We start from the raw sequence: 72,089 nt of genomic DNA on the forward strand, positions 1-72,089 counted from the left end.
CTTTTTGTGGAGCGTACTTTCTTGAGGATTTTGAGCGTACTTACCATTGCCTATGTCACTAGCCCCCCGAGTTTTGGGTTTACAAGTGTAATCTTTGATGATTGAAAATCTTTGATAAAGTGGATTTTGAAAGAAAAACATCGAACTTTATTAATATTGCAAAAATTTGAAATCCTAAAACATTGGCTCGTAGGCCTTATTGAATGTTGGAAAGCAAAGAAATAAAATGGGGGGAAGCGCTGGCTACTGGTAGTACTTTCTCAAGTGTTCCGCATTCCACAGGCGACGGATCGGTGTCCGTGTATTTGATGTAGCGTGTCTCGTCATGTATGACTTGGCAGACTTTGTGGGGTCCCTCCCTGTTTGGGATGAAGACGTCGGCGCCTTGCACTTGAGTGTCATGCAGAGGTCTTCGTGGATTTCGCGGAGGACCTTGGTCGACTCGACGCTATCTCTGATTCGGGAGATCGTGTTAACCGTCTTTCTAGCGGTTTTTCCATCGATTCCTTGGATGTAGCATATTCTGGCTTGGGATTGATCTCCAGCCATGGTGCCGATTCCATCCTCGGTAGGGAACTTCACCAGTAGCTGGTATGTTGAAGTAATGGCCCTTAGTCGGTTCAGCGTGGGTTGCCCAATGATTACATTGTAGGGCGACTCTTGATCGACCACTAGGAATGGGACCATGTGAACGACTTCAATGCCTCCGGGAGTTCTGAAGGTGACCGGCAAATCGATGATGCCTTCGGTCATGACTCTCTCCCCAGTGAACCCGAATAAAGGTGTTTGGGTCGGAGTTGGGCGTAACCCCCCGAGCTTCATGCGCTCTAAGGTGGACTTGAATATTATGTCGGCAGCACTGCCGTTGTCGATGAGAACCCTTTTCACCAAGTTATTAGCCACTTGGGCTTTGAGCACAATCGCGTCATTGTGCGGATGCACAACTCACTTGGCCTCTTCATTGGTGAAGTACATCGTCTCGTGAGGTACGGACGGAGGTTCCTCGTAGGTGAGGTTGACGTGCATAGCAGCGTCTCCTTGGGACGCGGCCCTCAGGAATTTCTTCCGCTGTCGGGCTGAGTCTCCATCTTGTGGACCGCCCAGTATGGTGGTCACAACGTGGAGTTGTGGATTGGCGTCGACGGTAGCCGTGGTTCGGTCGGCAGAAGCTGCTGTTCCTCCTCCCTTGCCAGACTGTGGTCTATTTGTGGTGGGGCCCGCAGCGCTAATCATGCGTAACACGAACTCTTTCAGCTCACCCCGTTGGATCAATGCCTCGATCTGCCTTTTAAGACTGTGGCACTCGGAGGTCAGGTGACCGTATTCCTGATAGAACTCGCAATATCTAGACTGGTCGCGAGACGCGGGGTCTTTGCTCATTGGAGCCGGGGGAGTGAACTTGTCACGCGCCAAATCCAGGATTTGATCCGGCGTCGTGTTCAACGGTGTGAACGACGAGTAGCCCTTAAAGTCTTCCGCAAGTCGCGGCTTCTGGGGCATCGGAGGTCTACTATTAAAAGTCTGACCTCCTCTGTTTCGCCTTTTACGGGAGCTGCCTTGCTCGTTGCTAGGCTCGTCTCGGTGGTGAGGGCTTTGATCATTGCCCTTGCGACCATCGAGGTAATCTTCGACTCCCATGAAGGTCTTGGCTCGAGTCATTAACTCGGCCATGGTAGAAGGGACACGGCCGACGATGGACTTAAGGAAGTCACTTGTGCGCAAGCCTTCAATGATGGCAGTGATTGCGTCTTTGTCGTCAAAGCGGTCGACCTTATTCGATTCTTCAGTGAATCGGGCGAGGTATCGTCTAAGAGACTCGCCATCCTCTTGCCTGATTGACCACAGGTACATCTTGGTCTTCTTTTGGACCATAGACGTAGCGAACCGTGCTAGGAAAATGTCATTCAGGTCTTTGAACGAGCGGATGCTTCCCGGCCTTAAGTTCTTGAACCACTCGAAGCCGGGTCCGGCGAGGGTAAGACTAAAAGCTTGGCACATAGCGCCGGGAGTGACACCCTGCATTGTCATCCAGGTTTCATAGTGCTGGATATGGTAAGCGGGATCCGCTTTCCCATCATAGGGAGAGAGGTTCGGGAGTTTGAAATTTCCCGTACACACCTCGGCCAATATCTGAGCCGTGAAAGGCGATGAATTCTCCTCGACGACCCCATAGGCACTTCCGCCTATTCCGTGTTCTCGGAGATCTCGTACTTCATTTCGAAGATTATGGATCATAGTGATCACATCGAGACCGGTAGTCGGAGTAACTCCCTGTTCGGGAGGAGTCACCTGTCGTCTTTCATTTGACCCTTGACCCGTGCGGCGGTTCCCGTTAGTTGGGGCTGCTACGAGGATGTTTGGCCGAGAGCTCAGTCGCTCTCTTAGGTCATCTCCACGCTCAATGCGTTAGGCGGTGAGGTGGTCCCTAAGATCAGGGCTGGTCGTACGGAGGCGCAGGCTTCGTCTGCGACGGCGCGCTCTCCGCGTGCCCTGACTTTCCGCAACATTCTCCCTGTGACCTAGTCGGTCGAGGGCCGAACGTCGGGAATTTCCCTCTTGAGAAGCAGCCGGCGCGTTGCCTGTCCGGGGTAGGGGATTCGAAGGACCGGCTTCAAACACGGTGGGGTGTTCCCCGTCCTTCGTGAGAGAAGTCTCGATATCCTTCGAATTGCCAGTACCCTCGTAATCAGGGTCGCGGTCGCGGCTTTCCTCGTTGAGGTTTTCAGGACCCCCATTGGGGATCATTGTGTCATGTGCGGGTTGCTTCGCAGCCAGTCGGCTGTGGTACCTCGCGTTCTTCGCCTTTAGTTGGCGGATATTCTCCTCCAACTCCATGATGCGGTCGTCCCTGTTGTTTGGATATAGAGATGGTGAGCGGGTCGAGCTCTCTTCGTGGAGCGACTCTTCGTCACCATGCGCGTAAGAGCGCAAGAAATATTTTTTGGTCCCAGTGACGTTATCGGGGTTGTTAACACCCTCAGAACGTACGGGTGGTTGGCTACTCATCGTTTCTCAAGTTCGAGAAAGTTGAGTTTGTAGAAGAAAAGAAAAAGATGAACAGAAGGGATTTCGGGCTGAATAGGTCGGGAAGTGCCCTCCTTCTAGCGCCAAAATGTTGTCGCACGAAAATGAACAACTATTGAAAACCTCGGGCGGTTCGATCCAAGGCCGGACCAAGTGATCGCACCCGGGCCAAGAGTGTGAACTCGAAAGTCTCGAGCTAGGGTTTTCTCCGATCAACCCGCCTCTCGGAAGAGGTAGGGGGTGAGGAGGAGGAGTGACCGTGCCTTGGTTGTCGGCTGCCTACGTACCCGTGTGTGGGATCAGGTCAGAACGTAGTTCAAGCGTGTAAGACGCAGTATGAGGCGCGGAGCCTTGGTGGAGAGGCGTGCTCAACGAAGGAGACGAGGCGCGGAGGAGTCCTCGACGACGTCTCAGAACTTCGGAGATCGCGTATGCGAGAGAGAATGTGTGTTTTCTCTCTTTTGGAGACGTGGAAGACTCTAAGTCAAGAGTTCCTTGTTGTGGCAGAAATTCCGGACGTGTAGGCGATTCCTAGTTGGAAATGCCGGACGCGTAGGCGATTTCTCGTCAGAAATGGTGGACGCGTCTAGGGTGCTAGACGTATAGGCGATTTTCAGTCGAAAACCGTTAGAGCGCTCGTGGGCTCAAGATTAATCGTTCGATCAAGAGAGGCGGCACTCGGGAGTCCCCGGAAAGCGCTTCAGAATCTCTGAGAACGAGAAATCGTGGAGAATCTGCTTCAGGCCAAGGATGGCATCCAGAGAAGCAGAGAGAAGTCTCAAGTTCCTTGAGAATGAATGAGATGGCTTTCCCCTCAATGAGAGGGGTATTTATAGGTGTTTGGGGGCCTTAGAAGGGTCCTTTGGCATCCATGTGGGACTAGGAACGCGCGCGGCATCAATTGGATGCGCACGGAGCGCGCGGCGCGCGGCGCAGGGGGGCGGCGCCGAACGCGCGGCGCAGGACGCGCGGTGCAGGATGCGCGGCGCATGGAGCGCGCGGCGCGCGCCTGCCTGGCGCGGCGCGGCGCGCTGCTTGCTGCACGGCTGGCTGGCGCAGCGTGCTGTGCGCGCGGTGAATGGCTCGTCTTGCCGGACTCTTGCGGGCCTTTAGGGGTCTTCGAATACCATTCTTCCCACGTGAAATATGAAGGTTTCCACTTGACGAGAGTGACTCGACTCGAGGAGCAAGGCTCAACTCGACGAGAGTGACTAGTGGCTTGACTCGAGGAGCGACTCGAGAACGATTCGAGGCTCGTCTCGAGGAACAACTCAAGGCTCGACTCGAGGAGACTGACTCAAGGCTCGACTCGAGGAGCGAAGCTCGACTCGAGGAGACTGACTCAAGGCTCAACTCGAGGAGCGAAGCTCGACTCGAGGAGACTGTATGAAGTCTCAACTCGAGGAGCGAGGCTCAACTCGGGGAGCCGACTCAAGTCTCAACTCGAGGGGCTAGGCTCGACTCAAGGAGTCAAGAGTTTGGGCGAGGGCTTGGAGACTTGCCGCTCTTCAGGACCTCCGGCCTGACCATCGGCCCTTTGAGCGACGTGCCTTCTTGGCGTCTCGGGTTTTCCGAAAACGACCGACAAGATATGCCATTGAGCCGTCTCCTCATACTATTATATATCAAACAATACCACAAATTAATTAATTAAATACTATATTACGAAACAAGGATCACAAAATGAAACATATAATAAATCTAACATTTTTTTTATCAAGTTTGCGATATCCATTGCGGCCAATTCTAGATTTATACACGTTCTTCCCAGCTAGATCTTTCCCATTTTTTGATGATTTTTTGAACACTTGAAAACGTCTATACTCAACGAATTTTATCCAATCATCTTTGGTGATATTTTCATAGCGTTTTCAAACGTATTCCGGCCTCTTCAAAACGCTTAGATCATTGAAGGTATCTTTGGCATGATCGTTTTACCGCTAGTGATGAAATAATCTCGCCGCTTCTCCAACTCTCATAAGACAATTATGCTTATATCTTATAGGAATCGTAAAAGCATCACATATTTCATTCCAAATCCTTTCTTTTAGCTGTTTATGCTCTTTTAGTCTCCAATCGAACATCGTAATCGGAACGTATTATCTATCTAACACGCCAAATTAACTCGACAACCTCACCCTCCTTATTCATTGGTTGATTTTTTTCATCAAATACTACGTTTATTTTCCTACCAAGAGTTTTACACTTATTAACCTTGGACACAAGAGTATTTCTTCTTTTCCCGGGGCCATCGATATTAGTGGATCTTCGTTTACCACTAACGGTACTAGTGGAGGTAGTAGAAATAATCTATGAGAAAACAAAATTAAACATTATCTCAATTCAAACCAATTCCAACACAAACTCAAACCGAAATTCAATTTCAATTCAAACTAATTCCAACACAAACTCAAATTGAAATTCAATTTCAATTCAAAACAATTCAAACACAAACTCAAACCGAAATTCAATCTAATATTCTAACTCAATTCCAACTCAAACTCAAGGTAATCAAATGTAAAGTATAAACTTTTGTGCCACTCGACTTGTAATTTGAATTTAATAAACCAGCTGCCATTGTTGCAAATGAAATTATTGAGTGAAGAAGGGTCCGATGAGTATCGAATTAATTTAAAATATATTATGGTGATGAATAATCTAGGAACGAGTAAATGAGAAATTAATTCCGAAGAGACATTCTGGAAGATTAATTTAATAAATAAATTCTCGAGAGTGATAATTATTTCCGAGACACCTTGAATATATTTAAATTAATAAAAACTGAATGAGAAAATTTCCAGTATAAATTATAAAACCGATATCCATTTAATTGTAGACTTGAATAAGTAATTAAATGGATATGACCTATTTGCAACAAAAATTAAGGACCCCGTTGCAACAAAAATTAAAATTTGGGCCAGAAGTGAGGCTTCGGCTAAAATCTGAGGACTTAAATTAGAAATTACCAAAGTCTTACTCAAATAAAAGCCACAAAATTCCTTCATCTTCCTCATTCTTCTTCTTCAACCGACTCAAGCCACCAGAGAAGAGAAAACACATGAAATTCACACGAGCTAGAAGAGAAAATTGCGAAAAAAAAGAGAGAAAGAGAGATGGCGGCAGATCCTCGCCGGAGAAAAAGGTGGAGCCGCTGGAATCGCCTAAGGTAAGAGCTTATATTCTCTTCCCCGTCTCGTTCTTTTCTCTGTTCTTCGTCCTAAGTTCGTCTAAGACTCGGTGTGACTTGATTTTGGTTATTTATAGCTTCGCTGTGAATCCATGGATGGAGGAAAGTGATATTCACGTCGAAGCTTCGCTGATTCACACAGCCAGGTAAAGATCCATGAAATCCTTCTTTTTCCTCCAAATTATTTACCGATATGTTCTGAGATTATTTTTTTCTACTTTTTTTCTGGATAGTATACTTAATGAGCTTTCTAAATTATTTAAGAAGGCATAAATCCATTAAGTATTGAATGAGATATGAATTTTTGAAATCAATGATTCAAAGTTGTGATTTTAAAATTTCCAGAAAAGCGATAGTGAACTGCGGGCTGTTTTTGAGATATCTGTTCTGGTCATATGTAGGCTTATAATATCTCGTTAAAATGGTACAGAAGTAAGTTTCGTTCTGAAACTGGAATAGTTGGAGTTGTATAGCTCGAGTTATGATGCATTTTTTAGTCTCCATCCAAACCGGTCCGATTATGTACATTAAAATTTTGGTTATGTGTTTTAATCGAGAACTCGAGTCAAGATTATGTAATTTTTTGCGTATATTTGTATCTCTGAGAATATGATATGCCTTCTGTTTGAATATGGATACGAGTGGTTTGATTATCTCGAGTTTTCTCGGATCCCGTTGAGTAACTAAGTGATCGGTGTTGTTATCGAACTCTAGTCTGATTTTTGTATTTCGTGTTTATAGACGTTAAACCGTGAGTTACATTCGCTCGTCAGTGTCTAGTCCTCTCGAGTTAGGTCAAACACGCCGAGGAGTTCGGATTTTGCAAGTTTGATTACAAATTTATTTTCATTCGGGAATTTAGTTTTAATATAAAGGTGTTATCTAAAAATCTTGAAGTGTAAGATTTCCAGATTTATTCGTTTGAGGCCCTATCAAAGTGTGAGTGTTTAAAGTTTATGAATCGTTAAGCGTCGGTTTGAATTTTTTGTTGACTGATGTACGAAATATTTGAGTACTGTTTTGCTATGGGTAGCTCGGGCCTTTAATAAGAACTAAATTCCCAAAGTTCGAGAAACTAGCGAGTTAGATTCTCGAATAAAATCCGAAACTCATTATCTTTGGTATTGAGCCTAGTCTATTTGAGTCTTTCTGAGTATGGTGATTAGCATGATCTCGACTAGGAATCCTTACTCGCTCGATATGCTATAGGTTCTTCGATCGATAATCTTGGATCGCGCAAGGTGAAGCGGCGATATCAGGAAGTCACGAAGCTTTGATTCCGGGTAAGTGTGGAGACATAGGTCAACCACTTACCAAGGGAATAACCCCATTTTACGTGCATCTTATGCGTTAGTAAAAAAAAGTAGATGAAAGCCTTAAAACAAACACACTAATAAGATTAAGGCTTCGGCCATCTTTATTGAAAATGTAGGTTTGGGTTTTGCCCGAGAGGTTCAAACGCTAACGTGAACCAGCCACAATGTTATCTTGTTTTATTAGATCTCTCTTCTAACCATAGTGGATCGATTAGAGCAAGGGAGACGAGAGAGCATAAGTCAAACTCTTAGATTCGAACCAAGGGTGGAAGTGTCGGGAGTCGCATCCTGAGTCTTCTTCCTAAAGCAATTAACGAGCCCGAAAGAGAAACATTAATTCTTTCGGGGTTTATCCCGAGATCCTCTCATGTAGTAGTATAGGTGTGTACTCTACGTGCTGTAGAGTACCAGAACCTTAATTGAATGGTTGTCGGTGGTACCCACAAGTCAACGACTTGTGTGTGTGGCAGACCAAGGTGGTCTGTATGGCGCTGAGTACTCAAAACTGGGGAGATCCGAATAGTACGGGAAGATGCCTCGAGAAAACCCGATAGCGACGGGGTGATGCTTGGAGCGAACCCAATAACATTGGGCATCCGCCTCGAGTGAACCACACGATAACGGGCAATCACCACGAGCGAACCCGATGGTAATGGCCAGCCGCCTCGAGCGAACCCAACAAGATCGGGCAGCCGCCTCGAGCGAACCCAATGATAACGAGCAGTCACCACGAGCGAACCGGATGGTAATGGGCAGTTGCCTAGAGTGAACCCATTCAGCAATGTGCAGCCGCCTTGAGTGAACTCATTATTGTGCCAAGGCGGCACACTTGCGCCAACGTGAGATGAAGATGGTACGACTAGTGGATCCCAGACAGCCTCATCATCGAGGGCTGAGGCTGGCTTCTTGCTGTTTTAGAGATCGTAGCAGGAGAGGATGTACGATCTGGTAGTACAACAAGTATGTAGATAGAGTGTGGCCATGCGTCAGTCAAGCTCTAGTCTTTGAATCTAGCGGCATCTAGCGCTCATTCTGCATTCTTATATGAATGTTTGCACGTCACATGGAGTTCAGTTTATTTTCTTTCCTAGATAGACTCCCACTTACTGAGTCATTTGTCTCATAGCTTTGCGACCCTTCACTACTACAAATGTTGGATTATACAACCCACTTTCTACAACGCTTAACATAAGCGTTGTAGAAACTAGGGATTCTACAACGCTTAACATAAGCGTTGTAGAAACTTAGTGTTTCTACAACGCTTATGACTAAGCGTTGTAGAATCCAGGTGTTTCTACAACGCTTTTGGATAAGCGTTGTTGAATCTAGGTGATTCTACAACGTTTATGTAAAGCGTTGTAGAAGAACTTAAATTTCAGATTTCCAACAACGTTAACACTATCCGTTGTATAATCGTCGCCGCGGCACCATGTGATTTTCGCCGCGGTGAAACATTTCTACAACGCAAAATAAAAGCGTTGTAGAAGGATGGACCTCGCCGCGGCACGATTTAAACCTCGCCGCGGCGAAGCTTTCTACAACGCAATATTAAAGCGTTGTAGAATCCATTCGCCGCGGCGATAGTCATCTCTCGCCGTGGCGAAATAATCTCGCCGCGGCGAGAAGGATACCGTGGCCAAGCAGTTTTTTATGAAACTGCCATGCCGCGGCGATTAAGGAATCCCGCCGCGGCGAGGTTATCTTACCGCGGCGAGGATTATAGGTTTTCACTATATAAACCCATTTTCAGTTTTTTTTCTCTCATTCTCCTCAAAATACAAACGCGAGACAACCATTTCGGCCGAGTCTGTCTTAATTTTCTCTTCCAAATTCCCTCGCCACGTCCTCGCCGCCCCGATTTCTCGCCGTCGCCTTGTCCTCGCCGCCATTCTCGCTCGCCACGTCCTCGCCGCCATTCTCGCTCGCCACGTCCTCGCCGCCATTCTCGCTCGCCACGTCCTCACCGGCCAACTCTCTCGCGCCTCTCTCTCTCTCTCGCTGCCTCTCACTCTCTCTTTAACATAGTAAGGTATGATTTTCTAAGTTTTTAAGGTGGTTATTGATTTAATTTCGTGTTGTTGATATGGATTTCGTGTTTTTGAATATGGATTTCATGTTATTTCCCCGAGTTGCATGTTGTGGTTATTGATTTAACAAAATTAGGGTTATTGATTTAAGGTGGTTATTGATTTAACAAAATTATGGTTTTTTTATTTTATTATGAATGAATTTGAGTTATTATTTGTGTTAGAATGAATTTGAGTTAGAATTTGTGTTAGAATGAATTTGAGTTAGAATTTGTGTTAGAATGGAATTGTTTATGAATTTGATATTGTTATGTTTAAATGAAGTTGGAATTGATATAGAATTTGTGATTGTTGTGACATTGTTAGTATTTAAAATGGTTATGTTGATTGTAGATATCGAGATTGAATTTTTTATGATTATGCTTTGTCAAGGTGAAAAATGGTTCGACCAAAAAATCCGGCGGGCGCCACGGCTCCGAGCACTTCCAAAGGTCTTAGGAAAAGTAAAGGTAAGCGAGCTCGTCAACTGTCCCCTGAAGCAGATTATAACACGAGTATCTTCACTAGTAAGGCCGCGGAGGATCGTTACGACAAAATCTCGTCGCGCAGTGTGATCCCTGAGCGGAGATTCAATGTGAGCTCTAACACCGATATAGGAGTGTCAATCCGCAACAGTATTCAAGGTCATGACTAGGTGAAGTATTGTGCCGTTCCCGAGTTCGAGGTGAACTTAAACTTCGTGTACGAATTCTACGCAAACTTACCAGATCACAATGGAGATGTTGTGACGGTCCGAGGTAGACCGGTCGATGTGAGCGTCGAAGCGATCAACGATTTGCTTGGGACCCCAGATGTGCCTTTCGAGAATGAAGGCTATCAGGAATGGTTGAGAACTTGCAGCCACGAGGAGATGGCGAGGTGCTGTGCATTCCAAGAGAGGATTGGGTCCTTGAAAAAGGGAAAATGGTACTCAAGCGTGACCAACTCACCAGGATTGCTAAAGCTTGGATTTACTTTGTTTGCGCTCGCCTCTTTCCGATCAAGCACTTCACCACTATTGAGGATGGTCATATCCATGTGTTGTTCTGCATCATAAAAGGTTATTCTATCAACGTCGGTCGATTCATCTACAATTGGATGAAGAGTCTAGACTATACTAATGAACGACATGGTTTGCCATATCCGTCAATCATTACCGGCCTTTGTACAAATGCGGGGGTGAGACGCTCGAAAATTGATACGATCAAGGGTCCTATGGGGCCTATTACGAATAACATCATCGATCGCTACAAGATTAGGGAGGAATCACAAGCGGAGGAAGCGGAGGAAGATGAGGAAGAAGGGGAAGAGGGACCACCAGTCAACGAGCCTCGATTGTTCTTACCAGCACCTCCGGTAGTCGACCCCGCCACCATCGACTACATAGCTCAATGCTCCAACTATCTCGTCGGCGGGTTCCAACACACGCAACAGTACATGCACCAACAAGCGGAGTATGGCGCCTCTCACATCAACCAACTGAACGATCTCTACTCTCAGTGGGACATCAACCAAGAGAACAAGGTGTTATTTCCTCCATATCCTCAATACTCCGACTATCCGTACCCACCACCACAGTGGCCACCGCATATGGCACCTCCTCAACATCCGGCGCACTCACCACCACCACCACCACCGAATGACGACTAAACCAACAACACCAACTTTAAATTTTAAATTTAAGACTCGCTTGGTTTGTTTAAGCTTCATTTTAAATTTAAATTAAGACTCGCATGGTTTGTTTATGTTTATGGTTATGTGTATGTTTATGTTTATGTTTAAGACTCGTGTTTTAGTTAATGTGTGTTTGAGACTCGATTAATATTTAAAGATTGTGAAATCTGAATGTGTGATGATTTTTTATTTGAATGATAATTTTTCTGTTGAAACCAGGTTTAAAATGGGAAAGAAAGTGAAATATGCAGGTTGAGGTGATTATATTCTAATCTCGCCGCGGCGATTTACTAAACTCGCCGCGGCGTAAAATCACCGCCGCGGCGAGGAATTCTACAACGCTTTTCAAAGCGTTGTAGAAAGTCTTCGCCGCGGCGAGAAACTTACCGAGAGCATGCATATTCGAAAACATCATCTCGCCGCGGCGTCATAATTTTCTCGCCGTGGCAAGTTTATCTCGCCGCGGCGAAATTAAAACTTCGCCGCGGCGAGGGATTCTACAACGCTTTTCAAAGCGTTGTAGAAAGACTTCGCCGCAGCGAAAAGTCAACATCGCCGCGGCGAGAAACTTACCGAGACATGCATATTTGAAAACATAGCCTCGCCGCGGCGGAAACATTTTCTCGCTGCGGCGATACTATGTCGCCGCGGCGCAACAACAACATCGCCGCGGCGAAAAACTTACCGAGAGCATGCATAAAAAATAACCTAGCCGCGGCGAAATAATTTTCTCGCGGTGGCAAGTTTATCCCGCCGCGGCGAAATTACATAGTTGCCGCGGCGAGAGATCCTACAACGCTTAACAAGCGTTGTCGAAACGTCTCGCCGCGGCGGACAACATACATCGCCACGGCAAGAGTCTAGAAATGATATTTTAAATTTAAACACTATAGAAATGTTGTCCATAAGAGAATAACATAAAATCCAAAATGAAAATACATTGTTAACTGTTCTAAATCAAACAAAAACAGGATCTATATCCTTACGAAGTAGATGAGAAACATCGTCATCATCAAAATCATCCATCTCTTGATCAATAGGAGGTAATCCCGATGTGAACGGTGGAACGCTAGACATGTCTTCGTCTTATTCATCGTTATCATTTCTCGCTTTCATATGAACTACTAACGATAACTCTGGATTGGCTGGATCCGAAACATAAAACACTTGACTTGCCTGCGAAGCCAAAATAAATGAATCATTCTCATAGCCAATCCGTCTAAAGTCGACAACTGTAACTCTGTCATTATCAACTTTAACATGATTATTATCTACCCATTTGCACTTGAATAAAGCGACTCGCAACCCGCAATAATCAAGTTCCCAAATGTCTTCAATGTATCCATAATAGTTCATAAAAGCATGTTTTGGATTCTTATCTTTGGCCGACGAAACATGTAATGCTTCGGCAAACAATGTAACACCACTATTTTGAATTGGATGCTTGTTGTCTCTCTCTCTTGTGTAAAATGTAAAACCATTAACAGACCAAGCAGTGTACCTTGTAACCATTGAGGAAGGCCTGCCAGATAGTTTACTCAATGTAGATGAATGTCCTGCATCTTTAAATAATCGTTTTCCAAGCCAGTTCTGAAACAAACGGTTGTGCTCTTCTTGTAACCATTTTTCATTTCTGCCTTTCTTTGGATTATTCACTCTCAACTCATTCAAATGAATATCCACAAATGGCGTGACCTTAGAAACGTTGTGTAGCACATGGAGACCGGCTTGCTCCCATTCTTTTCGGTTGACACTCGAATAGGTACCTATAAATAAAAACACACTTAAACAAGAACGCTCATAATTTAAAGTAACAAATAAAGTGTCAAAAACATACCTGTAGATAGAGCTTTTGAATCAAAATTGTTGTTTTTGGGTACCCCAATTTCATCTGCTTTACCTAAATACTCAGAACAAAACTCAACCGACTCTTCTGTTATGTAATTTTCAACTATGCTTCCTTCGGGCCTATTGTAGTTTTTCACGTAGCTTTTCAACACTTTCATGTAACGTTCGATTGGATACATCCATCGTAAAAATACGGGCCCGCATAATTTCACTTCATGTACCAAGTGGACGGTTAAATGAACCATGATGTCGAAAAACAAAGGTGGAAAGAACTTTTCGAGCAAGCAGAGAGTTTTCACCAATTATGACTGCATTAAATCTAGGCGAGTAGGATCGATGACCTTCGAGCAAATTGAGTTAAAGAATACACATATCTTTGATATTGCGAATCTCACATCTTTTGGCACGATTCCTCGCAAAGCAAGAGGCAACATTTGTTGTAGCAGTACATGACAGTCGTGAGTCGTCATTCCAATAAGTCTCAAATGTTTCAAAGACACGAACCTCTTATAGTTTGATGAATGACCATCGGGGACTTTAATAGAAGCAAACCAGGTACACAACTTCTTCTTCTCCTTTCGTTCTAGAGTGTACTTTGCCGGTGGCAATTTTGTTTTTTTTCCACCCCCCTCTTGGGGATGCAAAATGCTTCTTATATTCATCTCTTTGAGATCCATTCGAGATTTTAATCCGTCTTTCGATTTATTTGGATCATCAAGAAGTGTACCGATAAACGATTCACACACATTTTTCTCGATGTGCATAACATCCAGACAATGCTGAACGTAGTGTGACTTCCAATAATGAAGGCCGTAGAAAATCGATTTCTTCTTCCAAGGATTCTCTTTGAAGGACTCTTTAGTACTAGCACTCCGCTTTCTTTTCTCAAGCACTTCATTGACGTTTTTAACCATCTCATAGACATCTTCACCAGACAAAATTCTAGGAGGCGGTCGTTCTTCTGTATTTCCATCAAATGCCTGTTTCAACCTTCTATATGAGTGATCTCTTGGTAAAAATCTTCTATGACCAAGAAAAACGGTCTTCTTACAATGCTTCAACCTAATGGAAGATGTGTCTTTCATGCAAATCGGACAACCAATCGACCATTTCACAGAGTATCCTGACAAGTTTCCATAGGCAGGAAAGTCGTTAATAGTCCACATTAACATTGCCTTTAAGTTGAACGAATCTCCACGGTAAGCGTCTTTGACTTCTATCCCTTTCTCCCATAACATCTTCAAATCATCGACCAACGGTGCCAAATAAACATCGATATCATTTCCTGGTTGATTCGGTCTTGAAATCAGAAGCGTTAACATCAAGAACTTTCTCTTCATACATAGCTTTGGAGGGAGATTGTAGTTCACGAGTATAACCGGCCAAACACTATATTTACTGCTCATCATGCTGAACGGGTTCATACCATCAGACGCTAGACCAAGGCGCAAATTTCGAGTATTAACACTGAAATCCTTATACTCTAAATCGAAGGATTTCCATTGTGAAGCATCAGCAGGATGTCCCAACATACCATCATCGATACGCTTTTCGGAGTGCCAAACCATGTTCTTCGCGTGTTTGACACTATTAAACATTCGACGGAAGCGCGGCATTGGAGGAATGTACCATAATGACTGAAATATATTTAAAGAAAATCAATAATTAATAATGAATATGAGCTACATGTATTTCTTAATCAAATAATGAAAATGTACGTACCTTGACTGGAACTCTTTTAACCCCATTACATGGAATTTTACCCTTCTTCCACCTTGACTCTTTGCACGTCGGAATTCATTCAGATATTCATACTCATGTCTATATAAAACACAATCATTTGGGCACGCATGAAATTTCTCGTACTTCATGCCTAATGTGCCCAAAGTCTTCTTCGCTTCATACATACTTAAAGGAACTTTATTATCTTCCGAAAATGCTTCTTTTAGTGTTTCTAACAATAAAGTAAAACTAGTGTTTGTCCAACCGCCCGGCGCCTTTAAATGAAATAATGTAACTAGAAACGACAACTTCGAAAAGCTTGTATACCCTTCATATAATGGTGTCTCCGCATCATTCATCATGGACTCAAACGATTCCGGTCGCTCAACAAAATCACTTCCAAATCGTTCATCATTCCGCACATATCATCAATATCATCTTCAACATCATTGTTATCCTCGTTTACCGTAGAACGAAAAACCTCACCATGGTAGTACCATCTTTGATACGAGGTCATTATTCCATATACAAATAGATGGGTCCGAACGACATCAATCGAAAAATGTCTATGATTTCCACATTGAATACAAGGACAACGCATAGATTTCACATCTACCATGTTCTCTCTAGCAAAATCACAAAACTCATCTACACCTTTACGATATATCTCGTTTAATCTATCCTCCCACAATCACTTTCTCATCTTCATAGAAAACCCTAATTATATAAAAAAAAATAACTCATTCTAATTAGTAAACTATCAAGAGAACAATATTTGGAGCAAATTAAAGAAGAACTTACTAGATTTGGATGTGTAGATGAGACTTGTAAATGAGAACGCACTAGAATGAGTCGAAAAGGTGCTGGAAATCTTTTTCGAGAGGTTATGTGTAATATACAAACTTTTGTAATGCTCGGCTTGTGGATATGAATAAAATAAACGAGCTTCCGTTTGTTACAATTATGTTTTGAGTGAATGATGGACGTATAAGTTTCTCGAGTTAATTTAAAATATATTAGGTAAGGAGAAATCTCGGAATAAATAAAGGAATTATCGAGTTTATCTCGACTAATAAATTATTTCCGAGGAAATATTCCGGAAATTAATTTAGGAAATAAATTCTCAAGAACGAGAATTAATTCCGAGAAACCTTAAATATATTTTAATTAATTTAGAACGAACGAGAAAATTCTCGGTTCGAATCATATAATTATAATCCATTCGGTTATGGGTTTAATTAAATAATTATATGAAGAGGACTTGATTGTAATGATTTTTAAGGGACCCATTTGAAAGAAAACAAAGAAAATGGGTTAATTTTGTAGATAAGAGGATAAGTATTAGGTTGCCACATCATCAAGGATTCCTTATCTTCTTCACGTCTATATCTTCTCTTCTCCTTCTTCTTCACTCACGCGAGCTCCACCTGCAAAGAGTAACAAAGAAAAAAAAAATTTGACAACAACAACCACCGAGTCTCTCTCTCCGGCCGACCAACCACATCACCACCCTCTCCTCATCTCTTCTCCTCCGTGCTTGCGCTCGACCAGCCGCCCATCTCCGAGTCGCGCGCACACCACCAGCCGAGAGGAGAAGGTCGCCGTGCGTCCTAGGAGCTCCGGCGAGCACCTCCGGCTGGGGAAAAGAGGGTGAGGACGGTCCAAATGGTCCGACTCTTCAAGTGAGGTATGGATTTCTTGGGCTAAAGTGAAGATTTCGAAATCTAGGGTTCATAGCTCAATTTGGGGGTTTTTGATCCGAGCTAAAATCAGTGGAATTGATGGCTTTTATTTGGTTGTTGGACTTGGTTAATGATGTTCCTAGCTCGGATTTGTGTAATTGAGTCGATTTTGAATGATTTGAGGATTTTGAGTTCGCTGTGAACAGCCTCTGTAAATTGACGTGGGCAGTTCGGTACCGATTTAACTTAGATTTGTTGATATTTTTCTTGGATAATAGACGTCATGAGGTTTCTAAAATGACCAAGAACGTGTAAATCCGTTGAGAATTGAGTGAGTTATGAATTTTTGAAAACAGGGTATTGAAGCTGGAATTATGAACGTGAGTTTGAAATATTTTTGGCCATGTGTGTGCCTTTGGCCGTGAGCATTCTTTGGTTTGGCCGTGAGACTTGTTTGGCTAGGTAATTTGCTTTGGTTGTTTTGTGATGTTGAGATATTCTAGTTTGTTAGGGATTTTGAGACGTGAGAATTGAATTTGAAATGTGGATTTAATGACAAGTCTAAGAATTTTGTGACTAGTTAGTTGGATTCGTGTGACTTGTTTGGGTTCGGGTTTTTGAATCGAGATGTCGGATTTGGAATTTTGGAAATTGATAAGAGTTTGGACTTAAGGAAGTAACTCGTTATCGAATTCCGAACCGACTCAAATCTAATCCCGACACCGGACCCTATATTTTTCAAGTAATTTTGAATCCAATAACTAACGGACTTTCAACCTCGGATGCTAGTTCTTTAGACGTTTCGACAAGCGTCAAGTATCTCATAGAACGTGAAAAGCAAGACATCGCCGGAGGTCGTCGAGCTTCTGTCACAGTATTCCAGGTAAGTGTGGAGACATAAGTCAACTACTTACCAAGGGAATAATCCTGTTTACGTGCATTTACGTGTTAATAATAAAAAGAGTAGGAAAAGCCTTAAAAGACACAAACACCAAAGATTAAGGCTTCGGCCACTCTTTTTGGAAAATTTAGTTGGGTTTATACCCATAGGTTCAAATGCTAACTTGAACCAGCCACGTTGCTATTTTGTTGTAGTTAGATCCCTCTGCTAACCATAGAGTTTAGCTAGATCTGAGGTGAAGGAGAGCATGTTGGACTCTCGGATTCGAGCCGAGGGTAGGAGTACCGGGAGTCATATCCCGAGTCTTCAACTTAAAACACTAACGAGCATAAAAGTGAAATGATAATTCTTTCGGGATTTAACCCGAGTCGCTCTCCTGTAAGTAGCATAGGTGTGTACTCTGAGTGCTGCAGAGTACCCGAACCCTAAAGAAATGATGTGTCGATGGTACCAAAAAGGAATTGAACCCTGACGGGCTATGAGGGCCTGGGGGATGGCGCTGAGTACTCATATTTTGGGGAGTCGACCAAGAGTCGTACCCGACTTTGTTGCCAGGCTATGAAGGCCTGAAGAGCGGGGAGTCGACCAAGAGTCGTACCCGACTTTGTTGCTAGGCTATGAAGGCCTGAAGTCCTTGACGGGCTATGAGGGCCTGGGGGTGGCGCCGACGTCGAATGAAGTGGTACCATTAGTGGATCCCAGACAGATGTTAAAACTCTTAGGCCGCCGGACGACTGCTGCTCGAAGTCTAAGGCTGGTCTCTTGTCGTTCTAGAGGTTATAGCGGGGGATGTGTGTAACCTTAAAGACGACAAGTACTAGTTAGAGTGTGTACACACGAGTCATGCTCTAGAACTTGTTAGATTTGCATCCATGCATTCTTATGTGCCTGTTTGCACGTCACATGTTATCACATGGCATTAGTCGCTTTTATTTTTTTTAGGTTAGACTCCCACTTACTGAGTCAATCGACTCATAGTTTTATGACCCTTGGTAATGTAGAGAAGGGCAAGGCGTCGATGTGAATAAGGAAGTCGTAGATGAAGACCAGACGTGTATCTCTTGACCTTTGGGCTAATGGGAACTCACCCGGGTTCAAATCCTTCTATAATAATATCTATATTTTGTTGAACCCCTTTCGTAAACTATGATCCCCAAACTATCCCTTGTATATATACTTAAAATTAGGGAGTTTGTGTATAAATAAGAGTCGCTATAAGGCTCTAATTCCTAAAGTTAAACAGCGAAAAATTTACCCAGGTTTTCGTATAACCACTTATAGTACTTATATATGATCGTGTTATGTTTAATATAAGTATTATGGTTATTATGTTGATTTGATTCTGTTTCCGCTGATATGAGATATATTGTTATATGTTGATGTTGAAATCTGAGACGTAACCCCACCGTCTCGGCTCGTGAGCCGCCGACGAGAGGTCGCGGGTCGTGACAGGTTTTGTGGTATCAGAGCCCAGGTTTAGCCTTTTCTGTAGACTTGAGATACACGTTCCGGTACGGATGGTGGGATCATACTGAGCTTAATGTTGCCTTGTTGTTGATAGGACGCAGATGGTTAGTAAGCAGTGTCAGGATTACCCTTTTTGAAACTCGTCTGGCTAAGCCTCGGAGAAGGCTAGTCTCTTTTTGGGAGTCTAGATTTGTATAAATAGCGTTAGTTGCCATGTGACGTGTAAAGAGTAAATGCATGAATGCATGTTTCATATATCTTTTGACTTGATGTAGATATGAGAAATGTTTGTGAAATGTCCTTTTGAGTTAGGATCGTGTGTAGATATGGTTTCTTTTCTCGCATTCTCGATGTTGTGACTTGGATTTAAACCGTGCCCTCTTCCATGTTTAGAATTGAGCAGGCATGGGCCCTAGACGAAACCCGTCTAATGCCGAGAATGTTACAGCGGCGGATCTCACAAAGATTAGACGCGCGCTGGAGAGACAAGCTGCCGACGCGACCCAGAGAGATGAGATGAATCAGAGGTTCGCGCAGCAGCTAGATGAACAGAACCGCACGATCGCAGAACTCTTAACGAGGCTGAATGCGCCGCCTCAACAGCACCCAGTGCCTCCAGTTCCAGGAGAACGACTAGATAATCCACCGCCAGTGCCTGTGGATCCTCTTGAGAAGCTCAACTTCCATATTCCTGACGTCGTTCCTCCTGTGAGCGAGCCGGTATACGAGAGGTTTCGTAAGCAGAAGCCTCCGACGTTTGATGGCCATGTTGATCCAGCTGCAGCTGAGAACTGGGTAAAGAAGATGCAGCAGATCTTCAATTACATGCAGCTGTCTGATAGCGAGAGAGTAGCTTGCGCTGTGAATCAACTGGAGGATGAGGCTAGGGGCTGGTGGGAAGTGGTGGCGTCGTCTGAGGATGTCCACTCAATGACGTGGGTCCATTTCCTCAATTTGTTCCATGGGAAGTACCTGAGTGAAGCTAACCTATCGAACAAGGTGCGCGAGTTTATGAGCCTTCAACAAGGTTCAATGTCAGTATCAGAATATACGACAAAGTTCGACACGTTAGCAAGGTTCGCTCCTTCCCTAGTCGCTACTGATCAGGCTAGGAAGATGAAGTACATGCATGGGCTCAACGTGGATATCGTGAGCCAAGTTGATAGTGGCGATGATGGACCTCGCTCTTACGCCAACGCCGTGCAAAGAGCTTTACGGATTGCTGGTTGGCGCGAGCGTGATCGAACTCCTGCACCGAAACCAATTGCTGCAACACCTTCTGAAGCTGCTGGCCCAAAGCAGAGTGAATCAAGGAAAAGATTCATATCCCAGTCAAGATGGGAGAGTCGGCCGCAGCGAGGAGACTGAATGAGGTCCCAGCAAGGCTCGAGTTATCGACCTCAGGGAAGTTCTGGAAACCGATCACAGTCGGTGAACCGGTACAGAGGCCGTGAAGATAGCGGAAGGTCAGGGCCGCCTAGTAAAAAGCCTAGGACCTCTGGAAGCAATCAGTCGCCCGTGTGCCGAAGGTGTGGCAGATCGCACGAGGGAGAGTGTTATGCTCGTGCGTTGGTATGTTTCAAATGCGGGAAAGAGGGTCATCTGTCTCGGGTATGTGAGAATCCAGAAGTAAAGACCCCTGCACCCAAAGAGCAGCCGAGAGCCAATGCCAGGGTCTTCTCCATCCGTGAAGATGATGTGCGAGCAGGGTCGTCCACCGCTGTCACAGGTCAGATTTTCGTGGATTCCTTCTCTGCATATACATTGATAGATTCAGGAGCCACGCATTCATTCATCGCATCTAGGAAGTCTGGTCAGTTAGCTGAGTATCAGAAGGAATTCTCGTACCCGTTCGTCACGGCTACGCCTTCTGGGGAAAAGTACCAGTCATTATACTGGTATAGAGATGTGTCAATCCGAGTTCATGATCGGATAATGAAAGCAGACTTGATAGAATTGGAAATGGTGGACTATGACGTAATCCTTGGAATGGATTGGTTAAGTACCCACCATGCAATCATAGATTGCGAAAAGAAGTCGGTTCTATTCCAGAACCCAGGACTTGGACCGCTGCAGTTCCAAGGTTCCTCTCGGAAACCGAGTTTTCCGATCGTATCGGCGCTGAAGGCCATGAAGACGATGCATCAGGGATGCGCTGGTTACCTTGCAAGCGTGGTAGACGTCACGAAGACGGTCAAGCCGCAGCTACAGGAGATTCCAGTTGCTAGATATTTCCCTGATATTTTTCCAGAAGATCTTCCAGGGCCACCTCCTGATCGAGAAGTTGAGTTCAACATAGAACTCATTCCAGGCACAGCTCCGATATCGAAAGCTCCATATCGTATGGCTCCAGCGGAATTGAAAGAACTGAAGACGCAGCTACAAGAGTTGCTTGACAAAGGGTTCATACGACCAAGCCATTCGCCTTGGGGAGCACCGGTCTTGTTCGTCAAGAAAGCAGATGGTTCTCTACGGCTCTGTATTGACTACCGTGGATTGAACCAAGTAACGATCAAGAACAAGTATCCGTTGCCGCGGATCGACGATCTTTTTGATCAACTGTCAGGGGCGACAGTGTTCTCGAAGATTGACTTGCGTTCGGGATACCATCAGCTGAAGGTTCGAGATGAAGACATCCCGAAAACTGCTTTTCGTACTCGATATGGTCATTACGAGTTCTTAGTTATGTCGTTTGGATTGACTAACGCGCCGGCAGCGTTCATGAACCTGATGAACCGAGTATTTAAGGACTTTCTGGATAAGTTCGTGATCGTGTTCATCGACGACATTCTAATCTACTTGAAAACTAACGAAGAGCATGAGCAGCATCTGGAGCTAGCGCTAAGAAGGCTGAGGGAAAAGCAACTATACGCCAAGTTCTCGAAGTGTGAATTTTGGCTGGAGCGTGTAGTATTCCTTGGTCATGTTGTCAGTAGCGCTGGTATCATGGTAGATCCTGCTAAAGTGGAAGCCGTGAGGCAGTGGAGTCAGCCAAAGACAGTCACTGAAATAAGGAGTTTCTTGGGTCTTGCTGGCTACTATAGGAAGTTTGTGGAAGGATTCTCTAAGTTGGCCATGCCCCTAACCCAACTAACCCGTAAAGGACAGAAGTTCCTTTGGACCGAGACCTGTGAGAAGAGCTTCCAAGAGCTCAAGAACAGGCTGACAACCGCTCCAGTGCTCACCATTCCACAAGGAGTCGATGGATTCGCTATTTACTGCGATGCGTCTAAGCAAGGTTTGGGCGCTGTTTTGATGCAACATGGAAAGGTCATCGCTTATGCCTCGCGACAGCTGAAGGATTACGAGACCAGGTATCCTACCCATGATCTAGAGCTTGCTGCTGTAGTGTTTGCACTCAAGATATGGCGACACTACCTGTACGGAGTCCATTGTGACATCTATACAGACCACAAAACGTTAAAGTATCTCTTCACTCAGAAGGAGTTGAATATGCGCCAAGGACGTTGGATGGAACTCCTGAATGATTATGACTTTGATTTACATTATCATCCTGGTAAGGCAAATAAAGTCGCAGATGCGCTTAGCCGGAAATCTGTAGCGTCCTTAGCAAGTTTGGTTGAAACATCTCTTCAACTAAAGGACGATGTTCAGCAGCTAGAACTTCAGTTGATCACTGGGAGATTAGCTGCTCTCAGCGTACGTCCGATGTTGCTGGAACAGATCAAAGATGGTCAGTACGCAGACGAATATCTTCTTGGGAAGATGTTTGAGGCTCAAAATGGTAAAGAAGGTGACTTCAAGTTGGATGAGAACGAGGTTCTAAGGTGCAATGGAAGAGTTTGTGTACCATCCAACGAGGAAGTCAGAAAGCAATTGATGGTAGAAGCTCACGGGACACCCTATTCGGTACATCTAGGTGTGACAAAGATGTATCAAGACTTGAAAAAGGTATATTGGTGGCCAGGAATGAAGAGAGATGTAGCTAAGTTTGTTCAGAAGTGCCTAACTTGTCAACAAGTTAAGGCAGAGCATCAAAAACCAGCTGGAATTCTGCAACCACTTGAGATTCCACAGTGGAAATGGGAGCAGATAACGATGGATTTCGTGTCAGGTTTGCCAAAAACCACAGCTGGTCATGACTCAGTCTGGGTCATTGTCGACAAATTGACCAAATCAGCTCATTTTTTTGTCCATCAAGACTACTCACACCGTGGATAAACTCGCTGAACTCTACATCAAAGAGATTGTCCGTCTACATGGAGTTCCTAGCTCAATCGTCTCTGACCGTGATGGTCGTTTTACGTCCAAATTTTGGAAGAGTGTACAACAACATTTGGGGACGCGATTGAAATTCAGCACTGCATTTCATCCCCAAACCGACAGCCAAAGTGAACGCACGATCCAAGTGTTAGAAGATATGCTCCGAGCGTGTGTTTTGGAATTCCACGGCTCGTGGAGTCGTTATCTTCCCTTGGTAGAGTTCTCGTACAATAATAGTTACCAAGCGACGATTGGGATGGCACCCTATGAAGCTCTTTATGGGCGAAAGTGTCGCTCTCCAGTTCATTGGGATGAAGCTGGTGATAGCGAGTACATCGGGCCTGAATTGCTCGAGCAGACCACCGAAGCGATTAAGAAAATTCAAGCCCGGATGAAGACAGCACAAAGTCGTCAGAAGAGCTACGCAGATAAGCGTAGAAGACCTCTAGAGTTTGAGGCAAGAGAGAAAGTCTTTTTGAAAGTTTCCCCGATGCGTGGTGTCATGAGATTCGGGAAGAAAGGAAAGCTCAGCCCGAGATATGTTGGACCTTTTGAGATTCTAGAACGAGTAGGCAAGGCAGCGTATCGCCTAGCCCTACCGCCGTCTATGTCCAACCTTCATGATGTGTTTCACGTATCGATGTTGCGGAAATACATGTCTGATCCTTCACATGTACTGCAAGATCAAGAGGTGGAAATTTCTCCTGACATCAGATATGAAGAACCAGCTGTTGCAATCCTAGATCGCAAGGAGAAAGTCTTAAGGAATAAGACAATACCTCTAGTCAAAGTACTATGGAAGAAACACTCCGCAGAAGAAGCTACTTGGGAGCTTGAGAGCGAAATGCAAAAGAAATACCCTGCCTTGTTCTAAGTTTCGAGGACGAAACTCTTCTAAGGGGGTAGGGATTGTAATATACAAACTTTTGTAATGCTCGGCTTGTGGATATGAATAAAATAAACGAGCTTCCGTTTGTTACAATTATGTTTTGAGTGAATGATGGACGTATAAGTTTCTCGAGTTAATTTAAAATATATTAAGGTAAGGAGAAATCTCGGAATAAATAAAGGAATTATCGAGTTTATCTCGACTAATAAATTATTTCCGAGGAAATATTCCGGAAATTAATTTAGGAAATAAATTCTCAAGAACGAGAATTAATTCCGAGAAACCTTAAATATATTTTAATTAATTTAGAACGAACGAGAAAATTCTCGGTTCGAATCATATAATTATAATCCATTCGGTTATGGGTTTAATTAAATAATTATATGAAGAGGACTTGATTGTAATGATTTTTAAGGGACCCATTTGAAAGAAAACAAAGAAAATGGGTTAATTTTGTAGATAAGAGGATAAGTATTAGGTTGCCACATCATCAAGGATTCCTTATCTTCTTCACGTCTATATCTTCTCTTCTCCTTCTTCTTCACTCACGCGAGCTCCACCTGCAAAGAGTAACAAAGAAAAAAAAAATTTGACAACAATAACCACCGAGTCTCTCTCTCCGGCCGACCAACCACATCACCACCCTCTCCTCATCTCTTCTCCTCCGTGCTTGCGCTCGACCAGCCGCCCATCTCCGAGTCGCGCGCACACCACCAGCCGAGAGGAGAAGGTCGCCGTGCGTCCTAGGAGCTCCGGCGAGCACCTCCGGCTGGGGAAAAGAGGGTGAGGACGGTCCAAATGGTCCGACTCTTCAAGTGAGGTATGGATTTCTTGGGCTAAAGTGAAGATTTCGAAATCTAGGGTTCATAGCTCAATTTGGGGGTTTTTGATCCGAGCTAAAATCAGTGGAATTGATGGTTTTATTTGGTTGTTGGACTTGGTTAATGATGTTCCTAGCTCGGATTTGTGTAATTGAGTCGATTTTGAATGATTTGAGGATTTTGAGTTCGCTGTGAACAGCCTCTGTAAATTGACGTGGGCAGTTCGGTACCGATTTAACTTAGATTTGTTGATATTTTTCTTGGATAATAGACGTCATGAGGTTTCTAAAATGACCAAGAACGTGTAAATCCGTTGAGAATTGAGTGAGTTATGAATTTTTGAAAACAGGGTATTGAAGCTGGAATTATGAACGTGAGTTTGAAATATTTTTGGCCATGTGTGTGCCTTTGGCCGTGAGCATTCTTTTGTTTGGCCGTGAGACTTGTTTGGCTAGGTAATTTGCTTTGGTTGTTTTGTGATGTTGAGATATTCTAGTTTGTTAGGGATTTTGAGACGTGAGAATTGAATTTGAAATGTGGATTTAATGACAAGTCTAAGAATTTTGTGACTAGTTAGTTGGATTCGTGTTTGGTCGTGTGACTTGTTTGGGTTCGGGTTTTTGAATCGAGATGTCGGATTTGGAATTTTGGAAATTGATAAGAGTTTGGACTTAAGGAAGTAACTCGTTATCGAATTCCGAACCGACTCAAATCTAATCTCGACACCGGACCCTAAATTTTTCAAGTAATTTTGAATCCAATAACTAACGGACTTTCAACCTCGGATGCTAGTTCTTTAGACGTTTCGACAAGCGTCAAGTATCTCATAGAACGTGAAAAGCAAGACATCGCCGGAGGTCGTCGAGCTTCTGTCACAGTATTCCAGGTAAGTGTGGAGACATAAGTCAACTACTTACCAAGGGAATAATCCTGTTTACGTGCATTTACGTGTTAATAATAAAAAGAGTAGGAAAAGCCTTAAAAGACACAAACACCAAAGATTAAGGCTTCGGCCACTCTTTTTGGAAAATTTAGTTGGGTTTATACCCATAGGTTCAAATGCTAACTTGAACCAGCCACGTTGCTATTTTGTTGTAGTTAGATCCCTCTGCTAACCATAGAGTTTAGCTAGATCTGAGGTGAAGGAGAGCATGTTGGACTCTCGGATTCGAGCCGAGGGTAGGAGTACCGGGAGTCATATCCCGAGTCTTCAACTTAAAACACTAACGAGGATAAAAGTGAAATGATAATTCTTTCGGGATTTATCCCGAGTCGCTCTCCTGTAAGTAGCATAGGTGTGTACTCTGAGTGCTGCAGAGTACCCGAACCCTAAAGAAATGATGTGTCGATGGTACCAAAAAGGAATTGAACCCTGACGGGCTATGAGGGCCTGGGGGATGGCGATGAGTACTCATATTTCGGGGAGTCGACCAAGAGTCGTACCCGACTTTGTTGCCAGGCTATGAAGGCCTGAAGAGCGGGGAGTCGACCAAGAGTCGTACCCGACTTTGTTGCCAGGCTATGAAGGCCTGAAGACCTTGACGGGCTATGAGGGCCTGGGGGTGGCGCCGACGTCGAATGAAGTGGTACCATTAGTGGATCCCAGACAGATGTTAAAACTCTTAGGCCGCCGGACGACTGCTGCTCGAAGTCTAAGGCTGGTCTCTTGTCGTTCTAGAGGTTATAGCGGGGGATGTGTGTAACCTTAAAGACGACAAGTACTAGTTAGAGTGTGTACACACGAGTCATGCTCTAGAACTTGTTAGATTTGCATCCATGCATTCTTATGTGCCTGTTTGCACGTCACATGTTATCACATGGCATTAGTCGCTTTTATTTTTTTTAGGTTAGACTCCCACTTACTGAGTCAATCGAGTCATAGTTTTATGACCCTTGGTAATGTAGAGAAGGGCAAGGCGTCGATGTGAATAAGGAAGTCGTAGATGAAGACCAGACGTGTATCTCTTGACCTTTGGGCTAATGGGAACTCACCCGGGTTCAAATCCTTCTATAATAATATCTATATTTTGTTGAACCCCTTTCGTAAACTATGATCCCCAAACTATCCCTTGTATATATACTTAAAATTAGGGAGTTTGTGTATAAATAAGAGTCGCTATAAGGCTCTAATTCCTAAAGTTAAACAGCGAAAAATTTACCCAGGTTTTCGTATAACCACTTATAGTACTTATATATGATCGTGTTATGTTTAATATAAGTATTATGGTTATTATGTTGATTTGATTCTGTTTCCGCTGATATGAGATATATTGTTATATGTTGATGTTGAAATCTGAGACGTAACCCCACCGTCTCGGCCCGTGAGCCGCCGACGAGAGGTCGCGGGTCGTGACATTATGAGAGTTCTAAGTGAAAAAAAAGAGAAATGAGAATATATATCATCAGCCTAGTGTTTCTCGCCGCGGTGCCAATATGACTTCGCCGCGGCGAAGACTTTCTACAACGGTTTTTATAAGCGTTGTAGAAACCACTCACCGCGGCGGAAAATAAACGTCGCCGCGGCGACGTCCCAACAGTAAGCACCCGCCGCGGCGATGTACAAACGTCGCCGCGGCCCATGTATCTTCGCCGCGGCGGAAAATACATTTTGTCGCGTCGGAAAACTTACCGAGAGGATGCTTATTTGAGATTATGTTCTCGCGGCGGCACTGTACACACGTCGCCGCGGCGAGGTATATTCGCTGCGGCGGGAAATACATTTCGCCGCGGCGCCAAACTTACCGAGAGGATGAACATTTGAAATTCTGTTCTCTCCGCGGCTAGGAATATTTCTCACCGCGGCGTATCTTTTCTGGGTTTGACTCGCCACGGCGTGGTATACACGTCGCCGCGGTGAGACTTCTACAACGGTTATAAGAAGCGTTGTAGAAACAACTCACCGCGGCGGGAATTACACGTCGCCGCGGCGAGGACGTTTAGGTTTTAGGATTCTGTACTCGCCGCGGCTAGGAATGTTTCTCGCCGCGGTGTAACTTTTCTGGGTTTAACTCGCCGCGGCGTGGCATACACGTCGCCGCGGCGAGACTTCTACAACGCTTATTATAAGCGTTGTAGAAACAACTCGCCGCGGCGGAAAGTACACGTCGCCGCGGCGAGGGTTCTACAACGCTTATAATAAGCGTTGTAGAAGCCTTTTAAAACAAAAAAAAAATTCATTTTTTTTAAACCTCCCGCCTATTTTTCAGACTTAAGCGTTTTTTTCCCATCTTTTTCATTTCTCCATTCTTCTTCTTCTCTCCCCACCCCTCTCTCTCACCTTCTCTTTCTCGCCATCCTTCTCTCTCCGCCCCTCTCTCTCTCTTCTCGCCGTCCGTCTCTCTCCGGCCCTCACCCTCTCTTCTCGCCGCCCCTCCATCTCCGGCCCTCACCCTCTCTTTTCCCCGCCCATCTCTCTCCGGTCCTCACCCTCACTCCTCATAGCCTCCGCCTTGACCCCGCCTCGCCTCCACCTCGCCCCTGCCTCGCCTCCACATCGCCCAGCCCCGCCTTCACCTCACCCCCGCCCCGCCTCCACCTCGCCTCTCGCTCGCCACGTCCTCGCCTCCACCGGGTATGTTATTTCCCAACTTGTTTTGAATTTAATTTGATTTATGTTATTATTTAGTTAGAATTTGTATTGGATTTAGCATATTGGATTTGAATTCGTTGTATTTGAGTTTGATATTGATTTGAAGTTGTATTTGAGTTGGAATCGGATTGGATTTGAGTTTGAAATTGAGATTATGTTTTGAATTTTGTATATTAGATTCCATGTCGTCCACTACTACTACTTCTAGCGGTAGTGGTAAAAGAAAAATTAGAAGACAACTAGCGCTTAACTCCGATGAACAAGGAAAACGAAGAAACACTCTTATGGGTCGGGTTAATAAGGCTAAAACACTTGGTAAAAAAATCCTGGTACAATTTGATGATAAAGGGCAACCAATGGGTAAAGAAGGTGATGAGTTGTCGAGTTACTTTGGCGTGTTAGCAAGAGAACACGTTCCACTTTCGATGCGTGATTGGAGATATAAAGACAACGCCCAAATTAAAGAACGGATTTGGAACGAAATGCAAGAAGGATTTACGATTCCTATCGAACAAAAACACGATTGCATTATGAGAGTCGGAGAAGCGGCAAGGTTATTTCGTCATGAGATATACAACGATCTACTCAAAGACATAATCAACGAACCAATCGCCTTAAAGAGACCGGCTTGTATTTTGAAATTCTATACAAGTATCACCGAAGAAGATTGGATAGCATTTGTTGAGTATAGACGAACCGAAATGTTCAAACAAACATCGGAACATGGGAAATCAAATATCGGAAAAAGTGTGTACAAATCTCGAACGGGCCGAAATGGATATCGAAAGCTTGATCAAGAAAAGGTTAGATTCATTTTTTTCTTTTAGTTATTCCAAATGTTGCAATTATTTTTTAATTTATTATATAATTACTTCTTACTAGCATGACGAAACGGGGGAATGGCCTATGAAAGAGGAACTTTGGATTGACTCGCGAATGAAAGACGTAGATAACTACAAGGATGAGAAAGACAAATTGATGGGAGAAAAAATCGTAAGTTCTTTACCTTTGTTATAACAATTAACCTTGTAATTTTATTTTCAAATAATTTTATGTGTAGAAAACGTTATCACAACAAGCATCGCAAGGGACATGGTTGTCGGAATCGGGAAATAGCGTTTTGCAAGAAGCTTTGGGAACGTCGCGAGTTTGCGGTCAATCCAAACACACGTCGTGTTTTAAGTACTTTGTTCCTCCAACGCCAACGAAGAAGTAATGAAGATGCGTCGAGAAATGAGCGAGTTAAAGTCTTTGGTGATGAAGGCCTTCCGTGGAAATGGTAGCATTAATGTCGGAGATGCTAATGTCGAGTCGCCTAGTGTCGAGCGTGTGGAAGAGAATCTCAACGCGAAGGTTGTTGATGATAAAGAGATGGCAAATGTTGAAGAACACGTCAATGAAGCGGTCTCTTTAGGTATGTTTAATTTTTTTTAATCTATTTATTAATAAAGATAAATGTTTTGGTATTAAGTTTTTGATAATATTCTTGATTCGCTTAGAACACGACGATGCTGATGATCGTCCGAAGATCGATCCTTTCATTGTTGATGATCGTCCGAAGATCGATGCTATTGTTGTGGAAAAACCCAATAGTGTTCGTGCTAGTTGCTCATTGAATCCAACCACCCCGGTGACACCGACTTCGGATGAAAGCGTCGAGTGTCTTCTTTTCATAGATAATGTTGTGAAAGGAGGCATGATTCATGTTGTGAAGGAAATGTACGTGTGACCGTGTTGGGGGTTTTGATTAAAAAAGAAAAATTGCCAATTCCCACCGAAGAAGCTCAAACCATTGAAGATCCAATAGGAGGATTTGTCTCGTGGCCGAAGAGATTGATCGAAATGGACACGGGAATAGAGAGTCGCGGTCCGGTTGTCAAACAACTCTCAAAGCTCGGTTTTGAGAGTGAACCTAGCATCGATGATGCTAAGAAGATTCCGTACAAGGTGATTAATCCAAAGTTTCGATTGCTCGCTCAACATGCCAACAAAATAATGTTACCGGAAGAGGATGTGATTATGGTCAATGTTAGTCCAAGTCTCGCGGCTATCCCGATTCCGGTTTCATTTGAAGATGTTTCCGACTTTTTGCAATACTTGAAAATTGGCGCGGGGAGCATAACGGTCTATATGGAGTAAGTGTTTTCTTTATATGTGTTTTTAATATAAATATTCAATATTTAGTGTTTTGATCAATCAAATACTTGTTTGTCATAGCTATCTACGCTCGAGGCTAGAAAAGGCGAAGAAGAGTCGAGACTATTGTTTTATAAATCCGGGCTTAAGTTCGTACATCGAAAACAACGACGAGGACGCTTATTTGTCAAAACGAGTCAAGGACGTTGGAAACATGGTACGAAAATGCAAATTTGGTGAACTAGCTTTGATGCCGTACAATAAAGGTGCACATTGGATGCTCGTTGTCCTCGACCCTTGGAGAGATAGTGCTATGTTCTTCGACCCGTTAAGAAATAAAATTCCAAACGATTTAACTCGATTGATAAAAAGGTAATATTTGAATTTTTAAACTATTTTTATTATAAATCATTGTAGAGGTTTTTTCTCTTATGATTTCCGTGTTATAGGGTTTTTGTGGATTTCAAGCTCGAACACCAAAACGCCCATAATAACGGATAGTCAACGTACATCAAGGCTTGGAACGCTCCGAGACAAACCGGAAACACGGAATGCGGGTATTTTGTTATTTCTTATATGCGCGATATAGTCGTATGAGGTGTAGGAAAATTAGAAAGTAAGAAAAACTATACAAAAGAGGATTTAGAGAGAGTTAGGGAAGAATGGGTAACTTATGTACACACATTTATTAATTGTGATGATTAGTTAGTTTTTATATTCAATTTTGAATTGGTTTTAGATGTAAATATTTCTTTTGAATGTTTTGAAGATGTATATATTATTTTTTGGATTGAAGGTTATTTTCAGGTGCCATATTTTTTACAACGGGTTTTAGTACGTGTAAAACATGATTTCCAGGTTCAAAATGAAGCCTTCGCCGCGGCGACTTAGACATTTCGCCGCGGCGTATAACGTTTTCCGCGGCGAAAAATAAGAGTCGCCGCGGCAAAAAAGATAAAGAGCACATTATTCATACATCAAAATCTCGCCGCAGCGATGTTTTGGTTTCGCCGCGGCGATATACACCACGCCGCGGCTAAGCTAAAACGTCGCCGCGCCGGGTTTTAAAAAAAAATCAGAAAGCTTCTACAACGGATGTGTATCCGTTGTTGAATCTCCTCGCCGCGGCGCAGAACCTACGTCGCCGCGGCGAGAATCTCGCCGCGGCTAAGTATAATGTCCGCTGCGGCGACATGATTCTACAACGGTAGACAATCCGTTGTAGAATGTTGTCGCCGCGGCGCGGAACGTACTTCGCCGCGGCAGACAACTCGCCGCGGCGAAGTATAATGTCCGCCGCGGCGAAATGATTCTACAACGGGTTGAAGATCCGTTGTAGAATATCTCGCCGCGGCGAGAAATTTACTTCGCCGCGGCGAGGTGTTTGAAAATATTTAAAAATTACACAATGGATTCAAACCGTTGTAGAAGCTTCTACAACGCTTAAATATCCGTTGTAGAAGCTTAGTTTCTACAACGGATAATTAAGCGTTGTAGAAAGCTGTTGGATTCTACAACGGATTTTTAAGCGTTGTAGAAGCTTCTACAACGCTTGAGAAGCGTTGTAGAATCTTTCTACAACTGTTTTTAAGCGTTGTAGAATCCTAGTTTTGTAGTAGTGCTTGGTAATATAGATAAGTGAAAAGCTTGTAAGCGCGAAGCGGAGTTGAAGATCGAGACCGAGCGCATATCGCCTTGACTTGTAGGCTATGGGGTCTCACGAACCAAGAATTTGGTTTAAGCGTCAAAACTTTCCGAGAGGTATATGTATGCGAGTCGCTGTAAGACTCTATCCTTTTATTAAAAGCGAAATTTCCCCGGATTTTTGATAACCTACTTTTATAAATAATGTTCCGCTAAACGTTTGATAAACGATGGGTTATGTATAATTATGATATGAGATTTGTATTATTGGAGTTGATTAGTCATGGCTCGTTGGTGAGCTGACGCTTGTAGGTCGTGACAGGTTTTGTGGTATCAAAGCCTCGAGTTTAGCAGTTTTTGTAGACTTGGGATATGTGTTCTCGATATAGGTCGCAAGTATGCCATGTGATGATGCGTGTGCTTGTAGTCGACCTGTCTTTCAAATAGGTACGACATGGCATAGGATGAGCAATTAGGATTTGGATTTCTCCTCCCTAATGAGATTTGTACGCACCGCGATGCGGTCATGTAAATTTCTTCGACCGCAAGTACATCTAGTTGTGTGAAAGGCACCATCACTTGGGCCTGTGGATCGGCTCACATGTGGATGGATGAGTGTTGTCTCGATACCTCATCGCTTCCATACAAGTATCGCGGTGACCTTCCTCACTGGCTAATCGTTGCATCGATGGACTTGCTGCTCTGCTTGCGGTGATGTCAGCCGTGATTGTGAGACGTTTTAGAGTGTGATGCAGCACACGTTCAAGGCCCAGAGGGAGAATGACAAATGGGAGAAGCAAGCTTACGGATTCTACTAGCTTGGGTTTGAATCAGTTGTCCGATATTGAGACCAATTTATCCAAGAGATTGTGGACCGATGTCCGTAGTGCTCGAGGATAGACTCCAGTAAAGTATTGATTATTGGGAGATACGTGTAGAGCTCTGATGTCCGGTGCTGGTATTTGATTGTCCCTCGTTTTCCGTCTTGCGAGTGCAGACTGACTTCCTCGTATTAACGCGATGTGGTACCTGAGTACCTCACTACCGATGGTTGTTTCCGGTGGTTGTTCAACATGATGACGATAAGGTTGACTATGACGAGGGGGATCTTGAGGAGGATCCTTTCGAGCCTCTGGCTGATCCAGCTGCGTAGACATTTTCTTGGTAACCACGAGAGTTGGTTGCAATTTTGTTTCAAAAAAGGGGGCTAGTGTTTGTGTATGAATCTCTTATTCGACTAGGCCTTGAGAGGCTAGTTTGTTTTGGTTAAGCGATCTCGTGATGGCTGATTGTGATCCTCAACCATGCCCATCCTTTTCATGTGAAAATTAGAAGGAATGGGGTTGAGACGAGATACGTTTAATGTCGAGAATGTTTCAGTTGAGGGTCTCATGGAAATTAGACGCATGTTGAAAATACAAGATGTTGACGCTTCCTGAAGAGACGAGCACATGAAGCATCATAATCCAGCTTTTTGTCAATGGATATAGCAAAAGAACCCCATGATCGCAGAACTCTTGACGAGGTTGAACGCGCCGCCTCAATAGCACCCAACGCTTCTAGTTTCGAAAGAACGACAGACCTTCAACTATATGCAGCTGTAAGATATGCAGCTGAAACTGGGTCAAGAAGATCCAGCAGACCTTCAACTATATGCAGCTGTAAGATACTGAAAGAGTGGCTCGTGTCGTGAACCAGCTGGAGGATGAGGCTGGGGGATGGTGGGAGGTGATGGAGACTCGATGACGTGGTTTCACTTCCTCAATCAGTTCGAGCGAGGCTAACCTATCGAACAAGGTACGCGAGTTTATGTGTTTACAAAATAGTTTGATGTCTGTACTAGAATATACGACGAAGTTCGACATGTTGGCAAGGTTCGCTCCTTCCATGATTCTACTGATCAGTTAGGTGACAATCAGAAGGTATTCTCGTACCCGTTTGTTATGGTTACGCCTTTTGGAGATAAGTACTAGTCATTGTATGGGTATAAACATGTGCCTATCCGAGTTCATAATTGAATACTGACAGCGAACTTGATAGAATTGGAAATGGTTGACTATGACGTGATCCTTGGAATGAATTGGTTTAGTACTCACTATGCAATCATTGAATGCCGAAAGCAGTCGGTTTTGTTTTAAAGCCCATGACTTGAACCATTCCAGTTTCAAGGTTCCTCTCTGAAATCAAGTTCTCGAATCATATCGATGTTGATGGTCATGAAGATGATGCAGTAAGGATGTGATGGATACCTCGCGAGTGTTGTAGACGTCACGAAGATGGTTAAGCCACAGCCCCAAGACATTCCAATTGCTAGAGATTTCCTTGATGTTTTTCCAGAAGACCTTTCAGGCCCACCTCCTGATCATGAAGTTGAGTTCGATATAGAGCTCATAATAGGCATAACTCCTATATCAAAAGCTCCATATCATATGGCTCAAGCAGAGTAAAAGAACTCAAGATGCAGCTCCAAGAGTCAGCCAAAGACGGTCACAAAGATAGGGAGTTTCTTGGGTCTTGCTGTTGGAATTGATCTAGGGTTAAGAAAAGATTTAAGGCTTCGAGCAAGCGGCGGAATTTAAAAAAATTCTTTAAAACAAGTAAAACGTTTTTACTAACCTAGACAAAGTTACATGTAAATTAAAACTATAAATGAGCATTATATGTTTACTAACCTTTGAGAAGCTTGAACGTTGAGAAGCCTTGGGAAGGTTGAAACGTTTGTCTCCCCTCACAGCACGTCTCTCTTCTTTCATCGGGAACTCGAGCAACCACGAAAGTTTCTATCACAAGAATCACTCGAGAAAGAAAGGAATTAGTGTGTAGGCATTTTTAAATACGACGACTCAAGAACAAGTCTCAAAATAAAGAGCTAAAACACTAGGTCAAATGTGGACCTAGGTGATAAAACAAAAACAAAAGGAAACTAGAGAGAGAAGGAGAAAGGGGCGGCTAAGTCTAGAGAGAGAAGCTCTCAATCTCTAAAACTTTGGAATTGAATAGAATGAAGGGAATGAGGGCTCTATTTATAAGAGAGGTTTTACCTTCAATAAGGTAGTTTTCTCTTCTATAGATTATTACATATTCATGAGCAAAATTTGCTCTCCTTCCCTTTGATTCACATGGCCAAGAGGGGCATCTAGAAGCCTTGGATTTGTTTCCTCTTTTGTTCTCTCCTTGCCTTGGTCGAATTCCCTCTTTCCTCATAGAGAAAATTTGTTTCCTCTTTTTCTTTTGGCAAGTATCTTCATACATCAATGCACAAAATAATCTCTCTTTTTCTAGCTATGTTGGGTGGCCAAGTCCATCTAGAAGGGGCTTCTAGATGCTTCTTCATTTGTTCATGACAACATAAGAAAAGCCCATTATGAATTTTCAAGTAAAATTCTATGAAATGAAATTAATCCACAAGGCCCAATAATCTTATTATGGCCGAGTGATTTAAGTCATCATATGACCATGTCAAAAAATTTATTGACATTCATTACATTATGTGTCCAAAAAGACAACATTACCCTTTAGACAATTTTCGTAAAACTTGTCTCGTTCTTGTTTTAACTTAGCTTATAGTTTAACTATTCCTACTCGATATGATTTGTGACAGTGACCTCATGGATCCAAATGAACTAATCTTGAGCTAAAATATTTGGACTAAAAAATTCACAAACCTTTTCCAAGTTTAGCTTAATGTCAACTGACTCCACTAAAGAGTTGACACTAAGAATCTCTCGGTTCAAATGAATTTATTTTCTACTCAAGAATTGAACAAAATTGTGATGAGTGGATCCACTGAATATTATATATGTTTACCCTTCATGAATATCATCAGCAAGTCGGGATTTACAAAATTACCATTTTACCATTCTAGCTGTTATTTCCTCAACTCCTTTGTCGCTTGTGAATAAGTTAGAAACAATGTATTGACGTGGAGCTAATAAGTCACATTGATTCATCCAAAAGAGTCATGACTCAATTTGGACACTGGCCAATTCATTTATTCACATTCCAAGGAACAAAGCACGAGGTGATATACATTGCATTTTAGCAATCTTATACATGAATTCCATATCTATGAGAACTTCACAAAGTTACTCATGAAATCTTCATAACTTAGTACTTCACCAATAGGTCTTGTTAAGAATCACATAGTGAATCCGAACTCTGACTTTCTCAAATGAGAATACGTAAGCTGTGAAATGACATGTCTCATTTCAGGATTGAGGTTAGCATGATGCAAATTCATACGTAGTGACCTCGAGACATAAGAGGTTAAATGGTTTGTTCTTATCTTGTCTCTAGATGTGCACTGGTCAATTGAGTACCTTCAGAAGATACGTAGAAGAACAATAGAGTCTCCAACTCTCAATGTCCCATAACCAGACATCATAGATTCTCCTAACAATTGTACTGAGATCAATAGTCCTGTTATCCTTAGATTGCGAATATATTGTTTTAAGCAAACCATGAAGAGTTTGTTCATGCACATCTACATTTGTCTCTTCATGTGTTTTTAGGTTTGTTTAAGGACTAAACACTAAGGTTTTATCATAAAGCTTCATACAAGGAAGGATGAATGAACGTTTCAACTTTAGTAATGAATAAGCAATTACAAGCAAGAGTCTTCGTGAGACTTTATTACATCAAATGTACAAAAGTAAAGACTACAACTCTTCTTGTGGGCACTATTGACAACACTTGCAAACTACTATAGGAATTTCGTTGAAAGATTCTCTAAGTTGGCCATGCCCTTGACCGAACTAACTTGTAAGAGACATAAATTCATTTGGTCAAAGACATGTGTGAAGAGCTTCCAAGACTTCAAGCAGGTTATTGGTGGCTAGGAATGAGGAAAGACGTAGCTAAGTTCGTCAAAAAGTGCCTAAAATGTTTTATCTCTCGATCTTTCCTAAAAACAAGGCAAGACATTATACACAAGAACGTAAAACGACTCCGTAACAACCTAGCTATCTCTAGCCTAGTAATGAATTATGGTAATTCAATTCACTCACACAAACAACCTAATCTTTCTCAAGGATCAAGTTGAATTAAATATCATGAACGAGATAGCTAATCCCATTTAAGCATTAAGAGTAGAATTAAATTAATCAAAGTAAAATAGAATGAATAAATACTTCAATTAAAGTGAATTTGAATCTATAACCATGTTCTAGACTAGCTACACCATAGCCCTTAAGGGGATTAGCTCATGGCGTAGCGGAGTAACAAAGAAGAAGAAGAAGAAAAATTAGAATTCATCAAAACAAAACCCATAGCAATAATCATAAAATAAGAATAACAACGGGAGTTCAAGAGAATAAGATAAGAGAATAAAAAGTATGATTGTAGTGTAGACGAGGACGAACGACACTTCAAAATTCTCTATCTCTCCCAAACACAATAAGAGAAGAGAATAAAAACTGTGATTATAGCGTAGACGAGGACGAACGGCACATCAAAAATCTCTATCTCTCCCAAACACAATAAGAGAATCTATAATAAAAGCCCAAGTCTGTTTTTAGGTTAAAGGAACTGAATACCTAGGTTGAGAGATTATTTTCGGAGCCATATGAACCTTTGAATTATATCCAATGGTCCAGATTGGCTCAAAAAGAGAAATAAACACTTTAGGTAACGTCGCCACTGTGCTGCGTTGAATTCCGTGAAACGCTGCGGTCTGTTTTGAGGTTTCATCATGACGCGTTGAAAAGCATCGCATTGCGATGAACTCTGATTTTTGACTTCCAACATGGACTTTTTCCAAAATCTGTCGTTGTGCTCCGTTTTAACTCTTGGGGACCTCTTGAGTAGCTCCATTATTTTCTCGGTACTCCACTAAGCACCCAAAACCTAAAATTCTCATAAAACTCAGAATAACCGTCAAACAAACTAAAAACGACTAGATTCAAGTTGAAAAATGGTGGATTCATACATAATAAACGCACTTATCAGATTCCAAGCAGGTGCAAGATGTTGGTATGGATCTTATGCGTATTTTAAGTGTTGTAGAATATGCAGTTTCTACAGTACTTAGCCATAAGCAATGTAGAATATGAGTTGTAGTATCCAACATTCGTACTAGTGGTAGTTGTTATTTTCTCTAAGTTTGATATCTATTTTCGTTTTAGAGTTGATAATTGTGTAGCTCATGCTCTTGCAAAAAAAACTATAGTACTAATGATGTTGTCATTTGGAAGGATTATTTTCCTCCTTTCCTTTTGGATGTAGCTTTACTAGATTGTCGTGTTTATTTAAGCCCCATGGACTTTTTCCTTAAAAGAAAAATGATCCTCTCAACCTAGTCCAAAACCAATATTTATTGGGAAAATGACACATATATACATTGTGTTTTAGTGAAATGTCGAGTTCAACATTCGATTTTAAAAAATATCGAGTTTATACTATCTATTTAACTAACTAAAATGATGAAATTATATCCTGAAATAGACAACAGTGCCACAAATCTTCTTTTTATTGAAGATCTATTGAATTTTTATTGATGTTGACTATAATATTTATATGTAAACATCAAGTATCTTAATCATTCGCGTCAGATATATAATTTATTTAAAAACAAAAAAATGAACAACAGTCTCTTAATTGCGAAGAATACATAAAGATGCAAAGTAGTAAATGAAGTCAAATATTCGAACGGATAATCCATAATTCAGAGTTGCAATTCGAACACGGAATGAAGTCATCTCTTGGGAGATAAGAGTTTTATTATTTAATTTCAAGTTAATGATATTTTTTTATTTCAAAATTGAGAATTTAGAAGTTAGGGTAGTGGTTTGGATTTGATTTGGGTTTTATTTATTTATTTATTTTTTATATATGAATTAATATCAATGAAAGAGAGATTTGTGACATTGATATTCATTTTAATGTATAATTTAGTCATTTTAGTTAAACACGAAGGTATGAGCTCGACATTTTTGAAAACCAAAAATTAAAATCGACATTCCACTAAAACATAAGGTATATATGTATTATTTTCCCTAATTTATTTTACTTTTGGTCCAAAATATCATTTTAATTAACTAATATATTCTCTTCGGTTTCCGTAAAATAAGCGTGTCATTAATTATATTCAAGATTAAATTTTGATATAAATTGTAGACATCATCTCTAAGGAAGGAATTAAAATATCAGATTCAAATTTGATTTCTTATGCAGATAAAATGCGATTAAATAGAGCTAATTTAATAAAAGTGGATTTGACCATTATAGATACATTTTAAAATTAAATAAAAGTCCAAATTTTTTTAGGGTTATTTTTTTTACGAGTACAGTGTATTTTCAAAACTATGAGTACCTAAAAATATGCAACATATGGGAAGTACGTTTTCACCGGTGTCAATGATAAAAAAAAAATCCCGCCTTCTGTTGTTACTAAATTTATTAAAAAAAATGTAGCTTTGCATCACGATTTATGAGTTTTTCAAGACTTAATGAAGGGAAAGACAATGAACTTATTTAATTTATATAATGTGTAGACAATAAGTTAAGTAAATAATAATAACTGGACAGCAGCACAACTAAAAATTAATAATTGGACTTTGTCTAAACTTAGTAACCCTCAAAACTCATAAAGTACCTTCTCAAAGATTTTCATATGCTGAGGCCACAAAGATATGGCAACAGATAACCCACAAGTAGTGTGATGTGTTAGATCCGAATATCACGGGTGAAAACCATCACCTAATTCCATGACCGAATCATGTTGAATAATTAAGAAAGCATAAAAAAATAGCGGAAGCGTACCTGATGAATCCATGACGGTTGGTCTTCCAGATCAACACGTATTTCTCTGAGAGTCCCTTCAGTTCTCTCTGGGTCACTCTGACGATGGGATATCAGGAATGACAAGAATGTTACGTGTGACCTGGGGACCAGACGTATTTATAGGGAAACCCTAGGTTACCCTAGTGGGATTCCTATTTCAACCCATCACTGAAATAGAAGCCCATAATGAGTCTACACATTAAAGGCCCACAACCTGTTACATACATTAAAGCCCAATGGTTGTACACCAAATTAGATCACTTTTAACGGGCCATCTTTATTGACAGTTCACAACACATAATTATTTAACATATAAGCCCAACGTTGAATTAAGGATCCAACATATTGGATTAAAGATCCAACAATCTCCCACTTGGGCTATATGTTTAATCTTATAATTATGTATCGCAAAAATAACCGAAAGAGCTCAACTTTACTGTCATTACCAAAATGTATCTCATAACCAATCCAGTCCATCAACCATATCAACATAGGATCAAAGCGGCATTCGCTACATCTATTGTAGTTATACCCATCAATGGTCACGTATATCGATACAACTGAAGGACATGGATCATGAAGTGGATGTGTAGTATGGAAATTTCATGTTATGTGACCTCTACATGCCTATTTCCATTTGGTCCTCCTTAAACCTTAGTGAGATCAAACCATATACTAGAAAAAACAGAGTCTAAATAAACCAAAATTTAATTTCTGCAGAAAACCTCAATAACCATAAATAAATCAAACATGTCTATAACATAAAAGCACTAAAAATAGCAAAACAACGAACTCCCACTAGAACTGAATATCCTGAGATGAAATAACACCCATATGAGCAGTGTGCTCGTGAAACACTTTGGGTGGTGTCCCTTAGTAAGTGGATCCACAATCATGGAGTTTGTTCCGATGTGCTCGATAGACAACTGTCTACTCTGAATTCTTTCTTTCACAACTAAGAACTTGATGTCGATGTGCTTCGACTTCGTAGAGCTCCTGTTGTTGTTGGAGTACAGTACAATAGATTTGTTGTCACAATATAACTTGAGTGGTCTATCAACACCATCTACTATGCGTAGCCCAGTGACAAAATTCCGCAACCATATCCCCTAATTGGACGCCTCATAACAAGCTACAAATTCCGCTGCCATAGTGGAAGATGCTATAAGTGACTGTTTAGCACTCTTCCAGGAGATAGCGCCTCCAGCTAGCAAGTAAATGTAGCCCGATGTAGATTTCATACTGTCTTGGCATCCGGCAAAATCAGAGTCTGTATACCCGATGATCTCGATCTGATCTGACCTCCGATATGTGAGCATGTAGTCTTTTGTTCTTTGTAAGTACCGCAGGACCCGTTTCGCTGCTTTCCAATGGTCCATCCCTGGGTTGCTTAAATATCTGCCTAACATCCCTGTAATGTACGCAATATCCGGACGCGTACAAACCTAAGCATACATTAGACTTCCTACCGCCGAAGCATAGGTAATCTTTTGCATTTCATTTTCTTCAAAGTCATTCTTAGGGCACTGATTGAGACTGAATTTGTCTCCCTTAGCCACAGGGGTATCACCTGGTTTACATTCCTGCATGCCATATCTTTTTAGAACCTTTTCGATATAGCTCTTTTGTGATAATCCAAGAATCCCCAGAGAGCGATCTCGAAATATCTGGACGAGCTTTGTACCTTTCCACATCACCTTTCGAATCCCTTTTGGTCTTAAATATCCATTTGTAACCAATGAGTTTCGCACCTTCTGGTAATGGTACAAGGTCCCAAAAGTCATTATCCTTCATAGATTTCATCTCTTCATTCATGGCATCGATCCACATTTGTTAATCAGAACTTTTCATGGCTTGAAGGAAGTTGATAGGATCATCTTCGTTCACTCCAATGTCATCCTCATGTTCTTGAAGAAATACAACATAATCATATGGTATTGCACTTCTTCTTTCTCTGGTGGATCTTCTTAATGGCATATGTTCTTGAGGTGGTAGAGTTTGTTCTTCTGGAACAATTTGTTGAGGAAGGGGCTCTCTAATATTGTCTTGAATTGGGTCTTGAACAATGTCAGGACTTAAGTCATGATCATTGTCAATACCACCTATGGGAATATTAACATATTCCTCTTCCAAGACAAATTTTCTTACCGTATCTCCCCCTGCAAACTCGACATCCTCAAAGAATTGAGCATTTCCTGTCTTGAAAATTGACCTAATTGTGGGATCATAAAACATGTACCCCCGGGATCTCTCAGCGTATCCAGCAAAATAGCAGCTCACAGTCTTTGAGTCCAGTTTATTTTCATTAGGCTTATAAGGTCTTGCCTCAGCTGGACATCCCCAAACGTGCATATCTTTTAGACTAGGCTTTTTGCCCGTCCAAAGTTCGTAAGGTGTTTTGCTCGCTGCCTTAGTTGGAACCTTGTTAAGGATATATGCTGCAGTCTTTAATGCTTCTCCCCAGAGCGATTCAGGTAAAGTAGAATGACAAATCATACTTCTTACCATGTCTTTAAGCGTTCTGTTTCGTTTTTCAGCAACACCGTTCATAGTGGACGAACCCAGCATAGTGTACTGTGGGACGATACCGCATTCCTCTAGGAATTTAGCAAACGGTCCTGGACGTTGTTGTTGGAATTGATCTAGGGTTTAAGAAAAAGTTTAACGCTTCGCAAAGCGGCGGAATTTTAAAAATTTTCTTTTCGAGTAAAAATAGTTCTTTACTAACCTAGACAAAGAGCAAGTACATGTAATTAAATACTATTATGAGTATAGAAGTTTACTAACCTTTCTTGAAGCTTGAACTTTGAAGAAGCTTTTGGAAAGTTTGCAACGCTCGTCTCCCCTCGCAACATGTCTCTCTTTCTTTCCTCGGCAACTCGAGCAACCACGAAAGTTTCTATCACTAAATCACTTGAAATAAAGGAATTAGTGAGTGGGCACTTTTAAACACTACGACTTAAGAACGAGTCTTAAAGTCGCAGAGCTAAACACTAGGTCAAATGAGGACCTAGGTGCCAAAACAAAAATCGAAAATAAACTAGAGAGAGAGAGGAAGGGGCGGCAACCACAAGTTCTAAAGAGAGAGACTCTCAATCCCTACCTTATGTGGAATGAGTGAAATGAGAGGAATGTGGTGCCTATTTATAGGAGAAAGCTTAGCCTTGGAAAATGGTAGTTTCCTCTTATTTTCCAAGCCTTTATGAGCAATCCCTTATTGCCCAAATCTCCAACATGGGCGCCTACATCAAGTCAATCCCCAAGGGATTAGTTTCCTCTTTTGTTTCCCTCTTGGTTGCCTTGGCCGATTCTCTTTGTTTCCTCATAGAGGAAATTTGTTTCATCTTTTTCTTTTGGCAAGTATCTTAATACATTTATGCACAAAATATTCTCTCTTGGTTGGGTATGTTGGGCGCCTATGTCCTTCTAGAATGGGCTTCTAGAAGCTTTTCCATTTGTTCATGACAACATGAAAAAGGCCCATTAAGAATTTTCAATAAAATTCTTATGAAATGAAATTAATCCACAAGGCCCAATTAATCATATTATGGCCGAGTGTTACTTGTCATCAAATGACCATGTCAAAAAATTTATTGACATTCATTTCATCCTATGTCTCAAAAGACAAAAATACCCTTTTGACAATTTTCATTCTTGTTTTGACTTAGCTTCCTGTTTAACTATTCCTAATCGATGTGATTCGTGACAGTGACCTCATGGACCCAAATGAACAAAGCTTGAGCTAAACACTTGGACTCAAAAGTTCAGAAACCTTTTCCAAGTTTAGCTTAATGCCAACTGACTCCACTAAAGAGTTGACACTGAAAATCTCTCGGTTCAAATGAATTTATTTTCTACTCAAGAATTCAACCTAATTATGATGAGCGGATCCACTGAATATTATCTATGTTTACCCTTCATGAATGTCATCAGCTAGTCGGGATTTACTAAATTACCATTTTACCCTTCTAGCTGTTATTTCCTCAACTCCTTTGTCGCTTGTGAATAAGTTAGAAACAATGTATTGACGAGGAGCTAACAAGTCACATTGTTTCATCCAAAAGACTCAGGACACTGGCCAGTTCATTTATTCACACTTCAAGGAACAAAGCATGAGGTGACATACATTGCATTTCGGCAATCTTGTACATGAATTCCATATCTATGAGAACTTCACAAAGTTACTCATGACATTCTCACAACTTAGTATTTCACGAATAGGCCCTGTTCGGAATCACATAGTGAGTCCGAACTCTGACTTTTCTCAAATGAGAATACGTAAGCTGTGAAATGGCATGTCTCATTTCAGGATTAAGGTGAGCACGATGCAATTCATACGTAGTGACTTCGAAACATAAGAGGTTAAATGGTTTGTTCTTATCTTGTCTCTAGAAGTGTACTGGTCAATTCAGTACCTTCGGAAGATACCTAGAAGAACTATAGAGTCTCCAACTCTCAATGCCTCATAACCAGACATCATAGATTCTACTAACAATCATACTGAGGTCAATAGTCCTTTGACCCTTAGATTGCGAATATATCGTTTAAAGCAAACTACGAAGAGTTTGTTCATGCAAATCTACATTTGTCTCTTCGTAAGTTGTTTAGTTTGTTTATGGACTAAAGACTAAGGTTTTATCATAAAGCTTCAAACAAGGAAGATTTAATGAACGTTTCAACTTTTTATTAATGAATAAGCAGTTACAAGCAAGAGTCTTCATGAGACTTTATTACATCAAATGCATAATATGAAGATTACAACTCTTCTTGTGGGCACCATTGACAACAAACTCCCACTTTACTCAAAGAAGATGTGTGTTGTCTTTCATGCCTAATCCCTCTCGATGTTGGTCGAAGACCTTGTTCGCTAGGGCCTTTGTGAATGGATCTGCTAGGTTGTCCACCGTTGAGATCTTCTTCACTTCCACGTCTCCGCGCTGCACGATCTCTCGAATCAAATGGTATTTCCTCTCAATATGCTTAGAGCGCTTATGGCTTCTAGGTTCCTTTGAGTTAGCGACAGCCCCACTATTATCACAATAAAGGGTCATGGGCTCGTCGACGTCTGAAACAACTTCCAAATACTTAAGGAATTTTCTAAGCCATACAGCCTCTTTGGATGCTTCACAAGCAGCCACATATTCTGCTTCCATTGTGGAGTCAGCAATGCAAGATTGCTTAATACTTCTCCACACAACAGCTCCACCATTAAGGATGAACACAGATCCCGTAGTGGATTTCCTGGAATCCTTATCCGCTTGAAAATCGGAGTCGGTATATCCCATCATAGTCAGGTCAGTACCTGAGTATGTAAGCATCCAGTTCCTAGTTCTTCGTAGATACTTAAGAACATGCTTAACAGCAATCCAGTGCTGGGGACCAGGGTTGGATTGGAAACGGCTAACTACGCCAACGGCGAAACAAATGTCAGGTCTAGTGCAAAGCATAGCATACATGAGGCTTCCTACGGCAGAGGCGTAAGGAATTTTCCTCATGTCTTCAATCTCTTGTGCAGTCTTGGGAGACTGGTCCTTAGAGAGTGAAACTCCATGCCTAAAGGGTGTTTGGCCCTTCTTGGAGTCTTGCATCGAGAAGCGATCCATCACGTTATCAATATAAGATGCTTGAGAGAGCGATAGGGTCCGGGTTTCCCTATCTCGAAAGATTTGGATCCCCAGAATGTACGCGGCTTCTCAGATAACTTACCCACGTCATTACCAATGAGTAGTATATCATCGACATATAGCACCAGAAACACAACTTTGCCTTCGTGTATTAACTTGTAAACACAAGGCTCATCTATTGACTGTTCAAAGCCGAAGCTTTTCACAGTTTCATCGAATATAATATTCCATGACCTAGATGCTTGCTTTAATCCATAAATGGACTTAAGCAACTCACAAACCTTGGTCTCTTGACCTTCTTCCATGAAACCGTCTGGTTGAGCCATGTAAATGCGCTCGTCAAGATTGCCATTCAGGAAGGCTGTCTTGACATCCATTTGCCAGATCTCATAGTCGAGAGTTGCAGCTATGGATATGACTATGCGGATGGATTTAAGCATCGCGACTGGCGAGAAGGTTTCTTCGATGGATTTAAGCATCGCGATTGGCGAGAAGGTTTCTTCATAGTCGATCCCTTTTTGTTGGGTATAACCCTTCGCCACAAGTCGTGCTTTGAACGTCTCGACGTTCCCATCAGGACCCCTTTTCTTCTTGTATATCCACTTACACCCTACGGGTTTAATCCCTTCGGGAAGGTCTACAAGTTTCCAGACTTTGTTGACATACAGCGAGTGCATTTCAACTTTTATGGCGTCAAGCCAAAGGTTTGACTCAAAACAAGCCATCGCTTGGCTATAGGAAACAGGATCATCCATGTCAGAGACGGCTACAAGAGAGTCTCCATAAGACATGTACCTGTCAGGCTTTTGAGTAGGCCTTCCACTACGTCGAAGTACTACTTGACGAGATTCTGATGAGTTAGGTTGTGTTTCAGTTGGGGTAAGAACAGTTCTTACAGATGAGGCAGAAGCTTCCTCACCCAAATTTTCTTCAAGCACAATTTTGCTTCTAGGTTTCGCATCCTTCATAAAGTCCTCCTCAAGGAAACGAGCATTCGTGCTAACGAACGTCTTATCGTCCTCGGGACTATAGAAGATGAAACCCTTGGTTTCCTTTGGATATCCCACAAACAAGCACAATTCTGACCTACTAGCCAACTTGCTAGTCTTTTGCCTTAGCACGTGTGCAGGGCAACCCCAAATTCTGATGCGGCCAAGATTCACTTTACGGCCAGTCTATCGTTCATAAGGAGTACCAGGAACCGTCTTGGACGGAACTTGGTTCAGAATATAAGCGGCTATTTCGAGGGCATATCCCCAAAAGGAAAGAGGGAGTGATGAGTAACTCATCATTGATCTAACCATCTCCATAAGAGTTCGGTTTCTTCTCTCTGACAATCCGTTTTGTTGAGGTGTGCCAGGTGCGGTAAGCTGAGAAGCGATACCTTCTTCTTTAAGAAAGTCATCGAACTCTCCAGAAATATACTCACCACCTCGATCAGATCGAAGGGTTTTGATCACTTTGCCAGTTTGCTTTTCCACTAAAGCCCTAAAGACCTTAAATACGTTAAAGATCTCGGATTTGTGTTTGAGCAAATAGACAAACCCATATCGTGAGTAATCATCGGTGAAGGTAACGAAGTATTCGTACCCTCCACGTGCCTGTTGGTTGAGCGGACCATATACATCAGAACGTACTAGTTCCAGCAACTCAGTGGCTCTTCGACCCTTATCGGAGAAAGGTCGCTTAGTCATTTTTCCTTCTATGCAGGATTCACAAGTAGGCAGTGAACCTATTGCAGAGTCTTGGAGTGGACCGTCCCTCACAAGTCTCTTAATCCTATCTAGACTGATATGACCAAGTCTCAAGTGCCAGAGGTATGTTGATTTTGTTAGATCGGAGGATTCAGAAAATTTGATCCTCTTTGGCTCCCTAATTAGATCATTATCTATTTCGGTGTCTAAAATAGAAGGTTGAGTGGGATAGATGTAAAAAAGACCGTTCTTCATACATGCATCAGTGACAAAAGAATTAGAAAAAGAAATTCGAATTCCATTCTTTATAAACTTTAAATAAAAATTTTGCTCTAAAAGTTGAGCAACAGATATTAAGTTTTTCCCAAAGGAAGGAACATAATAAACATTATTCAAATTTAAAGTGCGATCTTCAAAAGATAGCGTCACGGATCCCACAGCCTTCGCAGACACCACGCTCCCATCACCCTACTTGAAGCAGAAGTCGCCATCCTCTAAGCTTTTGCTTTTCCTAAAACCAGTTAAGGAGCAGCAAATATGGTTAGTAGCAGCGGAGTCAATAATCCACGATGATACATTATCAGCTACTAAACAAGCTTCAGTAATAAGTACAATACCTTTTACTTTGGTTTTGAGGTAGGCAGGACAATTTTTACGCCAGTGACCAGGCTCATTGCAGTGGTGGCACTTGTCTTTAGACTTGTCCACCTTCGGAGCCTTTGGCGCCTTCTTCTTCGTTTGAACCTTAGGTTGGTTCTTCTTCTCGGCATTACGAGGTCTCTTCTTAGATCCAGAGGTGGAGGCAGTAGCATGTACTTCTCCTTGAGCCCTCTTTTTCTTAGTGAGTGCCTCAGCGGTTTGAAGTTCCTTCATGAGCTTGGTAACAGTGTACTCTAGCTTGTTCATGGAATAATTCAATTTGAAGGTATCAAAGGTTTCGGGGAGAGTTTCCAAGATCATATCTATTTTAGTCTCCCCATCAATCTCGGATCCAAGGATCTCCATTTCGTTTAGATAGCTAATGATCAGCATCATATGATCTCTGACGGGAGTTCCAGCCTTCATACGACAGTTCATGAATTATCGGACCGCTTGTTGCCTAGCTTGACGTCCTTGCCCTCCAAACATCTCATGGAGATTGTAGAGCATATCGGTGGCAGTTTCGTAATCACGATGTTGTTGTTGCAACACATTGTTCATCGATGCCAGAATGTAGCACCTCGCAATCTCATCGGATCGAAGCCAGGGCGCCAGGGCGTCTTTTTCCTCTTGCGTCGAATCTTCATTCGTTTGAGGACAGGGGGTGGTGAGAACCCATTTGTGCTTGTCGACAGTAAGGACTATGTCGAGGTTACGTTTCAGTCGACGTAATTGTCGCCTTCGAGTTTATTCGAGGAAAGAATGGTTGAGAAAGGGTTGAGAGACATATTGCCTATAAAAGTTTAAACAAGTTTATGATTAGTCTTTGGTTTAGGATTTAAGTTTTATTAAGACTTTTATAAAATCCAAAGGTGTTATAAACCAAACGATAATTTACTCCCTCAAGAGAAGGCCGTAAAAAATCTCCATTTATAAGTAAATGACACATCATTAATGCTTAGCCAAGATGTCAATACATCAATTTTGACTAGCCACCTTTTAAATTGGTTTGATCACTTATATCCTTTCGCAGAGCCTCAAGGGAGGATTACTAGGGATTGAGCCTAAGTGTGCAACCAACCACTTAGTCCAAAAGGTCAACTTTGAAAAACAATCCCCCAAGGAGAGGCCTTGTCATCATCGTCTCACTCTTGGACGTAGCTCATTGAGCAATGATCGAAGCAAGAACGCCTTGGATTACTCCCATTTAAGTGAGGGTCCCAAGAGCGGCTCTTAGTCCTACGTTAATTGCTTCTTTCATTAGTGTTGGGGATCGTGGGTTACAAACAGCAAATATAACCCTCCCACTTAGTTTTTGGAGTTGGTACATCGGCTCTTATAAGTTCGGAAACAGATTTCCTAGTTAGAGAGCGACAGAGCGGACAACTAGAAGAGAATCCAAGATCGTCATGTTCAGAGCAGTATTAGTGCATAAAGCCACAAGGTACATACTCGATCTTTTCCTATTTTCTATTTCGGGAAAGTGCATGAGGGAAGTGTGAACTTCAACTCACTCGAACACTTGAAAGTTTGAGATTACACATCCTTTTATTTTTCGGCTTGTCTACAAGGAGACCTCCCGCTCAAATTTTTCAAGAGCATATAGATTTTGAACATATGTGATATAGATATAGTTTTGAAAACATTTTGAAAATTTATTTGATTTGGATGACAAAATATTTTTCAAGTTTGAAAGTGAAAACGGTTTTTCAAAATTCAAACTAGTTTTGTAAAAATTCAATTTCAATTAATCTTTCAAAAATCAAAACTTTTAATCTTACACATCATGTTTATAATCTTATAAAAAACAATTTTGCTCAAGAAAATTTTCTCATTAGAGTTCTATAACTCATGGTAGTGGGGCTGAAAATCCGGAATTCTAAAAAAACTGGAGTTTCGGAACAGTCGCGCACCTCGGAGTAAAATCGCCATAACTAGCGGCTCCGATGTTCTTTTGACCTGAAACCGGTGGCATTGGACAGAGGACAGACAGAGCTTTAATTTTGTTTAAGAATCATTAAATTTCGATTTCTGAGCAGAGAGTTATGCCACTTTTAATGCGGGTTTACTCCAGCTCGAAGAAAAAGAAATAATTAAAGCTTGGTCCTTTTTAGGTGTGAAAAAGAATCGAGTGTAACGGAACGTTTTATGAAGGTTGTTAAAGCTTTTATTTGTGTTTTATTAGCAAGGTAATAACAAGGCATAAAAGAAATAACAACAAGCATAAAATGATTCAAGTAAATAAAAGAAACTAGCAAGACAATATAACTAGTCACAAAAAAAATTACTCGAAATTTCTCAAACCTTTAAAACACGTTTTTCAATATAAAAAATTAAAAACTTTTAGAACTGATTCTAATGTGTTTTAATAACATCCCAAACTCATAGAAAATCAACATGACATTTAATTTAAAGGCATGAGCAATAAATTAAAAAAAAAATCAAAGATAACAAATCTAACTTGTCACAAAATTAGTAAACATTCGAAAACGATTATCAAGCTCATAATTTTAAAAACATGTACATGCATATCTTTGCCCATAGTTCTGATACCATTAGTTGGAATTGATCTACGGTTTAAGAAAAAGTTTAACGCTTCGCAAAGCGGCGGAATTTTAAAAATTTTCTTTTCAAGTAAAAACAGTTTTTTACTAACCTAGACAAAGAGCAAGTACATGTAATTAAAAACTATTATGAGTATAGAAGTTTACTAACCTTTCTTGAAGCTTGAACTTTGAAGAAGCTTTTGGAAAGTTTGCAACGCTCGTCTCCCCTCACAGCACGTCTCTCTTTCTTTCCTCGGCAACTCGAGCAACCACGAAAGTTTCTATCACTAAATCACTCGAAATAAAGGAATTAGTGAGTGGGCACTTTTAAACACTACGACTTAAGAACGAGTCTTGAAGTCGCAGAGCTAAACACTAGGTCAAATGAGGACCTAGGTGCCAAAACAAAAAACGAAAATAAACTAGAGAGAGAGGAAGGGGCGGCAACCACAAGTTCTAGAGAGAGAGGCTCTCAATCTCTAACTTATGTGGAATGAGTGAAATGAGAGGAATGTGGTGCCTATTTATAGGAGAAGGGTTGGCCTTGGAAAAAGGTAGTTTCCTCTTATTTTCCAAGCCTTTATGAGCAATCCCTTATTGCCCAAATCTCCAACATGAAAATATTCTCTCTTTATTTTGGCAAGTGTCTTGATACATTTATGCACAAAATATTCTCTCTTGGTTGGGTATGTTGGGCGCCTATGTCCTTCTAGAATGGGCTTCTAGAAGCTTTTCCATTTGTTCATGACAACATGAAAAAGGCCCATTAAGAATTTTCAATAAAATTCTTATGAAATGAAATTAATCCACAAGGCCCAATTAATCATATTATGGCCGAGTGTTACTTGTCATCAAATGACCATGTCAAAAAATTTATTAACATTCATTTCATCCTATGTCTCAAAAGACAAAAATACCCTTTTGACAATTTTCGTTCTTGTTTTGACTTAGCTTCCAGTTTAACTATTCCTAATAGATGTGATTCGTGACAATGACCTCATGGACACAAATGAACAAAGCTTGAGCTAAACACTTGGACTGAAAAGTTCACAAACCTTTTCCAAGTTTAGCTTAATGCCAACTGACTCCACTAAAGAGTTGACACTGAAAATCTCTCGGTTCAAATGAATTTATTTTCTACTCAAGAATTCAACCTAATTATGATGAGCAGATCCACTGAATATTATCTATGTTTACCCTTCATGAATGTCATCAGCTAGTCGGGATTTACAAAATTACCATTTTACCCTTCTAGCTATTATTTTCTCAACTCCTTTGTCGCTTGTGAATAAGTTAGAAACAATGTATTGACGAGGAGGTAACAAGTCACATTGTTTCATCCAAAAGAGTCAGGACTCAATTTGGACACTGGCCAGTTCATTTATTCACACTCCAAGGAACAAAGCATGAGGTGATATACATTGCATTTCAGCAATCTTGTACATGAATTCCATATCTATGAGAACTTCACAAAGTTACTCATGACATTCTCACAACTTAGTATTTCACGAATAGGCCCTGTTCGGAATCACATAGTGAGTCCGAACTCTGACTTTCTCAAATGAGAATACGTAAGCTGTGAAATGGCATGTCTCATTTCTGGATTAAGGTAAGCACGATGCAATTCATACGTAGTGACTTCGAGACAAAAGAGGTTAAATGGTTTGTTCTTATCTTGTCTCTAGAAGTGCACTAGTCAATTCACTACCTTCGGAAGATACCTAGAAGAACTATAGAGTCTCCAACTCTCAATGCCTCATAACCAGACATCATAGATTCTTCTAACAATCATACTGAGGTCAATAGTCCTTTGACCCTTAGATTGCGAATATATCGTTTTAAGCAAACTACGAAGAGTTTGTTCATGCAAATCTACATTTGTCTCTTCGTAAGTTGTTTAGTTTGTTTATGGACTAAAGACTAAGGTTTTATCATAAAGCTTCAAACAAGGAAGATTGAATGAACGTTTCAACTTTTTATTAATGAATAAGCAATTACAAGCAAGAGTCTTCATGAGACTTTATTACATCAAATGCATAATATGAAGATTACAACTCTTCTTGTGGGCACCATTGACAACAGTTGTTCACCTGAACCATCATATCTACCGTAGTACTCACCACCATGATCAGATCTAACGGTTTTAATTCTTATACTGAGTTGATTTTCAACTTCAGCTTTGAACTTCTTGAACACGTCTAGTGACTGTGACTTTTCATGAATGAGATATATGTAGCCGTATCTTGAAAAATCGTCTATGAACGCTATAAAATACTGCTGACCATTCCAAGCAGATGTTGGAAAAGGTCCATAAATGTCTGTATGAATAAGTTCTAAGACGTCCAAAGTCCTGTTGGCTTCAAATCTCCTTTTATTGGTTTGTTTTCCTTTTATGCAATTTACACAGATGTTGAAATCCGTGAAATCTAAGGGATCTAGAATTTCGCATGACACAAGTCTCTCTATTCTCCTTTGAGAGATGTGACCTAATCATTTGTGCCATAACGCGCCCGAATTCTCGCTAGTTAATTTTCTCTTTACACCTCGAGTACTTAAATGCAAGGATTCATTAAATGAAGCATTTATCTCAACGGAATATAGATTAGCGTATCCTCATAAAGAACCGAAACCAACCATATTTGAACTGTGAAACAAACTAAATTTTACATTCTCAAATGAACAAGAATAACCACATTTGTCCAAACAAGAAACAGAAATCAAATTCCGTCTAAAAGACGGTACCACAAAAGTTTCATCAAGATCCAAATAAAATCCAGTCTTCAACAATAATCTAAATTTTCCAATTGCTTCAACTTGAACCTTCTTGCCATCGCCCACATAGATGTATCTTTCAGCATCATTTGGCTTTCAGCAATGGAGGCAACCCTGCATAGACACACTGATGTGAGTGGTTGCATCAGAATCCATCCACCAGGTGTCCTTAGGTACCGAAGCTAAATTAACCTCAGAACAAACCAAATTAAGAAGAATACCTTTCTTAGCACGCCAAGCGTGATAATTAGCAGAATGCTTCTTTACATGCCCTTCAGCTCGACAAAAGAAGCAACCAGTCTCCTCAGGGTTATCTGGTTGCTTTTGATGTTTCTTCTGAGGTGCTGTATTCGCTGCTTCCTTATCATTCTTTCTTTTCTTTCCCTTGTCCCTGCTCTTAGAGGTTGAGGCTAGGTGAGCACTTTCTGTCTTCCTGAACACAATATGAGATGAGCTCATTAAGAGACCAAGTCTCTTTCTGACAATTGTAGCTCACCTTAAACTGGCTAAATTGTGTCGGAAGAGATATCAGAACTAGATGCACTAGCAAGTCCTCAGAGAGTTCAAGTTTAAGTGCATTCAGCTTTGAAGCAAGATGAGACATTTCTAGTATGTACTCCCTGATCTTGCCTTTACCCTTATACTTCATTGAAATCAGACTTGTCAAGAGCGTACCAATTTCAGACTTTTCATTCTTGACAAACCATTTCTCAATATCAGCAAGGAACACCATAGCGGTTTTGATACTATCGGACATTGTGCCCCTAAATGCTTCTGGAATGGCCTTCTTCATGATCATCATGCACATGCGATTCGATCTCTCCCACTTTTCCATCTCCCTCTTGTCGTCAGAGGTACTCTTGTCCGTAAGTGCCGGAGGAGGTTCAGTTCGTATCGCCAGGTCAAGATCCATGACCCCGAGAACAATCAACAAGTTCTCCTTCCATGACTTGAAGTTGGAACCATTCAGCAAAGGAATTGAATTGATGTTGGGAGAAATATTTCCAGGAGTCGTAACTGATACAAAGAACAATAAACAAATAAACAAACAAGCTCAGAGGAAAAAAAAACCTAAACCGAAACTCAAAAATTCAAATTCAAATATGGCAAAACCCATCTCAAGATACCATGCACTCCATCAATATTATGTCTTTGGACAAAAATAGTGACTTGTAAGTGATATCTTGGTGCACTAATCAAATACTGATAATAATGAACATATCAAATAATAGATCTTCCTTTGGGCCGATCTAATATTCGTATGTAAAACCGAAGAATCATCACGTATTTATTAGCGCAAACATACATGCAATCAAGTTACACATTTACCTTCCTTTGGGCCGATAAATATTCACAATAATTACAAGTACAAAACCTTTTATACTTTAAAATAAATAAATTTCCACAAGAGAGGCCACTTTGGTGATATGTTGCTTCAATTAATTTATTCTAAAATATATACATACCAAATAAAATACCAATATTTGAATTTAATTTTTTTTATGTGGGCTAAACCCACGAACTTGAATAATCAAGGGCCCATTAGGGCTTTAATATAAAAAAAAACTAGGCAAACATGTAGCTGACCATTCGGCCGTTTCATCTTACTGCTGTTGATCACCGAGTTTTTTTTTTTTTTTTTTTTTTACAATAAAACAAACTAAAATGTTGCTAACTCATACTGATTAAAACAAAAATAACCGAACATACATACATGCATTATGATAAAAGAGCAGCTGATTCATAATGCATGATGTTATAAAGTTGCTGATGATGATAACAGTGGCGGACCCAGGATTTCTTAAAGAGGGGGGCCAAATTTTTCTTTTTTTAATAATCAAATCCACAAAAATATACATTGTCATTACAAAGTAGACAAATACATTTTTTTGTCATAAAATTCACAAAAGATATACATATTTTTGTCATTATCAAATCCACAAAATAATAACAGAACTTGAAATAGGCATATGTTCGTTCGTTTTTCACAAAATTCCAATATATTAGTTCTCCTGTAACACCACAATGAAAACAAAATATTAGAAGTTTATAACATTCAAGTACAAATATAGCAAAAGAGAAAAATTAGTAACTAGCTAATTTAGAATACAAACCTGAACAACAAAGATTCAAAATTGAGAGCGTCTTTCTGCCATATCACGAAAATCGTCGGCAATTTCATCAAGACTAAATTTCATAGCGATCTCTTTCTCGATATACACAAGTAGACTATCACACAAGAAATCATCTTCCATCCTATTGCGACGTGCATTCTTGATTATACTCATAGATGAAAAAGAACGCTCTGTTGTAGCAGTAGAAACGGGAAGAGTCAAGATAAGAGTTATCACTCTATAAAGAAGAGGATATGATTCCGCTTTCCTAGTTAATTTCATCCAGCGACATAGATCGGAGAGTGTAATCAACTCCATAAATTCTGGAAGCCCTCGATAATAATCAAATCCGATCAAGTCCGAGCGTAATTGTAGCATTTCGTAAGCTTCAACGTCTCTTGGGTAAAGTTTTTGCACAAGCTTGCAAATATCACCGATTCTGAATGTCGTACGCATCTCTCTAGGATCTAAAGCTGTACTTAGACTAATCAATTCCATCGTATTATCACTGAATCTGTAATTCATTTCTTCCCGTTGGCAATCTATCGCAGCAAAATAAACATCATATTTGTAGTAATGCTCCAGAGTATCATCATTTTTTTACGACGAGGTTGCCCCCTTCTAGGAACATATTTGGCAGTCAAGTCGGGAAATTCTAGAGACACTTTTTCGCAAAAATTACGCACATCTTGAACTATCGGCTCCCATCCATCATCTCTTAACTTCTGCATCGCATATTTTGTAGCGGAAACAAGCGACATTGCATTTAAAATATCTTGGGCTTGAAGTTGCAAAGCTTGACATAGTCTATCTGAGATCTCTAAAATTGCTTTCATAATATGCAAGATGAAAACAAACTCAATCGAAGTCAAATCCTCGTACGCTGTTTCTGCATCAACTTTTTGATTAGTAGGATCTTGTCCATTAATAATTCCCAACAAAACTTCACAAGTGGCACTATACATCGTGAGCAAACTGTAAATCGATTTCAAATGAGAACTCCAACGTGTATCACCTGGCCGTGAAAGAGAACCGATCTGATTTAGGCCACTTCCACTTTCTAGCTCCCCGATACCAATTAAATATTCGACATTTGATGTATGAGCCGCCTTTAGTTGGTCATTTCTCTTACATGATGCACCAACAACATTGATGATGAAACTCAACTTGTTAAAAAAGTGGTGGACATTATTAACTGTTGTCAATGGTGCCCACAAGAAGAGTAGTAGTATCTATTTATGTACATTTGATGTCATATAGTCTTACGAAGACTCTTGCTTGTAACTGCTTATTCATTATTAATAAAGTTGAAACGTTCATTCATTCTTTCTTTGTTTGAAGCTTTATGATAAAACCTTAGTCTTTTAGTCCATAAACAAACTTAACAACTTACGAAGAGACAAATGTAGGATTTGCATGAACAAACTCTTCGTAGTTTGCTTAAAACGATATATTCGCAATCTTAGGGTCAAAGGACTATTGACCTCAGTATGATTGTTAGAAAAATCTATGATGTCTGGTTATGAGGCATTGAGAGTTGGGGACTCTATAGTTCTTCTAGGTATCTTCCGAAGGTACTGAATTGACCAGTGCACTTCTAGAGACAATATAAGAACAAACCATTTAACCTCTTATGTCTCGAAGTCACTATGTATGAATTGCATCATGCTTACCTTAATCCTGAAATGAGACATGCCATTTCACACCTTAGTATTCTCATTTGAGAAAGTCAAAGTTCGGACTCACTATGTGATTCCGAACAAGGCCTATTGGTGAAGTACTAAGTTGTGAGTCTGTCATGAGTAACTTTGTGAAGTTCTCATAGATATGGAATTCATGTACAAGATTGCTGAAATGCAATGTATGTCACCTCATGCTTTGTTCCTTGGAGTGTGAATAAATGAACTGGCCAGTGTCCAAATTGAGTCCTGACTCTTTTGGATGAAACAATGTGACTTGTTAGCTCCTCGTCAATACATTGTTTCTAACTTATTCACAAGCGACAAAGGAGATGAGGAAATAACAGCTAGAAGGGTAAAATGGTAATTTAGTAAATCCCGACTAGCTGATGACATTCATGAAGGGTAAACATAGATAATATTCAGTGGATCCGCTCATCATAATTAGGTCGAATTCTTGAGTAGAAAACAAATTCATTTGAACCGAGAGATTTTCAGTGTCAGCTCTTTAGTGGAGTCAGTTGGCATTAAGCTAAACTTGGAAAAGGTTTGTGAACTTTTGAGTCCAAGTGTTTAGCTCAAGCTTTGTTCATTTGGGTCCATGAGGTCACTGTCACGAATCACATCTATAGGAATAGTTAAACTGGAAGCTAAGTCAAAACAAGAACGAAAATAGTCAAAAGGGTATTTTTGTGTTTTGAGACAAAGGATGAAATGAATGTCAATAAATTTTTTGACAAGTTCATTTGATGACTTAATGTCACTCGGCCATGACTTGATCATTGGGCCTTGTGAATTAATTTCATTTCATAAGAATTTTATTGAAAATTCTTAATGGGCCTTTTCTTATGTTGTCATGAACAAGTGAAGAAAATTCTAGAAGCCTTTTCTAGTGAATATAGGCGCCCAAATACCCTAGAGATAGAGAGAATATTTTGTGCATAAATGTATGAAGATACTTGCCAAAAGAAAAAGAGGAAACAAATTTCCTCTAAAGGAAAGAAGAGGTAGGCGCCCAAGTAGAGAAAGAAGCAAGGCAAGGAACAAAAAAGGAAACAAATCCAAGCCTTCTAGAAGGCTGCCTTGGCCGAGTGTCTCATAGAGGAAAAGAGGAAATTGTTGGAATCGATCTAGGGTTTGAGAAAAAGTTTAACGCTTCGTTAAGCGGCGGAATTTTAAAAATTTTCTTTTTAAGTAAAACTAGTTTTTACTAACCTAGACAAGAGCATGTACATGTAAATAAAAACTAATATGAGCTATAAAAGTTACTAACCTTTCTTGAAGCTTGAACCTTGTAGAAGCTTTTGGAAAGTTGCAACGCTCGTCTCCCCTCGCAGCACGTCTCTCTTTCTTTCCTCGGGAACTCGAGCAACCACGATAGTTTCTATCACTAAATCACTCGAAAAGAAGGAATCAGTGAGTGGGCACTTTTAAACACTACGAATTAAGAACGAGTCTCAAAGTCGCAGAGCTAAAGACTAGGTCGAGTGAGGACCTAGGTGCCAAGACAAGAAAAAAATCGAAAATAAACTAGAGAGAGAGAGAAGAGGACTTCGGCCAAGTTCTAGAGAGAGAGTCTCTCAAATCTCTTAAACTTGGATGAATGAAAAGTGTGGAATGAGGCTCCTATTTATAGGAGAGGTCTCACCTTCAATAAGGTAGTTTCCTCTTCTATAGAATATCACATATTCATGAGCCAATTTCCCTTTTCCTTCAAAGAGGTGCACGTCCAAGACAAAACAAGTAAGTCCTTGGATTTGTTTCCTCTTTTGTTTGCTTCTCTCTTGACCACATTTGGGCGCCCACCATGTTTCCTCTTAGGGGAAATTTGTTTCCTCTTTTTCTTTTGGCAAGTATCTTGATACATTTATGCACAAAATATTCTCTCTTCCTATGGGTATTATGGGCGCCTATCACCTTCTAGAAGGGGCTTCTAGAAGCTTTTCCATTTTGTTCATGACAACATGAAAAAGGCCCATTAAGAATTTTCAATAAAATTCTTATGAAATGAAATTAATCCACAAGGCCCAATTAATCATATTATGGCCGAGTGACATCAAGTCATCAAATGAACTTGTCAAAAAATTTATTGACATTCATTTCATCCTTTGTCTCAAAAGACAAAAATACCCTTTTGACAATTTTCGTTCTTGTTTTGACTTAGCTTCCAGTTTAACTATTCCTATCGATGTGATTCGTGACAGTGACCTCATGGACCCAAATGAACAAAGCTTTAGCTAAACACTTGGACTCAAAAGTTCACAAACCTTTTCCAAGTTTAGCTTAATGCCAGCTGACTCCACTAAAGAGCTGACACTGAAAATCTCTCGGTTCAAATGAATTTGTTTTCTACTCAAGAATTCGACCTAATTATAATGAGCGGATCCACTGAATATTATCTATGCTACCCTTCATGAATGTCATCAGCTAGTCGGGATTTACTAAATTACCATTTTACCCTTCTAGCTGTTATTTCCTCAACTCCTTTGTCGCTTGTGAATAAGTTAGAAACAATGTATTGACGAGGAGCTAACAAGTCACATTGTTTCATCCAAGAGAGTCAGGACTCAATTTGGACACTGGCCAGTTCATTTATTCACACTCCAAGGAACAAAGCATGAGGTGACATACATTGCATTTCAGCAATCTTGTACATGAATTCCATATCTATGAGAACTTCACAAAGTTACTCATGACATACTCACAACTTAGTATTTCACCAATAGGCCCTGTTCGGAATGACATAGTGAGTCTGAACTCTGACTTTCTCAAATGAGAATACTAAGGTGTGAAATGGCATGTCTCATTTCAGGATTAAGGTAAGCATGATGCAATTCATACATAGTGACTTCGAGACATAAGAGGTTAAATGGTTTGTTCTTATCTTGTCTCTAGAAGTGCACTGGTCAATTCAGTACCTTCGGAAGATACCTAGAAGAACTATAGAGTTCCTAACTCTCAATGCCTCATAACCAGACATCATAGATTCTTCTAACAATCATACTGAGGTCAATAGTCCTTTGACCCTAAGATTGCGAATATATCGTTTTAAGCAAACTACGAAGAGTTTGTTCATGCAAATCTACATTTGTCTCTTCGTAAGTTGTTAAGTTTGTTTATGGACTAAAAGACTATGGTTTTATCATAAAGCTTCAGACAAGGAAGATTGAATGAACGTTTCAACTTTATTAATGAATGAATAGGCAATTACAAGCAAGAGTCTTCGTAAGACTATATGACATCAAATGTTCATAAATAGACACTACTACTCTTCTTGTGGGCACCATTGACAACAAACTCCCACTTGACTCAAAGAAGATGTGAGTAGTCCTACATGCCTAATCCCTCTCGCAGTTGGTCGAAGACCATGTTCGCTAGGGCCTTGGTGAATGGATCTTCCAGAGATCTACTTCACTCCACGTCTCCGCGTTGCGCGATCTCTCGAATCAAATGGTATTTCCTCTCAATATGTTTAGAGCGCTTATGGCTTCTAGGTTCCTTTGAGTTAGCGACAGCCCCACTATTATCACAATAAAGGGTCATGGGCTCGTCGACGTTTGGAACAACTTCCAAATACTTAAGGAATTTCTTAAGCCATACAGCCTCTTTGGATGCTTCACAAGCAGCCACATATTCTGCTTCCATTGTGGAGTCAGCAATGCAGGATTGCTTAATACTCCTCCACATGACAGCTCCACCATTAAGGATGAACACAGATCCCGAAGTGGATTTCCTGGAATCCTTATCCGCTTGAAAATCGGAGTCGGTATATCCCGTCATAGTCAGGTCAGTACCTGAGTATGTAAGCATCAAGTTCCTAGTTCTTCGAAGATACTTAAGAACATGCTTAATAGCAATCCAGTGCTCGGGTCCAGGGTTGGATTGGAAACGACTAACTACGCCAACGGCGAAACATATATCAGGTCGGGTGCAAAGCATAGCATACATGAGGCTTCCTACGGCAGAGGCGTAAGGAATTTTCCTCATGTCTTCAATCTCTTGTGCAGTCTTGGGAGACTGGTCCTTAGAGAGTGAAACTCCATGCCTAAAGGGTGTTTGACCCCTCTTGCAGTCTTGCATCGAGAAGCGATCCATCACCTTATCAATATAAGATGCTTGAGAGAGCGACAGGGTCCGGTTTTTCCTATCTCGAAAGATTTGGATTCCCAGAATGTATGCAGCTTCTCCTAGATCCTTCATATCGAATTGCTTTGCCAGCCAGACCTTAACCTCAGATAACTTACCCACGTCATTACCAATGAGTAGTATATCATCGACATATAGTACCAGAAACACAACTTTGCCTTCGTGTATTAACTTGTAAACACAAGGCTCATCTATTGACTGTTCAAAGCCGAAGCTCTGTACAGTTTCATCGAATCTAATATTCCATGACCTAGATGCTTGCTTTAGTCCATAAATGGATTTAAGCAACTCACAAACCTTGGTCTCTTGACCTTTATCCACGAAACCGTCTGGTTGAGCCATGTAAATGCGCTCGTCAAGATTGCCATTCAGAAAGGCTGTCTTGACATCCATTTGCCAGATCTCATAGTCGAGAGCTGCAGCTATGGATAGGAGTATGCGGATGGATTTAAGCATCGCGACTGGCGAGAAGGTTTCTTCATAGTCAATCCCTTCTTGTTGGGTATAACCCTTTGCCACAAGTCGTGCTTTGAACGTCTCGACGTTCCCATCAGGACCCCTTTTCTTCTTGTATATCCACTTACACCTTACGGGTTTAATCCCTTCAGGAAGGTCTACAAGTTTCCAGACTTTGCTGACATACATCAAGTGCATTTCAACTTTCATGGCGTCAAGCCAAAGGTTTGATTCAGAACAAGCCATCGCTTGGCTATAGGAAACAGGGTCATCCATGTCGGAGACGGCTACAAGAGAGTCTCCATAAGACATGTACCTGTCAGGCTTTTGAGTAGCCCTCCCACTACGTCGAAGTACTACTTGACGAGATTCTGATGAGTTAGGTTGTGTTTCAGTTGGGGTAAGAACAGTTCTTACAGACGAGGTAGAAGCTTCCTCACCCAACTTTTCTTCAAGCACAATTTTGCTTCTAGGTTTCGCATCCTTCATAAAGTCCTCCTCAAGGAAACGAGCATTCGTGCTAACGAAAGTCTTATCGTCCTCTGGACTATAGAAAGTAAAACCTTTGGTTTCCTTCAGATATCCTACAAACAGGCACAATTCTGACCTACTAGCCAACTTGCTAGTCTTTTGCCTCAGCACGTGTGCAGGGCAACCCCAAATTCGGATGCGGCCAAGATTCACTTTACGGCCAGTCCATCGTTCATAAGGAGTACCAGGAACCGTCTTGGACGGAACTTGGTTCAGAATGTAGGCGGCTGTTTCGAGGGCATATCCCCAAAAGGAAAGCGGGAGTGATGAGTAACTCATCATTGATCTAACCATCTCCATAAGAGTTCGGTTTCTTCTCTCTGACACTCCGTTTTGTTGAGTCGTGCCAGGGGCGGTAAGCTGAGAAGCGATACCTTCTTCTTTAAGAAAGTCATCGAACTCTCCAGACATATACTCACCACCTCGATCAGATCGAAGGGTTTTGATCACTTTGCCAGTTTGCTTTTCCACTAAAGCCCTAAAGACCTTAAATACGTTAAAGGTCTCGGATTTGTGTTTAAGCAAATAGACAAACCCATATCTTGAGTAATCATCAGTGAAGGTAACGAAGTATTCGTATCCTCCACGTGCCTGTTGGTTGAGCGGACCACATACATCAGAATGTATTAGTTCCAGCAACTCAGTGGCTCTTCGACCCTTATCGGAGAAAGGTCGCTTAGTCATTTTTCCTTCTATACAGGATTCACAAGTAGGTAGTGAACCTATTGCAGAGGCTTGGAGTGGACCATCCCTCACAAGTCTCTTAATCCTATCTAGACTGATATGACCAAGTCTTAAGTGCCAGAGGTATGTTGATTTTGTTAGATCGGAGGATTCAGAAAGTTTGATCCTCTTTGGCTCCCTAATTAGATCGTTATCTATTTCGGTGTCTAAAAGAGAAGGTTGAGTGGGATAGATGTAGAAAAGAGCATTCTTCATACATGCATCAGTGACAAAAGAATTATCAGGAAACGAAATACGAATTCCATTCTTAATGAACCTTAAACAATAATCTTGCTCAAGAAGACGAGCAACGGATATTAAGTTCTTCCCAAAGGTAGGAACAAAATAAACATTATTCAAGTTTAAAGTGTGGTCTTCAAATGACAGCATCACGGATCCCACAGCCTTTGCAGACACCAGGCTCCCATCACCCCATTTGAAACAGAACTCGCCTTCCTCTAAGCTTTTGGTTTTCTTGAAACCATTCAAGGAACAACAAATATGGTTAGTAGCAGCGGAGTCAATAATCCACGATGATACATTATCAGCTACTAAGCATGCTTCGGTAACTAGTACAATACTATGTTCCTTTGCTTTGAGATAGGCGGGACAGTTCTTTTTATCGGCCTTGTAAGGTCTCTTCACAGTTCCAGAGGCGGAGGCTTTTTGCTCGGTAGCATGTGCCTCTCCTTGATTCCTCTTTCTCTTAGTGAAACCGACAGCAGTGTGAAGTTCCTCCATAAGCTTGGTAACAGTGTACTCTAGCTTGTTAATGGAGTAGTTCATCTTGAAGGTATCAAGAGATGCGGGGAGAGTTTCTAAGATCACATCTATGGCATTCTTCCCATCAATCTCAGATCCTAGGATTTCCATTTTACTCAGATGACTAATGATCAATATCATAAAGTCTCCAATAGGAGTCCTAGCCTGCATATGACAGTTCATAAACTGTCGGACTGCTTGTAGCCTTGTTTGACGCCTTTGCCCTCCAAACATCTCAAGGAGATTGTAGAGCATGTCAGCGGCAGTCTCGATGTCACGATGTTGCTCTTTCAGCATATTGTTCATAGATGCCAATATATAGCACCTCACAATCTCATCGGATCGAAGCCAGGCCGCTAAGGCGTCATTGTCCTCTTGAGTTGAATCATCATTCGTCAGAGGAGGACACGGGGTGGTGAGTACCCATTTGTGCTTGTTAACGGTAGGTATTATGTCGAGGTTACGTTTCGAATCTACGTAGTTTTCGTTTTCGAGTTTGATCGAGGAAAGAAAGATTGAGAGATGTTTGCGGGACATAAAGCCTATTGAAGTTGAAACAAGTTTATGATTAGTCTTTGGTTTAGGATTTAAGTTTCATTAAGACTTTTGTAAAACCCAAAGGTGTTATAAACTAAACGATAATTTACTCCCTCAAGAGAAGGCCGCAAAAAATCTCCATTTATAAGTAAATGACACATCTTTAATGCTAAGCCAAGATGTCAGTACATCATTTTGACTAGCCACCTTGTAAATTGGTTTGATCACTCATATCCTTTCGCAGAGCCTTAAGGAAGGATACTAGGGATTGAGCCTAAGTGTGCAACCAACCACTTAGTCCAAAGGATCAGCTTTGAAAAACAATCCCCCAAGGGGAGGCCTTGCCATCATTGCATCACTCTCGGACGTAGCTCATTGAGCAATGATCGAAGCAATAACGCCTTGGAGTACTCACATTTAAGTGAGGGTCGCAAGAGCGGCTCTTAGTCCCACGTTATTGCATCTTTCATTAGTGTTGGGGATCGCGGGTTACAAACAACGAGTATAACCCTCCCACTTAGTTTTTGGAGTTGGTTCATCGACTCTTATAAGTTCGGAAACAAATTTCCTAGTTAGAGAGCGACAGAGCGGACAACTAGAAGAGAATCCTAGATCGACATGTTCAGAGCAGTATTAGTGCATAAAGGCACAAGGGACATACTCGATCTTTTCCTATTTTCTATTTCGGGAAAGTGCGTGAGGGAAGTGTGAACTTCAACTCACTCGAACACTTGAAAGTTTGAGATTACACATCTTTTTATTTTTCGGTTTTGTCTACAAAGAGACCTCCCACTCAAAATTTCAAGAGCATATAGATTTTGAACATATGTGATATAGATATAGTTTTGAAAACATTTTGAAAACTTATTTGATTTGGATGACAAAATATTTTCAAGTTTGAAAGTTAAAACGGTTTTTCAAAATTCAAACTAGTTTTGTAAAAATTCAATTTCAATTAAACTTTCAAAAATCAAAACATTTTAATCTTACACATCATGTTTATAATCATATGAAAAACATTTTTGCTCAAGAAAATTTTCTCATTAGAGTTCTATAACTCATGGTAGTGGGGTTTGAAAATTCGGATTTCTAAAAAACTGGAGTTTCAGACAGCCGCGCACCTCGGAGTAAAATCACCATATCTGGCGGCTCCGATGTCCTTTTGAGCCGAAACTGGTGGCATTGGACAGAGGACAGACAGAGCTTTAATTTGATTCAAGAATCATTAAATTTCGATTTCTGAGCAGAGAGTTATGCCACTTTTAATGCGGGTTTACTCCAGCTCGAAGAAAAAGAAATAAATTAAAGTTTGGTCCTTTTTAGGTGCGAAAAAGAATCGAGTGTAACGGAACGTTTTATGAAGGTTGTTAAAGCTTTTATTTGTGTTTTATTAGCAAGGTAATAACAAGGCATAAAAGAAATAACAACAAGCATAAAACGAATACGGTAAATAAAAGAAACTAGAAAGACAAAGTAACTAGTCACAAAATTTACCGAAATTTCTCAAACCTTTAAAACACGTTTTTCAATATAAAAAATTAAAAACTTTTAGAACTGATTCTAATGTGTTTTAAAAACATCCCAAACTCATAGAAAATCAACATGCTTTTTAATTTAAAGACAAGAGCAATAAATTAAAAAAAAATCTAAGATTACAATTCTAACTTGTCACAAAATTAGTAAACTTTCGAAAACGATTTTCAAGCCATAATTTTAAAAACATGCACATGCATTCCTTTGACCATAGCTCTGATACCATTTGTTGGAATCGATCTAGGGTTTGAGAAAAAGTTTAACGCTTCGTTAAGCGGCGGAATTTTAAAAATTTTCTTTTTAAGTAAAACTAGTTTTTACTAACCTAGACAAGAGCATGTACATGTAAATAAAAACTAATATGAGCTATAAAAGTTACTAACCTTTCTTGAAGCTTGAACCTTGTAGAAGCTTTTGGAAAGTTGCAACGCTCGTCTCCCCTCGCAGCACGTCTCTCTTTCTTTCCTCGGGAACTCGAGCAACCACGATAGTTTCTATCACTAAATCACTCGAAAAGAAGGAATCAGTGAGTGGGCACTTTTAAACACTACGAATTAAGAACGAGTCTCAAAGTCGCAGAGCTAAAGACTAGGTCGAGTGAGGACCTAGGTGCCAAGACAAGAAAAAAATCGAAAATAAACTAGAGAGAGAGAGAAGAGGACTTCGGCCAAGTTCTAGAGAGAGAGTCTCTCAAATCTCTTAAACTTGGATGAATGAAAAGTGTGGAATGAGGCTCCTATTTATAGGAGAGGTCTCACCTTCAATAAGGTAGTTTCCTCTTCTATAGAATATCACATATTCATGAGCCAATTTCCCTTTTCCTTCAAAGAGGTGCACGTCCAAGACAAAACAAGTAAGTCCTTGGATTTGTTTCCTCTTTTGTTTGCTTCTCTCTTGACCACATTTGGGCGCCCACCATGTTTCCTCTTAGGGGAAATTTGTTTCCTCTTTTTCTTTTGGCAAGTATCTTGATACATTTATGCACAAAATATTCTCTCTTCCTATGGGTATTATGGGCGCCTATCACCTTCTAGAAGGGGCTTCTAGAAGCTTTTCCATTTTGTTCATGACAACATGAAAAAGGCCCATTAAGAATTTTCAATAAAATTCTTATGAAATGAAATTAATCCACAAGGCCCAATTAATCATATTATGGCCGAGTGACATCAAGTCATCAAATGAACTTGTCAAAAAATTTATTGACATTCATTTCATCCTTTGTCTCAAAAGACAAAAATACCCTTTTGACAATTTTCGTTCTTGTTTTGACTTAGCTTCCAGTTTAACTATTCCTATCGATGTGATTCGTGACAGTGACCTCATGGACCCAAATGAACAAAGCTTTAGCTAAACACTTGGACTCAAAAGTTCACAAACCTTTTCCAAGTTTAGCTTAATGCCAGCTGACTCCACTAAAGAGCTGACACTGAAAATCTCTCGGTTCAAATGAATTTGTTTTCTACTCAAGAATTCGACCTAATTATAATGAGCGGATCCACTGAATATTATCTATGCTACCCTTCATGAATGTCATCAGCTAGTCGGGATTTACTAAATTACCATTTTACCCTTCTAGCTGTTATTTCCTCAACTCCTTTGTCGCTTGTGAATAAGTTAGAAACAATGTATTGACGAGGAGCTAACAAGTCACATTGTTTCATCCAAGAGAGTCAGGACTCAATTTGGACACTGGCCAGTTCATTTATTCACACTCCAAGGAACAAAGCATGAGGTGACATACATTGCATTTCAGCAATCTTGTACATGAATTCCATATCTATGAGAACTTCACAAAGTTACTCATGACATACTCACAACTTAGTATTTCACCAATAGGCCCTGTTCGGAATGACATAGTGAGTCCGAACTCTGACTTTCTCAAATGAGAATACTAAGGTGTGAAATGGCATGTCTCATTTCAGGATTAAGGTAAGCATGATGCAATTCATACATAGTGACTTCGAGACATAAGAGGTTAAATGGTTTGTTCTTATCTTGTCTCTAGAAGTGCACTGGTCAATTCAGTACCTTCGGAAGATACCTAGAAGAACTATAGAGTTCCTAACTCTCAATGCCTCATAACCAGACATCATAGATTCTTCTAACAATCATACTGAGGTCAATAGTCCTTTGACCCTAAGATTGCGAATATATCGTTTTAAGCAAACTACGAAGAGTTTGTTCATGCAAATCTACATTTGTCTCTTCGTAAGTTGTTAAGTTTGTTTATGGACTAAAAGACTATGGTTTTATCATAAAGCTTCAGACAAGGAAGATTGAATGAACGTTTCAACTTTATTAATGAATGAATAGGCAATTACAAGCAAGAGTCTTCGTAAGACTATATGACATCAAATGTTCATAAATAGACACTACTACTCTTCTTGTGGGCACCATTGACAACAGAAATTGGCTCATGAATATGTGATATTCTATAGAAGAGGAAACTACCTTATTGAAGGTGAGACCTCTCCTATAAATAGGAGCCTCATTCTTCTCATTTTTCTCATTCCACATAAGTTAGAGATTGAGAGCTTCTCTCTCTAGAACTTGTGGTTGCCGCCCCTCTTCTCTCTCTCTCTAGTTTATTTTCGATTTTTCTTGTCTTGGCACCTAGGTCCTCACTCGACCTAGTGTTTAGCTCTGCGACTTCGAGACTCGTTCTTAAGTCGTAGTGTTTAAAAGTGCCCACTCACTGATTCCTTCTTTTCGAGTGATTTAGTGATAGAAACTTTCGTGGTTGCTCGAGGTGCCGAGGAAAGGAAGAGAGACGTGCTGCGAGGGGAGACGAGCGTTGCAAACTTTTCACAAGCTTCTTCAAAGTTCAAGCTTCAAGAAAGGTTAGTAAACTTCTAGCTCATATTGGTCTTTTATTACATGTACTTGCACTTGTCTAGGTTAGTAAAAACTGTTTTACTTGTAAAAGAAAATTTTTAAAATTCCGCCGCTTACCGAAGCGTTAATTATTTTCTCAAACCCTAGATCGATTCCAACATTAACGTCCTTAGCTGCATCAACTAATGCCAATTGCAAACGATGAGCAAAACAATGGACATAGTAAGCTTGTGGACTTGCCTTTGATACCAACGCTTGCAAACCGTTGAACTCACCACGCATGTTACTTGCACCATCGTAACCTTGCCCTCTGATAGACTTAACATCGTGATTGTATTGAGCTAAAACCGAAAAAATACCTAGACAAAAAAAAAGATATATCAGAACATACTAAGTATAACATTGAGAAAGAAATGAAGAATACCTCTTTCAAAGTCGATGCTTTTGTGTCTTTGACGTGAACCAATCCAAAAAAACGCTCTTGTACATAGCCATCTTTGTCAACGAATCTCAAAACAATGGACATTTGCTCTTTTTTAGATTCATCTCTAGCCTCGTCAACCAATAGACAATACTTTGCATCACCCATCTCTTCGCGAATCTGATTCCTCACTTTATTGCCCAAGACATGTAAAATCTGTTTTTGTATTTTTGGTCCTGTGTACAAGGCATTGCGTGGCGCTTTCTTTATAACTGCATCTACTTGAGGATTATATCGTTGTATCAAGCTTCTCAACTCTAAAAACATTCCCCGATTTAATGATGTTTCAGACTCGTCATGGCCTCTAAGAGGAGATCCTTGATATGTAAGAAATCTTACTGCATCAATTGAAGTTTTCAAACGAAGTCGATTATCCATAATCTTTTGTGATGCAACTTTCTCGAGTCTATTTGCTATATGAGATGATTGGTCCATAAGAGCTTCACATGCTCTAACCGCATTTCTGTGACATGAATTCAAATTGTTTCAAACATGTAACAAAAGAGAACAATTCTTTCCGTTTTTCACCTTTTTCCATGCTCGAAATCCATCAACCGTGAAAGCATTGCTTCCAAAATTTCCACTATCCTTTTTAAATAAGAAACAAGGAAGACAAAACACAGCATTTTCTTTGGGAGAATATTCTAACCATGTTGGCCCGAGCTTATACCAAGATTCTTGAAAACTTCTTAGATGTGTTTCCCCCGTTTTTGGATATTCTTCTTCTTTTGGCTGATAAGGACCATATTTAATGTAAGCTCTGTGTACCTCGTCGCGCAAATGGACTGGATAAGAGCATATCTGTCGCCGTTTTCCTGGATCTCGTTCCAATTTCTTGATATCAAACTCAACTTCATCTTCAACTTTATCTTTATTTCTTTGTAATTCTGAGACACGATCCTCATGTTGCAAATTTCTTTCATCAACTTGGACTTCATTTGTTGTACTTTGAATACTTTGTCTCTTGAAGAATGCATCGATTGTTCTTTTCGTCATCTAAAATATCAAAACCAAATTCAACATCACTTCTTCAATAATTCAATACTAATCATACAATACTTAAGCAGTTTGATATAAAAAAACAACCTAACAAAATATGAAATAACAATTTCAAATAATATAAGTTGAAAGAATTACATTGCTGAAGACAGAGACGACTCAGACGAGCGTCAAACTTCGATGGCAAGAGACAAGTTGCTGCTGTGGTGACGATGGAGTCGGACTGAGGAGCGCAATGCCGCCGCGAGTGGATGCCGACGCATAATAGATTCCCAAAATTCTAACTGAAAATCTGATATGATGATACCACACTCTATAAGAATCATAACATATATATGATGGTATCATTATATCAACAAGCTCCAAGAACTAAAAACTGTATGATGGACAATTTGGATATTTTGTTAAATAGTTTCTAATTTTCAATAATTGAATAAGATATATCTATTAATAACCAACAGTGATCCAATTCAAGTGATACTAAAAATAAAAATAAAAAACCAACAACAGCAACAAAACTGTATGAAATGTTTAAAAAAAAAAAAACCTTGAAGAATTGGAAATTATCATATCCTGCAGAACTAACTGTATTGACCCTACCATAACCAATGTCACAGATGGTAATAAATTCAGCCAACTGATCAGACCTAAGTGATAATAAAGTGGCACATCAGGACTTGTCTTTCAGCCAGATACATGGTTAATTTGGTCTTAAAAAGTTATATATGATCAAGTGATAATAAATAAATTTAAAAAAAAAACACCAGAGGTCCAGAATGTTGTCAATGGTGCCCACAAGAAGAGTTGTAATCTTTATTTTGTAAATTTGATGTAATAAAGTCTCATGAAGACTCTTGCTTGTAATTGCCTATTCATTCATTAATAAAGTTGAAACGTTCATTCATTCTTTCTTTGTTTGAAGCTTTATGCTAAAACCTTAGTCTTTTAGTCCATAAAGAAACTAAACAACTTACGAAGAGACAAATGTAGATTTACATGAACAAACTCTTCGTAGTTTGCTTAAAACGATATATTCGCAATCTTAGGGTCAAAGGACTATTGACCTCAGTACGATTGTTAGAAGAATCTATGATGTCTGGTTACGAGGCATTGAGAGTTGGAAACTCTATAGTTCTTCTAGGTATCTTCCGAAGGTACTGAATTGACCAGTGCACTTCTAGAGACAAGATAAGAACAAACCATATAACCTCTTATGTCTCGAAGTCACTATGTATGAATTGCATCATGCTTACCTTAATCCTGAAATGAGACATGCCATTTCACAGCTTAGTATTCTCATTTGAGAAACTCAGAGTTCGGACTCACTATGTGATTCCGAACAGGGCCTATTGGTGAAGAACTAAGTTGTGAGTATGTCATGAGTAAATTTGTGAAGTTCTCATAGATATGGAATTCATGTACAAGATTGCTGAAATGCAATGTATGTCACCTCATGCTTTGTTCCTTGGAGTGTGAATAAATGAACTGGCCAGTGTCCAAATTGAGTCCTGACTCTTTTGGATGAAACAATGTGACTTGTTAGCTCCTCGTCAATACATTGTTTCTAACTTATTCACAAGCGACAAAGGAGTTGAGGAAATAACAGCTAGAAGGGTAAAATGGTAATTTATTAAATCCCGACTAGCTGATGACATTCATGAAGGGTAAACATGGATAATATTCAGTAGATCCACTCATCATAATTAGGTCGAATTCTTGAGTAGAAAATAAATTCATTTGAACCGAGAGATTTTCAGTGTCAGCTCTTTAGTGGAGTCAATTGGCATTAAGCTAAACTTGGAAAAGGTTTGTGAACTTTTGAGTCGAAGTGTTTAGCTCAAGCTTTGTTCATTTGGGTCCATGAGGTCACTGTCACGAATCACATCGATAGGAATAGTTAAACTGGAAGCTAAGTCAAAACAAGAACGAAAATTGTCAAAAGGGTATTTTTGTCTTTTGAGACATAGGATGAAATGAATGTCAATAAATTTTTTGACAAGTTCATTTGATGAATTAATGTCACTCGGCCATGACTTGATCATTGGGCCT

General features: G+C 40.7%; 2 protein-coding genes and 1 long non-coding RNA gene across 3 annotated transcripts; all 3 read left to right on the forward strand.

Moving 5' to 3' along the window:
* The first annotated feature begins 24,426 nt into the window (after positions 1–24,426).
* LOC149390488 (uncharacterized) lies at positions 24,427–27,080 on the forward strand. The gene is made up of 3 exons (XR_016300004.1): positions 24,427–25,276; positions 25,614–25,707; positions 26,727–27,080. It is a non-coding gene; the product is annotated as an uncharacterized LOC149390488 (long non-coding RNA).
* Positions 27,081–28,366: 1,286 nt separating this feature from the next.
* Positions 28,367–30,118, forward strand: LOC149390489 (uncharacterized). Its single transcript, XM_089620873.1, has 5 exons — positions 28,367–28,392; positions 28,588–29,213; positions 29,293–29,403; positions 29,471–29,824; positions 29,910–30,118. The coding sequence occupies exons 2-4, from the start codon at positions 28,593–28,595 to the stop codon at positions 29,624–29,626; spliced, it is 888 nt and encodes a 295-aa protein (XP_089476999.1). The 5' UTR covers positions 28,367–28,392; positions 28,588–28,592; the 3' UTR covers positions 29,627–29,824; positions 29,910–30,118.
* A 7-nt stretch (positions 30,119–30,125) lies between these two features.
* Positions 30,126–31,201, forward strand: LOC149390490 (uncharacterized). Its single transcript, XM_089620874.1, has 3 exons — positions 30,126–30,545; positions 30,628–30,918; positions 30,996–31,201. Exons 1-3 carry the CDS (start codon positions 30,253–30,255, stop codon positions 31,045–31,047), a joined length of 636 nt encoding a protein of 211 aa, XP_089477000.1. The 5' UTR covers positions 30,126–30,252; the 3' UTR covers positions 31,048–31,201.
* The last annotated feature ends 40,888 nt before the right edge of the window (positions 31,202–72,089 follow it).

Source organism: Urtica dioica, chromosome 7 (genome assembly GCF_054948205.1).
Source record: "Urtica dioica subsp. dioica isolate 48M chromosome 7, U.dioica_male_clone48M_v1_H2, whole genome shotgun sequence".
Taxonomy (NCBI): Eukaryota; Viridiplantae; Streptophyta; class Magnoliopsida; order Rosales; family Urticaceae; genus Urtica; species Urtica dioica.

What these genes read in the sequence shown, in the direction of transcription:
- LOC149390490 (XM_089620874.1), top strand. Translation starts at nt 30,253, where the DNA reads ATGGACACGGGAATAGAGAGTCGCGGTCCGGTTGTCAAACAACTCTCA. An exon ending in AGCATAACGGTCTATATGGA is followed by an intron (nt 30,546 to 30,627) that starts GTAAGTGTTTTC and finishes TGTTTGTCATAG; the next exon opens with CTATCTACGCTCGAGGCTAG. An exon ending in TTAACTCGATTGATAAAAAG is followed by an intron (nt 30,919 to 30,995) that starts GTAATATTTGAA and finishes TCCGTGTTATAG; the next exon opens with GGTTTTTGTGGATTTCAAGC.
- LOC149390489 (XM_089620873.1), top strand. Translation starts at nt 28,593, where the DNA reads ATGTCGTCCACTACTACTACTTCTAGCGGTAGTGGTAAAAGAAAAATT. An exon ending in GAAAGCTTGATCAAGAAAAG is followed by an intron (nt 29,214 to 29,292) that starts GTTAGATTCATT and finishes ACTTCTTACTAG; the next exon opens with CATGACGAAACGGGGGAATG. An exon ending in AATTGATGGGAGAAAAAATC is followed by an intron (nt 29,404 to 29,470) that starts GTAAGTTCTTTA and finishes TTTTATGTGTAG; the next exon opens with AAAACGTTATCACAACAAGC.